General features: G+C 45.1%; 1 protein-coding gene across 1 annotated transcript; it reads right to left on the bottom strand.

The window, feature by feature from the left end:
- Window positions 1–29,550: 29,550 nt before the first annotated feature.
- Window positions 29,551–44,320, bottom strand: LOC123395196 (dystrophia myotonica WD repeat-containing protein-like). Its single transcript, XM_045090140.1, has 11 exons — window positions 44,009–44,320; window positions 42,931–43,245; window positions 42,747–42,855; window positions 42,571–42,673; window positions 41,690–41,777; window positions 41,525–41,608; window positions 38,607–38,703; window positions 38,417–38,504; window positions 37,741–37,846; window positions 37,553–37,645; window positions 29,551–30,173 (listed from the first exon to the last, which is right to left on the bottom strand). Exons 1-11 carry the CDS (start codon window positions 44,192–44,194, stop codon window positions 29,742–29,744), a joined length of 1,701 nt encoding a protein of 566 aa, XP_044946075.1. The 5' UTR covers window positions 44,195–44,320; the 3' UTR covers window positions 29,551–29,741.
- Between the last annotated feature and the right edge of the window lie 27,769 nt (window positions 44,321–72,089).

Genomic DNA, 72,089 nt, shown 5'->3' with positions numbered 1-72,089 from the left:
AAATTCCTCATGCCTGCATGACCTAGTCTTCGGTGCCACAGCCATCCTTCTGAGGTTTTTGCTAGTAAGCAAGTGGCTGGTTGAGGACCTGTAGAGAAATCAACAATGTACAAATCCCCTCTTCTTACACCTTCGAAGACTTTGGATCTGTCAGATTCCATGATGACTACACATCTATATCTACCAAAGATAACAATCATATCAAGATCACAAAGCATCGAGAATGACATGAGGTCAAAACCAAGGGATTCAACAAGCATCACTTTGTCCATATGCTTATCCTTGGAAATAGCCACTTTGCCAAGTCCCAATACCTTGCTTTTACCTTTGTCAGCATATGTGATTTGCTTCAGAGGTGATGGAGTTAGTGGCATATTCATCAGCAAGCTTTTATCACCAGTCATGTGATGTGTGCAGCCACTATCAAGAACCCACTCAGTATTCTTGGGTTTGTCATCCTGTAGATGAATTAGTACAGCTTACCATCTCATATGCTTCAGATTTGAAGAATATCATATCAATTTCATCAGATAAGAATTTCATCACAACAGAATTATAAGGACGTGTGAAATATTTCTATTTCATCAATATTGGCTTGCGTCCTATCAAGCATTTCCTCAGGTCTCCAGCAAATTCTTCAAATGATGATTTTCATCTGGAGACCTAACCTGCAGAAGTGATTAGTTCGATTTCTTCACCACCCACATCTGAAGGGGTGGTAAAGCATTGATCATCCTGCGAGCACCATATGAGAAAGGTGGCATTGAAGCTAATGCACATTTCTTAACAGTAGGGGTTTAAAGTACTCATATGAATATGCAGAGAACTGGTTTTAGAATTTATGAACATAATGATTTGAAGAGTAACGCTCATATTCATATTCCTTGTAGTTTCCCTGCATGTTAGAAGTATTAGCACGGGAACGAGCATAATTTTGACCAGTTGAGGATTTTGATCCTCTTGAAGACTTTGGTCCTCCTGAGGATTTTGATCTAGGGTTCAGATTCTTCATTGGTGGTGTCATGAGGACATTCACCTGAAGATTTTCAAGACAACTTTTGGGAACCCAGATTTTCCTCAAAGGAGGGCCATTCCTGCAATTAGTTCCAACATATCGAGCAAATACTTCACCAGATTGATTTTTGAACAGTTTATAGTTGGAGTCAAATGACTCATCTGAGGAATAGGATAATTCACATGAAAAGCCAGTTAGATTGGATGGATCAAAAGCAGGCCCAGTAGCAGCAACCCATGAGGTTTTGGGATACTCCTCAGGTTTCCAATAAGATCCATCAGCATTCAATTTCCTCTCAAAGGCAATTCCTTCCTTCCTCGGGTTCCTGTTCAAGATCTGCTTTTTGAGCACATCACAAAGGGTTTGATGTCCTTTGAGGCTTTTGTATATGCCTGTCACATACAATTCCTTCAACGCTGCATTTTTATCAGTAACATTTGTGTTTTCCTCAAGTGAGGAAATAGACACTACAGGTGCAGTTGAAGAATTTGTAGTAATAGAAGCATTTGATGATTCTGGTGAAGAATTAGCAGTTTCGCGTTCAATGCATTTAAGACATGGAGGAATGAATTCAGCTTGAGCAGCGCTGATCTGTTGAGCTAGTAATGAATCATTTTCCATACGAAGATCATCATGAGAAATCCTCCCCTTCTCTAGATCAAGCTTCCTTTGAATAAATTCATAGGAAAGGTTCTCATGATCAGCGAGGAGTGTATCATAACGATCTTAAAGATTATCAAATCTAGACTGAAGACTTTTCACATTTTCAGTGAGGATTTGGGTAAGATTCATTTCATCATTCAACATATCATCACTTATATCTAGGAGTTTCTGAAGCTTTTCCAGGGCAGTTTGTTGTTTAGTGGCAATCATAGCAAGTTTATTGTAACTGGGTATTTTATAATCATCAGGTTCACAGTCACTTGAATCAGAGGAGGAAGCATCATCCGGTACCTTTGAACCTTTTGCCATGAAGCAATAGGTTGGAGCGAAGTCATCAGCATAGTCATCAGTGTGGATGGTGTTATCATCTTCTTCAAGGTTGAAGATTGACTTGCTGACGAAAGTGGTTGCAAGTGCAAGAGTGGCCTGTCCGGATTCTGAGTCTTCATGCGAGCCCTCCTCTTCATCACATTCCTCTGATTCTGCCTCGGAATCCATTTCCTTGCCAATAAGTGTCTCAGCCTTTCTGAAACTAGTCTTCTTGTGCGATGAGGGCTTTGAAGATGAGGATTTTGAAGATTTCTTCTTCTTCTTCGAGTCATCAGAACTGTCATCCTTGTATTTCTTCTTCTTTGATTCCTTTCCCCAACGGGGACAATCAGCAATGTAATGACCTGATTTCTTGCATTTGTGACAAGTTCTTTTCTTGTAGTCCTCAGATGAAGATTCTGATTTCCTCATGTCTCTTCTTGAAGATTTACCCAACTGGCCACGTCGTGTAAACCTCTGGAATTTCCTCACAAGCATTGCAAGCTCCTGTCCAAATTCTTCAGGCTCACCAATGCTGTCATGCGAGTCTTCTTCTTCAGATGAGGAAATTGCTCTAGCCTTCAATGCACGTGGTCTAGAATAGCTTGGTCCATATAGATCTTTCTTTTCTTCTTGCTGGAATTCATGAGTATTGAGCCTTTCGAGTATATCAGCTGGATCAAGCATCTTGTAGTCTGGTCTTTCTTGAATCATCAGGACTAAAGTATCAAATGAAGAATCCAAAGATCTTAGCAGTTACTTCACAACTTCGTGATCAGTGATGTCTCGAGCTCCCAGTGCTTGCAGTTCATTTGATATGTCAGTGAGGCGATCAAAGGTATCTTCGCAGCTTTCATTGTCATGCCTCTTGAAGCGATTGAAGAGGTTGCGAAGAACATCAACACGAGAGTCACGCTGGGTTGATACTCCTTCATTTATTTTGCACAGTCTCTCCCAGATAAGTGTTGCAAAGCCCAAAGCACTCACTCTTCCAAACTATCCTGGGCTCAGATGGCCACAGATGATATTCTTTGCTTGAAAATCAAGTTGCTTGAATTTCTTCACATCAGCATCAGAGACACTAGCAGAGATGATGGGGACGCCATGCTCCACAATATACCAGAGATCATTGTCAATAGCTTGTAGATGCATCTGCATCTTGGTCTTCCAGAAGGGAAAGTTCTTTCCTTTGAAAGTAGGACATGCTGCAGTGACCTTAATCATGCCTGCAGTCGACATAACTAAAACTCCAGGTGGTTAAACCAAAATCACACAGAACAAGGGAGTACCTTGCTCTGATACCAATTGAAAGTGCGTTATATCGACTAGAGGGGGTGAATAGAAGATTTTTAGAATTTCATCACTGAGGACATTCCTTTTGAGGAAATTACTCACTGATGACTAACTTACAGCGGAAACAGTAAAGGATCGGGAGTGCAAAGTTTCACAACAGCAGTTTTTCAGTGTGAAGAATGTGAAAACAGATTGCACAGTGAGCAGGAACGCAGAAAACAGATGAGGATTAAACTAGTGTGAAGAATTTGAGGTTGAGGAGATTCAGAGAAAGTCTTCAGCAAATTCTTCAAACAGTGACAGTGAAAGTCATCAACACATAATCTGAGGAATGTAAAGAGTTGAGGAATTAGAACCCGTTTCACAGCGAAGACAGTAGTTGATGACCTAGTTCCAACTGCTGTGACAGTTGTACATCTGGTTTGGAGCGGCTTGTTATTGAAACCAAAAGACACACAGTCCCGGGACACACAGTCCCTACCGTATTCTCCTTGGGCTAAGAACACAAAGTCCTCGCCCAACACTCGTGGTAAGTCTTCAGGGCAGACTTCCAAACCCTCACAAACTTGGTCACCCGGTGATCCACAATTGACTGCTGGATTGCTCTAGACCATGACGCCTAACCGTCTGGAGGATGCACAGTCCTCAAAGGTAAAAGGCTTCAGTCCCACACAGGAACAACTTCTTCAGTGATGCTCAATCACTTGGTTCTAGGTTTGTGGTTTGGTGTTTGGGGTATTTCCTCACTGATGAATTACTCTCGAAGACTCTGAGGAATTGGGTTGCCCTTATGACAAGTGTCAGTTTCTAACGGAGGAGCCAACCCGCTAATGGTTGTGGGGCGGCTATTTATAGCCTGGGAGCATCCCGACATGATTTGACACTAATGCTCTTAAATAATATGACCGTTGGTGTGGATAAGACCAATGATTTGGCGTGGCTATCGAAACGGTCGGAACCCTCAACTGTGAGAGTCCTCATGTCACTCGTATTCCTCACTTGAGGCTTTTGGTAGGATTAGGCTTGGGTTGAGCATCATGAGGAAATTCATTCCTAAGTGTAACTTCGACCCCCTTTAACAGTACGGTGTTCCTATTACTCAAGTGTGAAGAAAACAACACAGAAAGAGTAAATCTTCATGCTTCAAAGTCTTCAGAATGATTTTCTTCAGGACACACCGAATTCCAAAAATTCAATATCTTCATGAGGAATATCAATTTCATCGCAGATTCTTCGCGATTCAATTCTTCAGCTTCAGACCAATTTCTTCAACCGAAGATATACATTTTAGGGGTTGATATTCATCAAATATCTCACACTCCTCAGTGACTTATAGATCCTTTGTACACTCATGAACACATTAGATACTTAACATATAAGTCTTCAAACCACCAAAATCACTAAGGGGCACTAGATGCACTTACAGATAGGTCTTCGTGTGCGTAGGAAATTTTTTGTTTCCCATGCAATGTTTCCCAACAGTGGAATCATGTGCTAGGTTCATGCGTAGATTTTATATCGAGTAGAACACAAAAGGTTTTGTGGGAATTGATGTTCAATTTGCTGCCCTCCTTAGTCTTTTCTCAATTCGGAGGTATTTTTGGATTGAAGCGGCCCGGACCGACATTACTCGTACGCTTACGAGAGACTGGTTTCATCGAGTGACATGCAACTCGTTGCATAAAGATGACTAGCGGGTGTCGGTTTCTTCAACTTTAGTTGAATTGGATTTGACCGAGGCGGTCCTTGGAGAGAGGTTAAATAGCAATTTGCACATCTCCGTTGTGGTTTTTGCATAAGTAAGAGGCGATCATACTAGATACCCATGCAACCACGTAAAACATGCAACAACAAATTAGAGGACGTCTAACTTGTTTTTGCACGGTATGCTTGTGATGTGATATGGCCAAAGACATGATGTGATATATTGGATGTATGAGATTATCATGTTGTAATAGTTAATATCGACTTGCACGTCGATGCTACGACAACCGGCAGGAGCCATAGGGTTGTTCATGTTGGTGCTTTGGTGATGGAGATCAAGAAGCACAAGATCATGGCCATATCATGTCACTTATGAATTGCATGTGATGTTAATCCTTTTATGCACCTTATTTTGCTTAGAACGACGGTAGCATTATAAGGTGACCCCTCACTAAAATTTCAAGATGAAATTGTGTTCTCCCCGACTGTGCACCGTTGCGACAGTTCGTCGTTTCGAGACAGCACGTGATGATCGGGTGTGATAGACTCAATGTTCACATACAACGGGTGCTAAACAGTTGCACACGCGGAACACTCGGGTTATACTTGATGAGCCTAGCATGTGAAGACATGGCCTCGGAACACAAGAGACCGAAAGGTTGAGCATGAATCGTATAGTTGATATGATTAGCATAAAGATGTTTACCACTGAAACTTTACTCAACTCATGTGATGATCGGACTTGAGTTAGTGAATTTGGATCATGCACCACTCAAATGACTCGAGGGATGTACTTTTTGAGTGGGAGTTTATTAAGTAATTTGATTAGTTAAACTCTAATTATCTTGAACATAGTATAAGTCCACTTTGCAATACTTCATGTTGTAGATCAATGGCTCACGCAGTAGCAACCCTGAATTTCAGTACGTTCCTAGAGAAAGCTAAGTTGAAAGATGATGGAAGTAAGATTGTAGACTGGGCACGTAATCTTAGGCTCATCCTAAAATCTAGGAAAAAGAATTATGTCCTTGATGCTGCAATACGAGATGAACCACCCGCTACGTCTGACCAAGATGTTTTGAACGCTTGGCAATCGCGTAAGGAGGACTACTCAGTAGTTCAATGTACAGTCTTGTATGGCTTGGAACCGGGACTTCAACGTCACTTTGAGCGTCATGGGTCATATGAGATGTTCCAGGAGTTGAAGTTTATCTTTTAGAAAAACGCTCGGATCGAGAGGTATGAGACCTCTGATAAATTCTATGCTTGCAAGATGGAGGAGAATTCGTCTGTCAGTGAACATGTGCTCAAAATGTCTAGGTACTCAAACCGTCTAGCTGAGCTGGGGATTGAACTCCCGCAAGAGGCTATCAGTGACAGAATTCTTCAATCACTGCAACCTAGCTATAAGAGCTTTGTGTTGAACAATAACATGCAAGGGACGAACAAGTCACCCGGTGAGTTATTCGTGATGCTGAAAGTCGCAGAGTCAGAACTCCAGAAAGAGCATCAAGTGTTGATGGTCAATAAGACCACTTGATTCAAGAAAAACGGCAAAGGCAAGAAGGGTAACTACAAGAAGAGCGGCAAGACTGTTGCCAATCCGACGAAGAAACCCAAGGCAGGACCTAAGCCAGAAAACAGTGTGTTATTATTGCAAGGGGACGGGTCAGTGGAAGCGCAACTTCCCCAAGTATTTGGCTGATAAGAAGGCGGCCAAAGAAATATCATGTATATGTGATATACATGTTATTTATGTGTACTTAACCAATTCTCGTAGTAGTGCCTGGGTATTTGATACCGGTTATGTTGCTCATATTTCCAACTCGAAGCAGGAACTGTGGAATAAACGAATGTTGGCGAAGGATGAAGTGACGATGCACGTGGGAAATGGTTCCAAGGTTGATGCAATCGCCGTCAGCACAGTCTCACTTCAGTTGCCATCAGGATTAGTTATGAACTAAATAATTGTTATTTAGTGCATGTGTTAAGCATGAACATTATATCTGGATCTTGTTTATTGCGAGACGGTTACTCGTTTAAGTCACAGAATAATGGTTGTTCTATTTCTATGAGTAATATCTTTTATGGTCATGCACCCAATGTGAGAGGATTGTTCATATTGAATCTTGATTGTGATGACACACATATACATAACATTGAGACCAAAAGATGTAGTGTTAACAATGATAGCGCCATGTTTTTGTGGCACTGTCGCTTAGGTCATATTGGTGTAAAGCGCATGAAGAAACTCCATTTCGATGGGCTTTTGGAGTCATTTGATTTTGAATCACTTGACACGTGCGAACCATGCCTCATGGGCAAGATAACTAAGACTCCGTTCTCCGGAACAATGGAGCGTGCAAGTGACTTGTTGGAAATCATACATATCGATGTGTGCGGTCCAATGAGTGTGGAGGCGCGCGGCGGATATCGTTATTTTCTCACCTTCACTGATGATTTGAGTAGGTATGGATATATCTACTTGATGAAGCACAAGTCTGAAACGTTTGAGAATTCCAAGCAATTTCAGAGTGAAGTTGAAAATCATCGTAACAAGAAGATCAAGTTCCTACGTTCTGATCGTGGGGGTGAATATCTGAGTTTCGAGTTTGGTGCTCACTTAAGACAGTGTGGAATCGTTTCACAGTTAACACCGTCTGGAACACCACAGTGTAATGGTGTGTCCGAACGTCGTAATCGTACTTTCCTAGAAATGGTGTGATCTATGTTGTCTCTTACCGATTTGCCATTATCGTTTTGGGGTTATGCATTAGAGACAGCTGCATTCACTTTAAATAGGGCACCATCAAAATCCGTTGAGACGACACCATACGAGCTGTGGTATGGCAAGAGGCCAAAGTTGTCATTTCTTAAAGTTTGGGGATGTGATGCTTATGTCAAAACGCTTCAGCCTGAAAAGCTGGAACCCAAAGCGGAAAAGTGCGTCTTCATAGGTTACCCAAAGGAGACAGTTGGGTACACCTTCTATCTCAAATCCGAGGGCAAAGTGTTTGTTGCTAAGAACGGAGCTTTTCTTGAGAAGGAGTTTCTCTCAAAAGAATTGAGTGGGAGGAAGATAGAACTTGATGAGGTTGTGAACCTCTACTCCCTCTAGATGGTGGCGCAAGGCAAGGGGAAACCTCTGTCGAAGAAACGTCGGTTGAGGAGGAAGCCAATGATGATGATCATGAAGCTTCGGATCAAGTTGCTATCGGACCTCACAGGTCGACAAGATCACGTACTGCTCCTGAGTGGTACGGTAATCCTGTCTTATCAATCATGTTGTTAGACAACAATGAACCTACGAATTATGAAGAAGCAATGGTGGGCCCAGATTTCGACAAATGGCTAGAGGCCATGAAGTCTGAGATAGGATCTATGTATGAAAACAAAGTATGGACTTTGGAAGTATTGCCTGAAGGCCGCAAGGCTATTCAGAACAAATGGAATTTAAGAAGAAGATGGACGCGGACGGTAATGTGACCGTTTATAAAGCTCGACTTGTGGCAAAGGGTTTTTCACAAGTTCAAGGATTTGACTACGATGAGACGTTCTCACCGGTAGCGATGCTTAAGTCCGTCTGAATCATGTTAGCAATAGCTGCATTTTTCGATTATGAAATCTGGCAGATGGATGTCAAAACGGCGTTCCTTAACAGGTTTTTTAAGGAAGAGTTGTATATGATGCAACCCGAAGGTTTTTTCGGTCCAAAGAATGCTAACAAAGTATGCAAGCTCCAGCGATTCATTTATGGACTTGTGCAAGCATCTCGGAGTTGGAATAAGCTCTTTGATGAGGTGATCAAAGCATTTGGGTTTATACAAGTTGTTGGAGAATCTTGTATTTACAAGAAAGTGAGTGGGAGCTCTGTGGTGTTTCTAATATTATATGTGGATGACATATTGCTGATTGGAAACAATGTGGAGTTTTTAGAGAGCATAAAAGATTACTTGAGCAAATGTTTTTCTATGAAGGACGTAGGAGAAGTTGCTTACATTCTAGGCATTAAAACCTATAGGGATAGATCAAGGCGCCTGATAGGACTTTCACTAAACACATACCTTGATAAAGTTTTGAAGAATTTCAAAATGGAATAGTCCAACAAGGGGTTCTTGCCAGTATTACAAGGTATAAAGTTGAGTAGGACTCAGTGTCCAGTAACTGCGGAAGATAGAGAAAAGATTAGTACCGTCCCCTATGCTTTAGCCATAGGGTCTATCATGTATGCAATGATGTGCACTAGACCGGACGTCAGCCTGACCATAAGTATGGCAGGCAGGTTTCAAAGTAATCCAGGAGTGGATCACTGGACGGCGGTCAAGAATATTCTGAAGTACCTGAAAAGGACTAAGGAAATGTTTCTCGTTTATGACGAAGAGCTTGTCGTAAAGGGTTACGTCGACACAAGCTTTGACACCAATCCGGATGACTCTAAGTCTCAAACTGGATATGTATTTATTCTTAATGGGGGTGCGGTAAGCTGGTGCAGTTCCAAGCAAAGCGTCGTAGCAGATTCTACATGTGAAGCGGAGTACATGGCTGCCACGGAGGCAGCTAAGGAGGGTGTCTGGATGAAGCAGTTCATGACGGATCTTGGAGTTGTGCCGAGCGCACTAAATCCAATAACTCTGTTCTGTGACAAAACTGGTGCCATTGCTTTAGCAAAGGAACCAAGGTTTCACAAGATGACCAGACACATCAAACAACGCTTCAACCTCATCCGCGACTACGTCGAAGGAGAGGACGTAAATATTTGCAAAGTGCACATGGATCTGAATGTAGCAAATCCGCTAACTAAACCTCATCCATGAGTGAAGCATGATCAACACCGGAACTGTATGGGTGTTAGATTCATTACAACGTAAATCGCATAGCGATGTGAGGACTAGATTGTTGACTCTAGTGCAAGTGGGAGAATGTTGGAAATATGCCCTACACGCAATGATAAAATAATTATTATTATATTTCCTGTTTCAAGATAATCGTTTATTATCCATGCTATAATTGTATTGAATGAAAGCATAGATACATGTGTGGATATATAGACAAAACAATGTCCCTAGCAAGCCTCTAGTTGGCTAGCCAGTTGATCAAGGATGGTTAAGGTTTTCTGACCATACGCAAGTGTTGTCACTTGATAACTGGATCACATAATTAGGAGAATCATGTGATGGACTAGACCCAAACTATGAACGTAGCATGTGATCGTGTCATTTTGTTGCTATTGTTTTCTACGTGTCAAGTATTCATTCCTATGACCATGAGATCATGTAACTCACTAACACCGGAGGAATACCTTGTGTGTATCAAACGTCACAACGTAACTGGGTGACTATAAAGGTACTCTACAGGTATCTCCGAAGGTGTCCGTTGAGTTAGGATGGATCAAGACTGGGATTTGTCACTCCGTGTTACGGAGAGGTATCTCAGGGCCCACTCGGTAATACAACATCACATACAAGCCTTGCAAGCAATGCGACTCAAGTCTAAGTCACAGGATCTTGTATTACGGAACGAGTAAAGAGACTTGCCGGTAACGAGATTGAAATAGGTATGCGGATACCGACGATCAAATCTCGGGCAAGTAACATACCGAAGTACAAAGAGAATGTTATACGGGATTATGTGAATCCTTGGCACAGAGGTTCAACCGATAAGATCTTCGTAGAATATGTAGGATCCAATATGGACATCCAGGTCCCGCTATTGTATATTGGTCGAGGAGTGTCTCGGGTCATGTCTACATAGTTCTTGAACCCGTAGGGTCTGCACACTTAAGGTTCGATGATGTTTTAGTATAGTTGAGTTATATGTGTTGGTGACCGAAGGTTGTTTGGAGTCCCGGATGAGATCACGGACGTCACGTGGGTTTCCGGAATGGTCCGGAAATGAAGATTGATATATAGGATGGTTTCATTTGGTCATCGTAAATTTTTGGGCATTACCGGGAGTGTGTCGGGAGTGACGAATGGGTTCCGGGTATTCACCAGGAGGGGCCCACCCACCCGGGAGTGAGCCCAATGACCCTAGGGTGGGGCACCAGCCCTTAGTGGGCTGGTGAGGCCATCCCAAGAGGGCTATGGCGCCACAAGTGGAAAAAACCAAAGGAAAAGAAAAAATACAAGGAAAGAGGGAGGTGGGAAGGAAGGAGTGGACTCCTGCCACCAAACCGAATTGGGGTGGGAGTCCACCTCCTCCCAATCGGCCGGCACCCTTGGGGCTCCCTTGAGCCCCAAGGCTAGCCCCTCCCCTCCTCCTATATATATTGGTTGTTTTAGGGCTTTTCAGACACAACTTTTCCACGTGCAACTCAAACCTATACCACGTAGTTCTTCCTCTAGATCGGATTTCTGCGAAGCTCGGGCGGAGCCCTGCAGGAGTAGATCATCACCACCACCGGCGCACCGGCACGCAGCCGAAGAACTCATCCACTTCTCTGTTTCTCTTGCTAGATCAAGAAGGCCGAGATCGTCATCGAGCTGTACGTGTGCTGAACGCGGAGGTGTCGTCCGTTCGGCGCTAGATCGGAACGGATCGTGGGACGACGGTGATTTGAATCACGAAGCTGTACCAGTACAGCAAACGTGTTTCTTAACGCTTCCCGCTTAGCGATCGACAAGGGTATGTGCATCTAATCTCCTCCCATAGCTGGACATCACCATGATAGGTCTTCGTGTGCGTAGGAAATTTTTTGTTTCCCATGCAACGTTCCTCAACAGTGGCATCATGAGCTAGGTTCATGCGTAGATGTTATCTCGAGTAGAACGCAAAAGGTTTTGTGGGCGTTGATGTTCAATTTGCTATCCTCCTTAGTCTTTTCTCGATTCGGCGGTATTGTTGGATTGAAGCGGCCCGGACCGACATTACTCGTACGCTTACGAGAGACTGTTTTCATCGAGTGACATGCAACTCGTTGCATAAAGATGACTAGCGGGTGTCGGTTTCTTCAACTTTAGTTGAATTGGATTTGACCGAGGCAGTCCTTGGAGAGAGGTGAAATAGCAATTTGCACATCTCCTTGTGGTTTTTGCGTAAGTAAGATGCGATCATACTAGATACCCATAGCAACTACGTAAAACATGCAACAACAAATTAGAGGACGTCTAACTTGTTTTTGCACGGTATGCTTGTGATGTGATATGGCCAAAGACATGATGTGATATATTGGATGTATGAGATGATCATGTTGTAATAGTTAATATCGACTTGCACGTCGATGCTACGACAACCGACAGGAGCCCTAGGGTTGTCTTTAAACTAACATTTGTGTTTGCAGATACGTTTACTATATTGCTAGGTTGTAGCTTTAGTACTAATAGCATAGATGGGTCTTCATGTGCGTAGGAAAACTTTTGTTTCCCAAGCAACGTTCCCCAACAAAAATGCCATAAATGCAGCCTTAGGTGGCGTACGGGGGTGCGTCCCCGGCAAGCTCCTTCTAACGCTTTAGCTAACTATTGCACCATAGCTTGACACGCCTATGGACGGGTGTCAAGGGGGCATAATCTGTCTTCCAACATGTCGACACGATCTCAGCGAGAACCACTTAGCCATCTGGGAGATCGACACCTCATTGATAAGTGACTAGTGTGGCGATGAGGTGGAGCGGTGGCAGATTGGCTCGTGCTTGCCGGAGGGGTGGCTTGCCGGGTCTTCTTGAGGATGCCTCTGACTTAGTCCCTGGCAGGTGTCAAGGGTTCTTGGCGCGTCTTGGCCCCGTCCTAGGCTGTTGTTGTAAGTGCATCTAGTGCCCCTTAGTGAATTTGGTGGTTTGAAGACTTATAGGTTAAGAGACTGATATGTTTGTGAGTGTATACAGGATCTATAAGTTGTTGAGGAGTTTGAGTTATCCGATGAATATCGACCCCTAAACATGTATGTCTTTGGGTGAAGACTTTGGTCCTTCCTAGAAGACTTTGATCGCGAAGAAATTGCGATGAAATTGATATTACTCATGAAGATATTGAAGATGAGGAATTCGGTTTGTCCTGAAGAAAACACTCTGAAGACTTTGAAGCGTGAAGATTTACTCTTTCTGTTTCATTTTCTTTTCACTTGAGTCATAGGAACACCGTACTGTTAAAGTGGGTCAAGGTAAAACTACGGAATGATTCCCCTCATGATGCTCAACCCAAGCCTAAATCTACCAAAGCCTCAAAGTGAGGAATATGAGAGACATGAGGACTTTCATAATTGAAAGTTCCGACCGTTGCCGCAACACGCGCCACCTCACTGATCTTATCCACCCAACGGTCATATTATTTAAGGGCATTTATGTCAAATCATGTCGAGATGCTCCGAGGCAATAAATAGCCGCCCCCCACAACCACTTACTGGTTGGCTGCTTCAAGAGAAACTGAGACTTGTCATTTAGAGCAACCCAAATTCCTCAGAGTCTTCAAGAGAAAATCATCAAGTGGGGAAATACCCCAAACACCAAACCCAAACCAAAACCCAAGTGACTAAGCATCACTAAAGAAATTGTTCATGGATGGAACCGACGCTTTTTACCTTCGAGGACTGTGTATCCTCCAGACGGTTAGGCGTCATGGTCTAGAGCATCCAGCAGTCAATTGTGGATCGATGGGTGACCGAGTTTGTGAGGGTTTGGAAGTGTGCCCTGAAGACTTACCACGGGTGTTAGGAGAGGACTGTGTGTCCTTAGCTCAAGGGGAATACGATAGGGACTGTGTGTCCCGGGGATGTGTGTCCTTTTGGCTTCAATACCAAGCCGCTCCAAACCAGACGTACAACTGTCACAGCAGTTGGAACTGGGTCATCAACAACTGTCTTCATCAAGCTACGGGTTCTATTTCCTCAACTCTTCCATTTCCTCAACTGTATGTTGAAGACTTTCATCTATACTGTTTGAAGAATTTGTCTGAAGACTTTCTCTGAATTTCCTCAACCTCAAATTCTTCACTTGAGTTAATCTTCACCTGCTTACTCTCTACTTACGAACTGTGCAAACCGAATCTCATAAATCTCATCGAGTACTTTGCTATAGTCGTTTTTGCACTACAGATCCTGTACTATTTTTCCTGCACTTAGTTCACGATTGAGGAGTTTCCTCACAAGGAATTTCCTCAATGATGAAATTCTAAAAATCGTCTATTCACCCCCCCCCCCCTCTAGTTGATATAACGCACTCTCAATTGATATGAGAGCAAGGTACTCCCTTGTTCCGTGTGATTTTGGTTTAACCACGTGGAGTTTTAGTTATGTCGACCGCATGTATGATCAAGGTTACTGCAGGATGTCCTACCTTCGAAGGAAAGGACTTTCCCTACTGGAAGACCAAGATGCAAATGCATCTTCAAGCTATTGACAATGATATCTGGTATATTGTGGAAAATGGTATTCCCTCCATCACTGCTACTATATCTGCCGCTGATGTGAAGAAGTTCAAGCAACTTGACTCGCAAGCGAAGAATATCATCTGTGGCCATCTAAGCAAAGGTCAGTATGGCAGAGTGAGTGCTTTGGGCACATCTAAGCTTATCTGGGATAGGCTATCCAAGGTCAATGAGGGAGTCTCAACTCAGCGTGACTCTTGTGTCGATGTTCTTCGCAATCTCTTCAATCGCTTCAAGAGGCTTGACAATGAAAGCTGCCAAGATACCTTTGATTGCCTCGCTGACATCTCAAATGAACTGCAAGCACTGGGAGCTAGAGACATCACTGACCATGAAGTTATGAAGAAACTGCTAAGATCTCTTGATCCATCATTTGACACACTCGTTCTAATGATTAAAGAACTAAGAGACTACAAGATGCTTGATCTTGCTGATATACTTGAGGGACTCAATACTCATGAATTCCAACAAGAAGAAAAGAGAGATCTGTAAGAACCAAGCTACTCAAGACCTCGTGCGGCTATTTCCTCATCTGAAGAAGAAGACTCAGATTGGAGCATTGGTGACCCCGAAGAACTGGGACAGAAACTTGCTATGCTCGTGAGGAAATTCCAGAAGTTCACAAAGCATGGCCAGTTCGGTAAATCTTCAAGAAGAGATATGAGGAAATCATAATCTTCTTCTGAGGATTACAAGAAAAGAACCTGCCACAAGTGCAAGAAATATGGTCACTACATTGATGACTGTCCTCGCTGGGTGAAAGAATCGAGGTAGAAGAAATACAAGGATGAAAGTTCTAATGACTCAAAGAAAAAGAAGAAATCTTCAAAATCCTCATCTTCAAAGTCCTCATCGCACAAGAAGACCAGTTTCAGAAAGGCTCGAGCACTCATTTGCAAGGAAATGGATTCTGAAGAAGAATCTAAGGAATGTGATGAAGAGGAAGGTTCTGAAGAGGATTCAGAGTCTGGTGTGGCAAGTCTTGCACTGGCTACCACATTCGTGAGCAAGTCAATCTTCAACCTTGAAGAAAATGACAACGCTATCTACACTCATGAAAATGCTGATGACTTTGCTCCAACCTATTGCTTCATGGCAAAAGGTTCAAAGGTACCAAACCATACTTCCTCCTCTGATTCTAGTGACTGTGAACCTGATGATTATCAAAAACCCATTTACTATAAACTTGAAAACATTGCCACTAAGCAACAAAGTGCCATTGAAAAGCTTCAGAAACTTCTAGACAGAAGTGATGATCTGTTAAACGATGAAATGAATCGTACTCAAGTCCTCACTAAAGATTTGAAAAGTCTTCAGTCTAGGTTTGATAGTATTCAAGATCGTTATGGCACACTCTTGGCTGATAATGAGAAACTTTCCTATGAATTTCTTCAAAGGCAACTTGATTTTGAGAAGTTGAAAATGTCTCGTCATGATCTTCGATTGGAAAATGATTCATTGCTTGCTCAATAGATCAGTACCGCTCAGGTTGAGTTCATGCCACCATGTTTGAAATGCATCGAGCGTGAAACTGCTAATTCTTCACCAGAATCATCAAATGCTTCTATCGCTACAAATTCTTCAATTGTTCCTGTGGTATCAAAATCTCCACTTGAGGAAACCACAAATGTTACTGACGAAAATGCAGGATTGAAGGAATTGTATGTGACAGGCATATACAAAAGTCTCAAAGGGAATCAAACCCTTTGCCACGTGCTCAAAAAGCATATTCCGAACAGGAACCCGAGGAAAGAAGGCATTGCCTTTGAGAGAAAATTGAATGTCGATGGATCATACTGGAAACCTGAGCAGTACCCCAAAACCTCATGGGTTGCTACTAAAGGCCCTCTCGTCGATCCATCTACTCTAACAGGCTTTGCATGTGAAATATCATATTCCTCTGATGAGTCATTTGACTCCAACTATAAACTGCTCAAAAATCAATCAGGTGAAGTATTTGCTCGTTATGTTGGAACTAACTGGAGGAATGGACCACCTCTGAGGAAAATCTAGGTCCCCAAAAGTTGCTTGGAAAATCTTCAGGTGAATGTCCTCATGACACCACCAGTGAAGAACCAGAACCCCAGATCAAATTCCTCAGGTGGACCAAAGTCTTCACAAGGATCAAATTCCTCAAATGGTCAATACTATGCTCGTACTCGTGCTAATGCTTCTGATATGCAGGGAAATTACAAGGGACATGAATATGAGCGTTATTCCTCAAATCATTATGTTCATAAGTCTTCAAAGAATTTCGTTGACTATTCATTTGAGTACTCTAACCCCCCTACTATGAAAATAAGTGCATTAGCTTCAATGCCTCCATTCTCATATGGTGCTCGTAGGATGATGAACTCTTTGTCACCCCTTCAGATGTGGGTGGTGAAGAAATTTAACTAATCACATCTGCAGGACAGGTCTCCAGATGAAAGTCATCATCTGAAGAATGTGTTGGAGACCTGAGGAAATTGCTTGATTGGACGTAAGCTAAAAATGATGAAATGACAACATTTCACACGTCATCATATTTATTGTTTATGATGAAATTCTTATCTGATGAAATATAGGGTTTAGGGTAATTCATCTGCAGGATGAGAAACCCAAGAATACAGAGTGGGTTATTGAGAGTGATTGCACAAATCACATGGCTGGTGATAAAAGCTTGTTGATAAATATGCCACTGACTCCATCACCACTGAAGCAAATCACTTATGATGATAAAGGTAAAAGCAAGGTATTGGGACTTGGCAAAGTGGCTATCTCCAAGGACAGGCACATGGACAAAGTCATGCTTGTCGAATCCCTTGGGTTTAACCTCATGTCAGTCGCGATGCTTTGTGATCTTCATATGATTGTCATCTTTGGAACATATAGATGCGTAGTCATCATGGAATCTGACAAATCCAAAGTCTTTGAAGGCTTTAGGAGAGGACATTTGTACAATGTTGATTTTTTCCACAGGTCCTCAACCAGCCACATGCTTACTAGCAAAAACATCAGAAGGCTGGCCATGGCATCGACAACTTGGTCATGCAGGCATCAGGAATTTGCACACGCTGGCGAAGAAGAAGCATGTCATTGGCATCGAATCCGTCAAATTCCTCAAGGACCATCTCTGCGGTGCTTGTGAGTCTGGAAAAATAACCAGATCCAAAGACACCTCGAAGACTATCATGACTACTACTCATCCATTTGAATTGCTTCACATGGATCTGTTTGGACCTACTCATTATGCTACTCTAACTAATGCAGCATCTTCATATGGCTTTTTCATGGTTGATGACTACTCTCGCTATACTTGGGTACACATCATTCTGTATAAAACTGAAGTGCGGAAGTCTTCAAACGGTTCTCCTCAAGGGCCTCGACGAACTTCGGCGTCAAGATCAAACACATCAGGAGTGATAATGGGACATAATTCAAAAATACTGGTCTTCATGATTATCTTGATGAACTTGTTATTACTCACGAATTGTCTGCTCCTTATACTCCTCAACAGAATGACGTCGTTGAACGCAAGAACAGGACTCTGGTTGAAATGGAATGGACTATGCTTGAAGAATATCAGACTCCTCGTCGCTTCTAGCCTGAAGCAATCAACACTGCTTGCCACATCATCAACCGGGTATATCTTCACAAATTCCTCAAGAAAACCTCATATGAACTCCTCACTGACAAAAAACTGAATGTAAGTTACTTCAAAGTCTTTGTTGCAAGATGCTGGATTAGAGATCCTCACCATAGCTCAAAGTTTGCACCTAAGGCACATGAGGGTTTTATGCTTGGTTACGGAAAGGACTCACACACCTACACAGTCTTCAACACCTATCACAACAAGGTTGTTGAAACTGTAGATGTGTGGTTCAGTGAAACTAATGGCTTGCAAAGAGAGCAACTTCCTCCTGTGCCAGATAAATTATCTCCTTAGAAAGCCATCAAGCTCAAGGCAACTGATGATATCATTCCTATTGGGGAACAACCCCTTGTTGAATAAGTCGTCCCCAACACTGAGTAAATTCAAGCAGGTGCACTTGAGAAAAATGCTACTTATCAAATTCCTTAACCCAACCAAAGTCTTCAACCAGCTCATCCAAGGATTGCAAATGAAGTAGAACTTGACAAAATCCTCGATGACATCAATGCGACAGGTCCTCTCACTCGTTCCAAAGCTTCACATTTAGTTAACTTTTGTGGGCATTCCTCTTTTGTGTCTATCACACAACCCTCAAAAGTTGATGAAGCCTTCATGGAACCTGAGTGGATTCAAGCCATGCAAGATGAACTTCTTCAGTTCAAGCTAAATCACATGTGGGAACTCGTCAAAAGACCAGATCCTCGCAAGCACAATATCATCGGCACCAAGTGGATCTACCAAAACAAGCAAGATGAGGATGGTTGGGTAGTGAGGAATAAGGCACGGCTTGTAGCCCAAGGCTACACACAGGTTTAAATATTGTTTGCTTATGCTAACCATCACAATATTACTCTATATCAAATGGATGTGAAAAGTGCATTCCTCAATGGTAAGCATGAGGAAGAAGTATATGTTGCTGAGCCCCCAGGTTTTGAAGACCCGAAGTATCCTGACAAAGTCTTCACACTCAAAAAGGCACTCTATGGCCTCAAGCAAGTTGCTCGGGTGTGGTATGATACATTGAAGGAATTTCTCGTGGAGAAAGGCTTCAAACCCGGTTCACTTGATCCTACTCTTTTCACAAAATCCTATGACAATGAATTATTTGTGTGCCAAATATATGTCGACGACATTATATTTGGTTGTACTGACAAACGTTACAGTGATGAATTTGCCTACATGATGGGTGAAGAATATCAAATGTCCATGATGGGGGAGCTAAAATTCTTCTTAGGCCTGCAAATTCGTCAACAACACAATGGCATCTTCATATCTCAGGAGAAATACCTCAAGGACGTTCTGAGGAAATTCGGCATGCGTGAATGCAAAGGCGTCAAGATTCCTATGCCTATCATCGGCCACCTCTGCACTGACAAAAATGGTAAAGATTTTGATCAGCAGGTATATCGTTCTGTGATTGGCTCTTTATTGTACCTATGTGCATCTAGGCCAGATATTATGCTTAGTGTTTGCATGTGTGCTTGTTTTCAAGCAAAACCGAAGAAATCACACCATAAGGCTGTGAAACATATTCTTGAATATCTAGATCACACACCAACACTAGGATTATGGTACCCCAAGGGCTCAAATCTTCACCTCGTTGGATATTCTGATTCTGATTATGATGGTGACCGTGTGGATCGCAAGTCAACATCTGGCACATGCCATTTCCTCGGAAGATCATTAGTCTGCTGGTCCTCAAAGAAGCAAAACTGTGTTTCTATCTCCACTGCCGAAGCTGAATACATTCTGCTCGATCTTGCTGTGCTCAACTACTATGGATGAAGCAAACCCTCAGAGACTACGGCATCAACATGAAGAATGAGCCCCTCTACTGCGACAATGAGAATGCAATCAAGATCGCCTACAACCCAGTACAACACTCAAAGACCAAGCACATCCAGATTCGTCATCATTTTCTTCGTGACCATGTCCTCAAGGGCAATATCATCATTGATCATGTCAAGACTGATGATCAACTAGCAGATATCTTCACGAAGCCCTTGGATGAGAGAAGGTTTCGCAAGTTGCGGTGTGAGCTAAATATTGTAGAATCTTCAAATGTCTTGTAAACATGCACACATACTAACAGTTATGCAAGATTTATGACTTAGATGTGCAACACACAAAGTAACGATTTTCTTCAATCAATGAAGAATATCACACTAAGTGTGAACAAATCAATGAAGAATTTGGTTCTCAGGGCCCTACGACAATTGTACACGGCGCCTGAAATCATCATTCGTATACGGTGGGTCACGCCACCACCCAAATTTGAAATTCTTCAAGTTGGAAATTCTTCAATCTGAGACTTTATCACAAAAACCACAAATTTTCGAAGTCTTCAAAATCTTCAAATTCTTCAAAACTTTTTGATGATCTTCATTTGAATATATATATATATATATATATATATATATAATATGCTTTCAATGTCCTCAACACCATTCACTTATCCTCAGTCTTCAATTTGATATTTCCTCTAAGTGAATGTGATCGTACCCGACTCCCCTCTATGCTAAGCTCAACCGAGTCTATTCACAATTCTTCATATGTGTTTTATTTGACACTTGTTCAAAATCCTCACTGAATCCTTGTCAGCTGAGGACTTTGCAACGAAATCCTCAAAATTCAAATTTTTTTAACGTTACAACAATAACCACACCCACTACTCACGTTCGGATAACCACGATCTCCACCGCTTCAATCATGGGCACCACGTGTCACGTGGAGACGAAGGGGCAAGGGCAGTTCGGTTTGAAAGTTTCGGTCCGAACAGTTTTTCACCTCAGCTATAAATAGCCTCTTACCCCCCCTCAGTCAAAACTCTTCTCTTCCTCTCGTCTTCTCCGCTCGAGCTCAAACCCTAGCGCCGTCGCTAGCATCTTCGTCGCCCGTGAGGAAAACCTTCACTGCCTCGCCCTCGCCGTCGCCGGACTCACGCCGACTGCGGAATATCCTCCTCCGCCGCCGCCGTAGCTATTTTCAGTCGCCAAGTTAGGGCACTGAAGATCTGAACCGAAGAACTTCCTCTTTTTACTGCTCCAGTTCATCGTGTTCTTCGCACAGGGTAAATAAAATCCTATTTTACTGCCCCTGTTGATCTCTTAATTCTCTTTATATTTGCAAAACCTGTTTTTCCTCAGAAATTCTCTCAGCTGTGCACACTCATGTCTAGAACACTTGATGAATTTCACTAAGTCACTAAAATTCTTCACAAGATTCCTCAGTTGTGTAAATTTTCAAATCTGCACAACTCTCGAACCCAAGATTAGAATGCTTAGTCAAATTCCTCAACTCACTGGTCAAATTCCTCAACTTTTGAAAATTTTCAATTTCCTCAAATCTGAGAACGCATATGACATTTCCAAATTCTTCGCACCTATACTCTGTTCACATGTACAAAATGTCAGCTGATGAATCACTAGGTTCTCGTCAACTTAACTCATTTGCAGCATTTCTAGAAGAAACCTTACGTGTGTCTTCAGAATCATCAAGAATTCAAATTCCTCGGCAAAAACCTCAGCTGAAGAAAATGGAAGAAGACCGGAAACAGAAAGGTGGCAAGAAGCTGGAACAGAATACTGCCTTTGACATCCTTGAAGAAATCTATGTTGACTACTGTACACCTTATGAGGAAATTCATGGTGAAGAGACCATGGTGAAGCGCAAGATAAGGATTCAAAAGATAGAACGTAGATGGGCAAAAGAGTGGAAAGAGTACAGATATGTGACTCCAAAATATGCCAAGAAGTTTGCCCTCAAGCCTCCCTGCAAAAGGTTGCCAGAGGGAGATCAACAAGCATCTCATCCCTCAAGTGTAGCCACTATTGAGGATTACCCTGATGAAAAAGACAAATGTTTGTCTAAATTGCAGAAAAAGGCTAAAGCTGTTGTGACGAAATTCAATGAGGACTCTGCTGCTGCAACCACTGCTGCCACTTCTTCAGCTATTGAGGCATCTGCCACTGAAATTCCTCAGAAGAAGACTCCGCTGAAGCAACCTAAAGCCTCAACAGCTGCGTAAAAAGAGTAGTTTCCTCAGAAAGTTGCAACGACTGCAAAATCCTCAGCTGCAGCAAAGTCTTCACCCCCTCCGCAAAAGCAGCTCAGTAAGATTCACTCTGAACACCCTAGTTCCTCTGTGCCATCAGCCACTGGCTCTACGTCAAAGTCTTCACCTAGTCTGTTGAAGACTAAGATGACTGCTAGTAGAGGTACCAGGCCAAGCCCTAGCAAAATCGTCAACGTTCCTTCTGCATCAGAAGGAAGTGAAGAATTTGATGATGAAACACTTCAAGCCATTACCAAAAACAAACAAGAAAGAGTTGTGCAAGCCACTGGCAGCTCCATTCCTCTTGCAATGTATCTGAAGGTATTGCTAGACTTCATAGACCTCTGGTATGAGGATCCAGACACTCCAATTGACGATTTGAAGCTTCCTCCTGGTGTAAGCCACATGGTTGCCACTTTCATCAATGAATCTAAATAGAAGGAACAGCAAGCCAAACAAGCCAGGGCTGCAAAAGTTAAAAAGGAAAAATTTCTGAAGCAAAACCTCCTCAACCTGTCGCGTGAAAACCTCGTTTCAACTCAAGCTGAACTGAAAACCCTCACGGACAAGTATACAAGTCTTCATGCTGATTGTAAGGGGGTCAAAGTGCAATTCGTCAAAGCTGCAACTGCTGCAATTGATGAATACAATAGCAGAATGGCCACTTCAAAGCAGCAGGCAAACCCTCAGCCAAGCTATACTGTTCAATTGACTGAGGTAAATGAAAATGAAGAACCAGCTGCTAAAGAAATTCCCCAAAATATTCCAGCTGAAGAATCTGTCAGGCCTGACACTGATGAAACAGTGCGTGATGAAATTGCTCCTTCACCAAAACCCTCAAAGGTGAAGAAAGTGACTCCGTCTGCAGCTGACGTGAAGAAAACCAAAGCAGATGAAAAAGAAGCTAAAAAGAGAAAAGCTTCAATGACTTCAGAATCCTTAGAAGCTAAACGTCTGAAGATTATGCCTTCAGAATCTTCATCAGCCCCAATGGATGTTACTCCTCTAAATGTAGCTCATTCGTATGTGATTGTTCCGTTCGGTGAGGAATACGTCATTCCCGAAGAGGATGAAGAAATGGAAGACACTCGCTCTCGTGCATCCACACTGATGGATGACGAAATTCAAATTGATGATATTCCTCAAACCACCACACCTCGAATGACTACTCAAGAAAAGGAGGGTGATGAAGAATTGGATGTAGCACACCTGTGATCCATGATGAGTTATGGGAAGAGACTCATCCAACCTCACCATGAACAGCTCAAATGCCTCAAACTCCAGCTGTCATTGAGATTCTGGCCGGCTCTAATGAAAAGAGTACTCGTGAGGAATCAGCACAAGAATCAGCTGCATCAGCTGAAGAAAATGCAGCATCAAACACTGCAATTGCTTCCTCAGATAAGCAAATTCCTCAAGATGAAGAAAATGCTCCTGCTCCTAATGCTGAAACTGCAATTGTCGTGGTGAATCCTGAAACTGCAATTGTGGTGGCCACTACTCCTCAAGAGCATAATCTTCAACCAAAGACTCATCAACAAGAGGCCTAAGTTTCAGAAGGAAACATTCTATGATGAACGTCAGTACTTCACTGGGGAAAATCCCTATGACAAGCTTCACATCATGCACAGAAAGTTCTCGACCAGAAATCAACTCAACTACTATGCCTATGTGCTCTGTGGAAGAAAGAAGATATTTCTTCATACTCACATTCCTCACTGTGACATGGAGGAAATACCTTGCTTCACCCCAGTCCTCAATGTTCTTCACGGAGCAGGGCTCTTGCCATTCTGTACAGATATCGGTGACTCGAATATTGATATAATTCTTCAATTATATGCCACAATGCATATCTCAGGAGACCCCAAAGACGTCAATACATGGGTCTTGGATTGGATAACTCACCACACACATTATAAAGCTCCAGCCACAGAATTGCTTCGAGCTCTTCCAATGTCAATTCCTTCAGAAGATGAAGTAAGCATGTATGACGAAAGAGAACTGCCAGACAAGCTCATGGAAGTCCTCATGAAGCCTTTGGCCAAGGGCCAACCTCCAATGACTCGATTTATGGTGCAGGATTTGAAGTATGAGCCCAGAACTATCTACAGGATCTTGTCATACTCCTTCGCACCTATCAAAGGGCATGACAATGAATAAGATGTCGTAGGCATCATGAAGAATATCATGTTCAACGTCATTCATGGCATCCCTATGAATCTTCATGATTTCTTCTTGAGGACTTTGGCTGATAATGCCTTGTCACCATATGAGTTGAAGATTTATGCGCCTTGGATCATGAGATTCATCAGGAACAGATCACGCATCAACTATCAAGCTGACTTTCAGAATCACCTCAGGTATCTGCCGCCTATCAAAGTCATCAAGCAATCTTTTGATCCAGTTGAAGGCAAATGCAAGTCTGTGATTGATGAAGGAAATCGGCCCCTCGATGGCCAATTTCGCAAGGCTCACTCATATTCTTCATATGATGATACTGCTACTCAAGACCCTCCAAGCCCAACTGCCCCTTGGGTGATGACTAACATAGCGCTTCTCCTCAATCTTCACCAGAAAGTCAATCGCAATCACAAGTGGGTGAAACGCCAGTTTGGCGCCATTGTGAAAACCCTCAATGAAACTCAAAATGTAGTGAAGAAAAATCACTATTATCTTCATGAGGTTTTTGATTGCACTTGGGCCACCTTGGCTCACCTGGAGACTCCCGGGGAACTTGAGGAAACGGAATTTAGTAAAGGCTTTGACTAGTCGTGGCCTTCAAAGAAGAAATTCAAGCCTATTCCAGTTCCTGACTCGGAGGACAGTTCGCTTTCTTCATCTCGCACTGCCGAATCAGATGAAGAACCATAGGACACTGCAACTGGTCCAAGAAAGAAGCATGTCTCCAAGGATGCTCACGCCACTACATCAACAAAGAAATGAATTTCTTCAAGGGCGTTAGTCCTCAGTTTTGTCCCTTTTCGTCACTTGATGACAAAGGGGGAGAAATCTGAGAATTAGTCTTCAACCGGGATTCACTATGGGCTTATAAACTTTATTAAGTTACAAACTCTTGGTTCTTCTGAAGTTTTTGATGTAATGAGTTGTAACTTAAGCCTGATGGTGTTCTGACTCTTTTGAACGTTTTTCCTTGCATGCTTATTCCTCAAAGTTCATTAATGCAGGCATGCTGAAATTCGTCAGACACCATTTTTCACCATGCATTTCTAATTCCTCATACTATATGTCAAATGCTTGCATGAATTGTAAGATATAGGGGGAGATCTCCATGATATAAATCATCAGTGTGCATCTGTTGTGCAAAGCAAAATCCTCAAAATATGCACATCTTCACGGGGAGTTCCTGTGTATCTTGATTTCAAATTCCTCAAACTTTGTACTTACATTCCATATTATTATCCCCATTGAAAACTTAACCTAATTGTCATCAACCACCAAAAAGGGGGAGATTGTAAGTGCATCTAGTGCCCCTTAGTAATTTTGGTGGTTTGAAGACTTATAGGTTAGGAGACTGATATGTTTGTGAGTGTATACAAGCTCTATAAGTCGCTGAGGAGTTTGAGTTATCCGATGAATATCCATGAAGACTTTGATCGTGAAGAAATTGCGATGAAATTGATATTCCTCATGAAGATATTGAAGATGAGGAATTCGGTGTGTCCTGAAGAAAACACTATGAAGACTTTGAAGCGTGAAGATTTACTCTTTTTGTTTCATTTTCTTTTCACTTGAGTCATAGGAACACCGTACTGTTAAAGGGGGTCGAGGTAAAACTACGGAATGATTTTCCACATGATGCTCAACCCAAGCCTAAATCTACCAAACCTCAAAGTGAGGAATATGATAGACATGGGGCTTTCACAGTTGAAAGTTCCGACCGTTGCCGCGAAACGCGCCACCTCACTGATCTTATCCACCCAATGATCATATTATTTAAGGGCATTTATGTCAAATCATGTCAGGATGCTACCAGGCTATAAATAGCCGCCCCCACAACCACTTACTGGTTGGCTGCTCCGAGAGAAACTGACACTTGTCATTTAGAGCAACCCAAATTCCTTAGAGTCTTCGAGAGAAAATCATCAAGTGAGGAAATACCCCAAACACCAAAGCCAAACCAAAACCCAAGTGATTGAGCATCACTGAAGAAATTGTTCATGTGTGGAACCGATGCTTTTTACCTTTGAGGACTGTGTATCCTCCAGACGGTTATGCGTCATGGTCTAGAGCATCCAGCAGTCAATTGTGGATCGTTAGGTGACCGAGTTTGTGATGGTTTGGAAGTCTGCCCCGAAGACTTACCACGAGTGTTGGGCGAGGACTGTGTGTCCTTAGCTCAAGGAGAATACGACAGGGACTGTGTGTCCCCAGATTATGTGTCCTTTTGGTTTCAATACCAAGCCGCAGCGAACGAGACGTACAACTGTCACAACAGTTGGAACTAGGTCATCAACAACTGTCTTCATCAAGCTACGGGTTCTATTTTCTCAACTCTTTCATTTCCTCAATTGTATGTTGAAGACTTTCATCTGTCTTATTTAAAGAATTTTTCTGAAGACTTTCTCTGAATTTTCTCAACCTCAAATTCTTCACTTGAGTTAATCTTCACGTGCTTACTCTGTACTTGCGAACTGTGCAAACCAAATCTCATAAATCTCATCGAGTACTTTGCTATAGTCATTTTTGCACTCCTAATCATGTACTATTTCTGTTGCACTTAGTTCATGATTGAGGACTTTCCTCACAAGGAATTTCCTCAGTGATGAAATTCTAAAAATCGCCTATTCACCCCCCCCCCCTCTAGTCGATATAACACACTTTCAGTTGTGTAGGTCTTATCAGCGTCTAGTTCCGGATACTTGCTTGGGTTGGCGGTTTCTTTCCCCCGACATGCTCTCTCGTAATGGATGTGGTTCTGTCGTCCGTGCACAAGTCAGGGGGAATAAACACCCATGTTTGTGTACCCTGACAGAAGCCCCCAAGCCTGAGCCATACGTGCCACTAGGCATGTTGGGTTAGGCTCCCTCTATGCACGGACACGCGTCAAGAAATTGTTGTCCTCCCGACCCACGTCCAACCTGTGCATTTACTGCAGGTCGTGGGGCTGTTGAACAGTAGTCGTTGGGGAGTAAAAAAAGGGAACTACCAGTTGAAAGGATCGATATGGTTGACTAGAGGGGTGGTGAATAGACAACTACCAATTTTTAGCTTATCTTAACAAATTAGCGTTAGCAACAAAAGGTTCTCTATATGAACGACTAGGTGAGCAACCTATATGATGCTAACTACAAGGATAATAAGTGCAAGCAAAGAATATACCACAACAACAAGTATAAAGTAAAGGTAAGAGATAACCGCAAGTGGAACTGTGATTCAAATGGATCGTAAGGATAATAACCTTGCTCGATGATTCTCCAAAGACTTGTTGAGTTGTGATTCAAATGAGACTTGATAGAAAAAAAACAATTAGCGAAATCACCTTTAACAAGTTTTGGAGGAGGTCCTAGGTTATTAATATGCGGGGTAGGAACCGGTCCTCCATAGACCGAGGGAGGGGGAAACGAGGCAAAAGTCCCCGTTCCATTCTTGTCATGAGGGGAGCAGGTTTGACTACCTTTAACCGCTTCCTTATCGGAATTGGCCTCCGACACTGATGAGGTGGGTTTAACCACATGCAACGGGTCGGGAGAATTTCTCATCCCCTCAAGTAATTCTTTAAGCATGGATTTGACTTCGGTAGTCTCGGACGTTTTGAGTGAATCCATAGCCTCATTCAAGTCGTCCCGTGTGACCGAAACCACCTCCACGGCCTCCGACCCTTCGGGCCGAACCTCACCATCGTCAATCATACTCTTCGGGTGATGAAACCCTTAATAAAGAGACGTCGCTCTGATACCAATTGAAAGGATCGATATGGTTGACTAGAGGTGGGTGAATAGGCAACTACCAATTTTAGCTTATCTTAACAAATTAGCATTAGCAACAAAAGGTTCTCTATATGAACGACTAGATGAGCTACCTATATGATGTTAACTACAAGGATAATAAGTGCAATCAAAGAATATACCACAACAACAACAAGTACAAAGTAAAGGTAAGAGATAACCGCAAGTGGAACGGTGAAGACGAGGATGTATTACCGAAGTTCCTTCCCTTTGAAAGGAAATACGTCTCCGTTGGAGCGATGTGGAGGCACAATGCTCCCCAAGAAGCCACTAGGGCCACCGTTACGACCAGCGGTTAGGTGCCTGGTGGGAGCGATGTTGGTGACGCGACAATGGTTGCAGTAGTCGGCTTTTTCTCTGATGTGGCTACAGGATTGCCTCTTTTTGTTTGTTGTTACGAAATCGAAGCTATTATGATAGGTCATGTGGCATACAACTGTAGGTGGTCGTTCCCTTATCTTCCATGGCGCTAGCCGTGCTTGGTTTTGTCTTCGTATTTCTTCGTCAAAGTCAGAGTTCTGGCGCCGATCTTAATTAACTCCACACGGTCTCTACAGGACGGGTTGAGTCGACCATCGCCTACGATAAAGTTGGAGTCGTTTGCTCATGGTTTAAGGATGACGATGACACCTTTTAGGAAAGGAATGATGGCGATGACACATGTGCGCTGTCTCCACATGGCCCTCTTTGTTATGGTGTGCCTAAGATATCTTGTGTGTGCCACTCAGCAATTGTGATGGTTTTCGCTCGACTTTGTATAATTAGTTGGGTAATCGGGTTTTCACTCGGTTTTCCTTAATTAACCAAGCAACTTTTTTTCTTGATGAATGCATGAATAGTGTCATTTTAGAAAAAATTACATGTAAAACCAGATAAACCAAGTGGGGGCAGCGACGAAGAGTGCACAATGTGGGACGAGTGTCAAACAAAAGACAAGCAAAAACGGGAACACTCGTGTTTTTTAATTAGAAGATATCCTCCGTCCCAAAATAAGTGTCTCAAACTTATTAGAATTTTATACTAAAACTAGTATAAAGTTAAGACATTTATTTTGGAATGGAGGAAGTAGGAGAGAAGATTCATTTTTGCAGAAGAGAACGACTGTAGTAGATTAGTATGGACTGTTCAGACTTCAGAAGCAATGTTACCAGCTAGAGTGTGCAGCTCACAATACGAAACAAACTTATATACAAGTACTTGAATATGGATGGAAAACACGCAAAGAAAAGACACGCGCGCCAGCTATTCTGAACAAACAATTTGTCCTACAGTAGTTAGTCTGCATATATTTTATCAGCTGACACATGAGCAAATTTTGGGACCTGTTACAGTACAGCCCGAGAAAGTATCTCCATTTGCTCACACAATCTACAGCACATGCAACGACTAAATAGAACTGGCGAATACAAACATGTGATATGAAGTTAATGCAAGATTGCAAGAATAAACAGGGAAGTGGAAAAGCAATTTACAAATGGAGGAAATCTAGAAATGCGCAAACAACACGAAGCAAGATTGTCATCCCATCACATGTTGGCACATTGGGCAATACAAAACAGAAAGCAAACTTGTATTAGCTATCATTGAGTATATGTATCTGTACAGGGGCATGTTCTATTATTGTTTTGTGCCACTGACTAGCCTTGCTGTAATCAAGGAACATCTACAAATATGTGCCTTTATCACCAGCAGACTCCTTTGAGAGTCCGTCTCATCAATCATGGTGTTAGTAAGAAACTCATGGCTATGTCAAGCCAGGGGATGAAGGCTGCTTGAAGCTAGAACCACTTGCTTTACTGGAGGATGTGATTGCCCTATCCTTGGAGACAGTATTGCATAAAACCAACTCGGAAGAATTCGACTGCTGATTATTTTCAGTATGGGCAGGTCTGGCCCATATTTTGATTAGTCCCTCACGGCAAATAGTGACGACTGATTCAGTGCTGAACACCACACCAGACAGGGGATCTGCATGTACTCGGTGGGCGACAAGAGGTGAAAGCTTCGGCACGTCTCGCATTCTAGGAGAAGGTTGAAGAATACCTGTTGGAGGGCATGCACTGTCCCAGTGTGCAGAAGGGCTCCCACTGCTAAATGTTGGTGAACCACCTGAAGGATGACGCAGTGGAACAACAATCTCATCCATTGCCAAATCCCACAAAAGCAATTGGGTATCCTAACAGTATGCCACAGTGGCAATTGATATCAGTAGTCAACCACGTTGGAAAAAACAAATTGCAAAAACACTGGCCAATTTATCTGATAGCACTATTCATATAATAAGCTGATAACGGATCACCAATTTCTGACAAAAATCGATGTGATCTTGGTAGAGGCTAGGGTTCTACCAGGTCTCGGACGTAGGTTGTAGGGGTGGAAGTGCGGGCTGCGAGGTTGGGGACGCCGGCGCCGGCGGTTGGGCGCCGGCGCGGCGTGAGAGAGAGAGAGAGAGGCGGCTAGGGTTTGGGGCTCTCGTCTCCTGAGGGAGACGACAACAGAATATACTGTTTATTGTCTGATTAATATCGAAGGGGTACATGTGTTTATAAAGGAGGACAGCCTCCACTAAACCCTAGATAACTTGGACTCTAATATAACTTGGACTTCTAAGATAGGTAAGATAACTTGGGCTAAGCCCGTAATTAACCCTGCCCATTGGGCCTCCTCCGTTGGTACGTTGTACCGGTCATAACATCTCTCCCCGCCTTCTCAAACAGCTCGTCCTCGAGCTGAACATCTGGAAACTGCTGGCGGAAATCGTCGAGCTTCTCCCAAGTCGCTTCCTCCTCTGGCAGGCCGGTCCATTGTACCAAGACATGCCAGACGCCGCGACGCTGCTGCACCTGTAGCACCTTCGCCACCTGTGCGGAAGCTGGAAGGAGGCGGCCATCCGAAGTAGGAGGAAGGGCCGGCGTCGCTGCAGGAGGGTCCCCGCGGTAGGCCTTCAGTAAGCCGACATGGAAGACGTCGTGGAGGCGAGAACCAGCTGGCAGCTCCAAGCGGTATGCGAGTGTGCCGACACGCTCCAGCACACGAAAGGGACCGGCGTAGCGAGGTCCCAATTTGCGCTTGGAGCGCGGGTCCAGAGACTGCGTGGTCCTGTGGAGGAGGCGTAGCCACACCCAATCGCCCACCGCGAACTCCGCCTCGCGATGATGAGCATCGTAGTACTTCCGAGCCAGATGTTGTGCTTGGAGAAGACGCTGGCGTGCCTCAGCCAGAATGTCGTCGCGGGTGCGGAGTAAGTCGCCCGCCGTCTCGGACCGAGCCGTCCCAGGCTCGTAAGGGAGCATCGCCGGAGGTGGGCGCCCGTAGACCACCTCAAAAGGCGTGGTGCGCAGGGCGGAGTGATAGGAGGTGTTGTAGCAGTACTCCGCCCACGCCAACCAGTCCACCCAAGCTCGTGGACGATCACCAGTAACACAGCGCAGGTACATGGCGATCACCTTGTTGACCACCTCGGATTGGCCGTCTGTCTGAGGGTGGAACGCCGTGCTCATGCGGAGCTTCACGCCCGCCAGTCGAAAGAGATCCCGCCAGACATGTCCCGTGAACACGGAATCACGATCGCTGACGATGGACGACGGAAAACCGTGGAGGCGGATGATGCCGTCGAAGAAGGCCCGCGCCACGGAGGCGGCTGTATATGGATGACCCAGGGCGATGAAGTGCGCGTACTTGGAGAAGCGGTCAACCACCGTGAGGATGACGGATTTGCCGCCCACCTTGGGAAGGCCCTCGATGAAGTCCATGGAAATATCCGCCCACACCTGGGAGGGTACATCCAGCGGCTGCAGTAGACCCGCGGGTCGTAGTGTCTCCGTCTTGTTCTGCTGGCACGTCACGCACGACCGCACCCAGTCGCGGACCATCGCGCCATCACCGGGGATGTAAAAATCAGCACGGAGACGATGGAGAGTCTTCTGCACGCCCTCGTGCCCTGCAGAGTGCGCCAAGGTCAGGACCTGGTGGCGCAAGTCGCCATGGTCGGGCACGAAGATGCGGCGGCCATGTAGGAGTAGCCCCTCGTCCAAGCGCCAGGGCGCGTCCAGCTCGCCGGCGTCAAGGCGCTGGCGCAGGCCCTGGGCGTCCACGGCCGTCGAAGTTGCCCGGCGAATGTCGTTGATGAAGGCGAAAGATGGCCCGGAGCGAATGCACATGATAGTGCCAGCCATGGCGACGTCGTCCGCGACATCCTCAGTGTCGCGGCGGGACAAGGCGTCGGCGACCGTGTTGAGACGGCCGGGGCGGTACTCAACAGTGAAGTCGAAGCCAAAGAGCTTGCTGATCCACTGGTGTTGCGGAACTGTGGAGAGGCGCTGGTCCAGCAAGAACTTGAGGCTGTAGTGGTCCGTGCGCACACGGAATGACCGGCCCCAAAGATAAGGCCGCCAGTGGCGCACCGCCTGAACCAGCCCAATAAGCTCGCGCTCGTAGGCCGCGAGCTTGTGATGGCGAGCGACGAAGGGGCGGCTGAAGAAGGCGATCGGTCCCTCGCCCTGGTGAAGGACGGCGCCGAAGCCGATGCCAGAGGCGTCGCAGTCCACGATGAACGGCATATCAAAGTCCGGCATCTGGAGGACGGGTCCCGTCGTGAGCGCCTGCTGGAGAGCGTCGAATGCCGTAGTCGCCTCCTCGTCCCAGGAGAAGGCGTCGCGTCGAAGGAGACGCGTCAGTGGCGCGGCGATGAGGCCGAAGTCCCGGATGTACTTCCGGTAGTAGCCGGCGAGGCCCAAGAAGCCGCGGAGCGCCCGCGGTGACCGCGGGATCGGCCACGCGGCGACGGCGGCGACCTTGTCCGCGTCCATCGCTACCCCGTCCGCCGAGATGACGTGCCCCAGGTACGCGACGGAGGTCGTGCCGAACGAGCACTTCGAGCGCTTGAGGTGAAGACGATGCGCTCGAAGCTCGTTGAAGATGATGGCCACATGTTGTAGATGCTCCGCCCTAGATGCACTGTAGATGAGAATGTCATCAAAGAAAACAAGCACAAAGCGGCGCAAGTATGGGCTGAGCACGTCGTTCATCAGGGCCTGGAAGGTCGCCGGCGCGTTGGAGAGGCCGAACGGCATCACCAGGAACTCGAAGTGGCCATGGTGAGTGCGGAACACCGTCTTCTCGATGTCGTCAGGGTGCATGCGCACCTGATGGTAGCCCGAGCGAAGGTCGAACTAGGTGAAGAAGCGCACTCCGTGTAGCTCGTCCAAGAGCTCATCCACGACGGGGATGGGGAACTTGTCCTTGGACGTTAGGGCGTTGAGGGCGCGGTAGTCGATGCAGAAGCGCCATGTGCCGTCGGACTTGCGCACAAGGAGCACCGGGGCGGAGAACGGCGATGTCGAAATCCGGATGATGCCCTGCGCGAGCATGACCACCACCTGACGCTCGAGCTCGTCTTTCTGCAGCTGAGGGTACCGGTACGGACGCACGGCTACAGGTGCCGTGTCCGGCAGCAGGTGGATGCGGTGGTCACAGGGCCGCACGGGAGGGAGGCCCTGTGGCTCGTCGAAGATGTCGCTGTGCTGCTGCAGGAGGTCGGCCAGGAGGGGATGCGCCTCGTCCAGTGCGGACGCCATCAACTGGAGCTGTGGAGTCACGGCGCCGGAGCCGCCGATGCCTGTCCACTGAACGCGACGGCCGCCCTCGCGCCAGAAGATGAGGGACAGCACATCGAGGTCCCAAAGGATGGGGCCGAGAGTGGACAGGAAGTCGATGCCGAGGATTAAGTCGTAGCAGCCCAGGTCGATGCCGACGCAGTCGATGGAGAACGGCTCGTCGCCGATGAGGACGGGAACCTGCCGCGCCACCCCCTGGCAAGCAAGGCGGTCCCCGTTGGCGACGGTGACGCTGAACTTCTCCGAGCCCGCCGGTTGGAGTGCGAGGCGGCGCATGGCGTCCCCGGACAGGAAGTTGTGCGTCGAACCCGTGTCCACGAGCGCGGTTAGACGCTCCCCGTTGATCGTCACCGGAAGCAGCATCGTCTTTGCCGTCTTGATGCCAGCCATGGCATGAAGGGAGACGACGAAGGCGGTCGCGTCGACCGGCCCGTAGGTCGTGACACCGGCCTCGGAGAGTGTGGTGGCGTCGAGCTCCGCGATGAGGGCCTCCACCTCCGCGTCGTCGACGGTCTCCAAGTAGAACAGGCGGGCGCATGTATGACCTGACGCATACGGCTCGTCGCAGTTGAAGCACAGGCCCTTGCGGCGCCGCTCGAGCTGCTCGGCCAACGGCAAGCGCCGGAAGGTGCGTGTCGGCGCGGGGGCAGCCGTCGTAGCGGCCGGCAGGGCGGGGCGTGTCGGGGTGGCGGCCGCCGGGGCGGGGCGGGTCGGGGAACGCGTGTCGCGGCCCGGGAACGCCTGCTGCAGGGCGTTGGCGCGCTGCTCGTACGCGCGTGCGTAATACATGGCCGTCTGCAGGTCCTGGGGGTCGCGCATCTCGACGTCGATGCGGATGTGGTCGGGAAGGCCGCCGACGAAGAGCTCGGCGCGTTGGCGAGCCGTGACGTCAGGCGCATGGCAGGCCAACGTCTGGAAGCGGTCCGCGAAGTCCTGCACCGAGATGGTGAAGGGAAGGCGACCGAGCTCGGCCAAGCGGCTCCCACGTATGGGGGGCCGAACCGGAGGAGACACAGGTCGCGAAAGCGCTCCCATGAAGGCATCCCGCCCTCGTCCTGCTCGAGGGCGTAGTACCAAGTCTGGGCGGCGTCACGGAGGTGGTAGGAGGCGATCCACGTGCGGTCGGACGCCATGGTCCGCTGCCCCCTGAAAAACTGGTCGCACTGATTGAGCCAGTTCAGGGGGTCGACGGTGCCGTCGTAGGTGGCGAACTCCAGCTTGGTGAAGCGGGGTGGCTGTTGCACGTGTGGCGAGGCCGCGTAGGTGCCCTCGTGACGGCCCAGCGCGGCGGAAGGAGAGTGTTGCGGCACCACGGAGCTCCCGGCGTACGGATCAGTGTACCCGCCGAACCCTCCGAAGATGGGGGCGGGTGGCTGCAACACCGTCGGCTGTAGTGGCGCCGTCGTGTAGGTCGGCGTGTCCATCCACGTCGGTAGCGGGGACGGCGACGGCGGCGGCGACCACCGGACCTGGGTGATCGGCAGGCCCTGGGGCACGACAGTCGCCGGGGGCGATGGCGCAAAGGGCGCCGCCGGCGGAGGCGGTGGTGGCGGGGTTGCGTACGGAGCCTGGAGGAGAGTCCGGAGGTTCGAGACCGCCAGGTTGAGGTCGCGGATCGCCGAGGACATCTCCGCCGGGGAGAGGACGGGAGCGGGTTCGGCCGCCAGGGCCGCGGGACCGGAGGCGGCCGGGCCTGAGGTGGCCGGCGGCGGTGAGTGGTGCGGCGTCGGCTGCTGCTGTGAGGTGGCGGGGAAGGCGGTGGTGGCGGCGGCGGTGGTGGTGGGAAGGTCCGACAAACTCATCGAACCCAAGCTACCTGATACCAAATTGGTAGAGGCTAGGGTTCTACCAGGTCTCGGACGTAGGTTGTAGGGGTGGAAGTGCGGGCTGCGAGGTTGGGGACGCCGGCGCCGGCGGTTGGGCGCCGTCGCGGCGTGAGAGAGAGAGAGAGGCGGCTAGGGTTTGGGGCTCTCGTCTCCTGAGGGAGACGACAACAGAATATACTGTTTATTGTCTGATTAATATCGAAGGGGTACATGTGTTTATAAAGGAGGACAGCCTCCACTAAACCCTAGATAACTTGGACTCTAATATAACTTGGACTTCTAAGATAGGTAAGATAACTTGGGCTAAGCCCGTAATTAACCCTGCCCATTGGGCCTCCTCCGTTGGTACGTTGTACCGGTCATAACAGATCTTCTAAATAAAAACATGATGAGGTAAAACGACTCAATAGTTAAGTTCATGCATCGAAAATATTGGTGAAATCACACAAAGGAAAAAGCAGCATGAGCAGTGTAATTTCTGGAGAAATTTGCATATTCAGTTCAATGCCCTGCGGTAAGCATGAGACTGAACAGCAAGGAACATTCAAACAGTTCATTAACTGAAGATCTCTCAGTAATTTAGTAGGCGGGGAAGAAATTGAGAAGTTAAGTATTTTAAGGTACCCCCAGATTACTCTTATTTGTATTAAGTTACAAAGATCAGACAGGCATGCATCGGTTTATCTCTACTACCTAAAAAGATGCAAGGCTCCGTCTCCCATCTTACGTCATCCAACTCCCCACGTCGACCGCACTGCCCCTCCAACATGTTTTTTCCTACGTCCGTACTCCCTCTCCCGTCCCTGGTTTTCTTGATCCCCTGACATCCCACAGCATAGGAGCACAAACCCATCTTTGATCGAAGCGGAACCCTAACCCTAGCATTATGGAGGCCCCTCCACCGCTGCTCAATAGCAGGAGATGAGTGCCTTTCTTAATTGCTTCATCATCTCTACGGTTTTGACGTTTCTACTGCTGTTATTCGCACTTTAAATAAATATGCTTTCATTTGGTTTGTGAGTTGTGACACTTGCGCTCTAGTGCTTGGTTTGAAAATTGTTTTTGGAACGATTCCTCTGAATAGACTGCTTATGCTTGCATTTATACATGTACGCGTAACTTCATTAAAAATGGGATCTACTATTCTCATATGTGGTTAAATACCACATGACAGGAATTTGCAGAGGCAACTTGGGGAAAAGATTGACATGCATGTGGCGTTGACAAATGCCATCGCACATAATGCAGAGCTGATACTTAAATCTACCGTAATAAAGCGAAGCTACAAATAAGGTGAGCAGCAGCATGCTTGACATGTACATACAATATTAATTTGTTGGTTCTTGCCGTGCCACAAGATTATGTGGATGTGTAGCGTATGTGTTTGTTGAATTGTGTGATCCAAACACACATACAAGGGAAGAAGTTATAGGGAATTTGCTAGTTGGGAAACAGTGATTTCCCTATAAAAAAAATAGGGAAATGGGATATGGAGAAGATTTGACACTTCTAGGATAGGGGTCTACTAGAGATGCCCTTACAATGTCATTGTACTTTCCCATACCTACGATTTGTGCATGTATCTAAAAGGAGTTTGAACATATGATTCATGCCCATCTCTACAGGGAGTCTGGACAGAGGTGTCGAGCTTCAATCAAGAAGGCACAGAGGTGATTTAACCAGTGGAGGAAGGAGTGATTTAACATTAAAAAGGTAAACAGTGGTGGTGGCAGAAGTGATTTAATGTAAAAAAAATCAACAATACTCACTGATGTTTCCTAAAGGTATACGTTAGACACGATTAGTGTTAAGCAACTAGAATATGCTAGCCCCCATTGCAAAGCACAGACAATTCCCCTGATGTTCTCTAAAGGTATATGATAAGAACGATTAGTGTTAAACAACTAGAATATGCTTGACCCTGTTGCAAAGCACAGACAATTACCTAGTCTTATTAAAGATGACTAATACTCTGTCCGTACCAAAATACCGTTTTTTGTACACTAAACTAGACTAGAAAAACGTCTTATATTTTGGTACGGTGGTAGTACATATTTTTCATGGATATGCCATAAAAGGTGAAGCTATAATTCAACAGAATCAACTTCAGATACCTGACCAACGGAACCAAAACGATACACCGCATTTTCTCCCGTTCCATCAGAATTTGGTGGGGACCAATATGGATCAAAAGCAACTCCACTAACCTGTTTACCAAAAAATTACTCATGTCTTCAAATTACAACTTCTGAAAGCAAACGTTAAGACATTGAAAAGGCCTCAAGGGAAATTGAATTAATACCCAAGAATTATGCCCTTCACCCCATGCAACAGTCTTCCTGTCGTCCATGCTCCATACCTGCACAAGATCATCTTCGCCACCTGTCAATAGATATTTGCCATCCGAGCTGTAAAAGCAGACCAGTCAAACTAGGTCAGAAACTAGGCCATACTCATTTCTTCATTATTCTCGACTGATACACCGAAATAAATATTCATAATTGACAAACCCATAGAAATGTGAGAACAAATAGAATATAGGAATCAGAGATCAGAGAACCCATAAGATGGTAGAGTGACGCTTCAATGCATAGCTCACTGCATACACAATAGAACCCATAAGATTTTTTTGGAATTTTTTAGTATTTCTTTTTATTTTTTTCGTCAGCGGGAGCATCTGAGCCCGTGCTCAGAAGCGAATTACTCCATATGCTACCTTTATTCGATATCATCAAGGAAACTACAACAATTTGGATGCTAGTAAACCCAGGCAGGTTTTAGAGTTTGAAGTACTTTAAACTAAGAGTAATAAATAGAAAAGCATTCCACACAAACATCAGCATACAAAATCCATAGAGTAAACTGCATAAGTATGGCTAAGAATTACTTGCAGGGCAGCCAACCATAAAACTAACCGGGAGAAAACATGGCAAACACATACAGAAGACATCGAATCACTCAAATTGTAATAAAGGTACCTCCAGGTGCAACACAAGAGAGCGCCATAATAACTTTTGCCACCAAATATTAGCTGTTCCTTTGAAAAGTCAAACACTCTCAAATAACCTACATATGGTTCATTGATATTAGTTCAGCCTGAAATGTAGAATGGTGGACTTTCTGAGGAGTAAAAACTTCTCTAGTGTGGGTCTAGGATAAAGGAAGTACCATCTCGCCCAACCGTCGCCAAGTATGCCCCATCTGGAGAAAAGGAAATTGCATTGATTGAACCATGACAAACATGCCACCTGGCAATTGGGTTACTCTGTAATGTTTTTCAAATAAGAGCAGCAATTTAGTATAGGGATCTGCCGTCCCAACAAGCATAAACCCATAAAATACATAATAAAATGGTCAAACAAACACATTAAAAATCATGGAAGCGCGTGATTGACTGCTAGTTCTTTTAGTTTCGACACTGGGGACTAATTAAGAAAATAAAATTCTACAGATTTACATATTTGTTTTGCCTACTACATCCATAAACTTTGTGAGTTTCTTGGAACATTACATTGTACACTTTCTCTATTCTGGATGTAGGCTCCCCTGGGCACCACCTAATTTTCCTTAAAATATATTCAACAATATTCATTGTCACAGATTCTGCAGGGAGAAACAAGCCCAATGGCCTGATGTAAACTCATGTACCCAATATTATGAGAGAATCATTTGCAAGATACCAAAAATCATAGGTTAACGGAACTACCGACCAGATCCCAATATTTACTGTACAATGTATATGGTGAGCTTACTGGTATGTGTTAGGAAGTATTAGTATTAGTCTAGGAGTCCTTATTAGTCTATTAGTATTAGTCTAGGAGTCCTTATTAGTCTATGTTTACTTTCCTTGCACCTCAAGTCATGTGTAATATATATATGCCCCTTGGGCCTTCAATATAGACAAGTTGCTTTCCTAACATGGTATTAGAGCCTAGGTTTAGGTCTCCGGACGCCGCAACTCGTCCTCGCGATACAATTTTTTTTTCCCGTTCCTGCTCCAGCCGCCGTTCCTGGTCGCTGGATCTCGTCGCTGCTCGTCCCGCGCCTCCCCTCCCTCGACCTCCGCAGCTTCCGCGCCGTCTACGCCGCGGCCGCCACCTTTGCCTCGGCCGGCGGCCGCCGCCTCCAGCCTCCTCCCTCCCCAGTCCGCCCAGATCGAGGCGGCCCCAGATCTGTCTGGGCCGGCAAACCCCCAGTCCAGGCGGCCAAGCCCGTGCGGCAAGAGCTGCAGGACTTCGCGAGCGGCGCGGAGCATGCGGCCTCCGTCAAGACAGACCGGCACAACGCGACCTCCCTCGCCAGGGCCCTGTACACCGCGAACGTCATGCCCGCATGGCGGCATCATCCAAATCGACCCGGGCATCCACTACTGTGGCTTCGTCAACCCAGGGCATCCAGATCGATCCAGGTCAACGACCGCCGCCCCGTTCAGGCTTCGTCAGCCCCACCCGCATGTGCTCCTCCTGGCTGGCTGCTGCTCTGTTCCCGCTGCACCCCATGTTGCCTGCTGGTGCTAGCTGCTACTCGCTACCACCTGGTGTTGACTGCTGCTACGTGGTGCTACCTGTTGCTAGCTGCTTACGTGCTGCTACTGCTAGCTACTTTCTGCTGCTACTTCGCAGCTTAGCTTAAAAAAAAAGTACAATGTCTTCTGCATACACGATGGATTTTACATCTTTGTGTCGTGTATGCTTCCTAGCTTTTAGCTTTCTTGTTTTCCGCTGCGTCCACCAAATCCGTTGATATTTTGTGTTTTCTCATGCCATGTGAGTCCACCATACCTTAGTCCGTCAGCCTTTCTCCGGTCCTGATCCTTTCTATACAACTTTTGTGGCTTATTTGCCCTTGTTGTTTTCTATAGGATTTTCTGGACTTCTTTTGCATTGTCGATCTACGTCCATCGTGCCTTAACCGCCGAGCTTCTTTCGCCGTCGGTTGTCATGGACTATGATTTTCTGCACAATGCTTTATTCTCTTGATGTGCCATCTTCTTTTAACAACCCATCTTCTCTTGATACTTATGTTGTATCTTCAAGTGATGCGGTGTCTTCCTCTGATGTGTCATCTCTTCGGTGTCTTCCTCTTGATGTGCCATCTTCTTTTGACAACCCATCTTCTCTTGATACTTATCTTGTATCTTCAAGTGATGCGGTGTCTACCTCTGATGTGCCATCTCTTCGTTATCTCCTTCGGCGACTCGACAAGTTTGAAGACTCTTCATGCTACGACGACACTCTCAAGACGCGGATTTGGATTATCATTTTTTTTTAGTATTACACTTCTTCAAATGCAATGCTATTGCATACGCTTTGCATTTGAGGGGGGGTGTTAGGAAGTATTAGTATTAGTCTAGGAGTCCTTATTAGTCTATTAGTATTAGTCTGGGAGTCCTTATTAGTCTATGTTTACTTTCCTTGCACCTCAAGTCATGTGTAATATATATATGCCCCTTGGGCCTTCAATATAGACAAGTTGCTTTCCTAACAGTATGATGGTACATGTTGCAATATGCCAGTAGAGTTCTAAAGTTGTACTAAAGCTGCAACAGTGAATATGATCGGAGGGAGTAACATTGTTTGCAAGTAGACACTAGCAAGGGAACACTGCATAGGTTGGAGCCAGTTTGGAGATTACCATTTTCTATTACTCACCCAAAGCATAAAGAAAAACTTCCACTTCTGAGGAACTAATTTATGTCTACTCTGGGTAAATAAGCATGCATGGGAAATCAGAATGTTAGAAGCCATTTTAAATGGTGAGCTCTCTTAAACAGTTCAGATTTGTCTGCCTTGCCTAGGATTTTCCGAATAATGGTGAATTTATACTGATAGTATCACTGTTTAACCATTTATATTATATTTCTATCCCATGCTGTACGTAAAAAAAGGAATAATAATGCTCATTGCATCAAGATATGTTTAACGTTAAGAATGGTAGACTAAAGTGACAAATTGTAGAGTACGTAACAGATGACCAAGCCACAGTTTCATGCTCACAGAGAGGGCAAAATGCACTTCTATAATAAATCAACTGATTGAACAAAAAATAATGTGGTTTAAGGAACTAATACTGAATGCCTAAAATACCTTACTCGACTTTGCATGTGAAACCACCAACTGAGCTGGATCCTTTATAGCTGGAAATGTACACTCAATGTTTCCATCTCTGCTCTGAATGTAAAGAATATACATCAGTTCAAACATCAACCCAAACATTTATAACTGCCAAATTCCATGATCATCATTGCTCACTTTATCATACACATACAAATTTCCATCAGAGTGGCTAACAACAAAGATGCCTTCACACTCTGGAACCCATGCAATAGAAGTGCAACGGCTGCAAACAATAGTACTGGGAAGTCAACAGGAGAGTTAACTAAAATTATAAGAGGGGATAAGCATCCGTATGAACCAATATGCGAATAGCACTCTTGCTTATATTGCAGCCATGCAGACTAAAGTCAGAAGCCCCCCATGGCATCCAACCCCATCAAAATAATATATTAAACCTCTGATTTCAAGAGAAATATCCATAGGAGTCAGTACAAATTTTACTCCCCCTTATCTACTTCTACAAAACCATACGGATTCATAGGTGTGCAAGTATATGCTATGGGACACCAGATGATGAACACACAAGGAAATCAGGTCGTTCTTTTGTCTCCGCAATATGATGATTTAATAGAAGACAATACCTGACAGCATAGCCAATAAATATAAAAACAATTGCCTTACCATAGATTGGTGGAGTCAAATATTGCTCAACCTGATTGTTTCAATGTCCCAAACAATGTCTATCGTGTTTTCAATTCTTTAAATGCTTCTGGAGTCCTTGTGAGGGAAGATAATTTTGTTAACTCCTATTTTTTTTTCTCGTCTATCTAATACTTAAAAACTAAACTGGGAAAAATGATGGGTTCTCGAGTAATACATCAGAGTGCTGTATTTGTATCTATGCATACATGATGAAATCTTGTAGAGTATGTTAAATCGCAAGATAGTGAAATAAACAGGCAAACAATAACATTATTAATAGGCAACACTGATTTTCAGAAAATGCAAACAACCTCCAAATATCATATATGACATGCACATGGATGCATGAATGAATAATGAAAATTAAAACATGCCTGCTGATGCTCGCTCCATCTTTATCACCCTTATTATAATGTTGGGCTGCAACAGGCTTCCTTCCAGGTTCTTGTAGCTGTTGCCTCAGTGACATTGAATAAACTGCATAATCGACACACCATAAAACACATTCCATTTTGAAGCGGAAAAACAAGCCAAGGAATACTGCACTAACCATCCCCTGATCCCATCCCAATGATCAAGTCATGCCCCTCCTTGGCCTCCGAGTCGAATGCGTGGCACAATGGGTTAGAGTTGCTAAAATGGATGGACTTTAGCGGATCCTAGTGAAATTAATCAGCTGATCAGAACCAACAGTAGAACTGCATTTAGCATGCATCAAATAAAGGATTGCAGACCTTGTCCTGGGAATTCAGGTCACTAATGAATAGTGTATCCGCAGAATTGTAGATGATGTATGCACCCTTGCCATCGTAGTTTGCTACAGCTTGAGATCCTCCAAGGCTTGTAGATGTACCAAGGGTTCCTCCCACACGGCTGCTTCCAGACACAGCACGACTGGCACCATTGCCCCCAACAAAGCTAAGTGCCCGACTACCATTCCCGGTGCCTAGCAGCCTTGCTGCCGCCGATCGCATCCCACTGCTGGAGCTTGGAGTTGATGGTGTGGAGCCTTGGCCAGTCGACCTCTCCTTCAGGTATGCCACCGTCAACTGCCACAATCAATAAACAAACTTACCATATAAAATAAGAATCCAGAAGACCGGGACAGGACAACAGGCTAACCAGTTCGGCCAATCAAAGACTAAGCTGTTGCTACAAAATGACAGAGATGAGAAGTAACAGCAACTATTAACTATAAAAAAGCATTCAAAAAATAATTGACTACAAAAGTGAGAAGACAACCAGAATTATTCAATATCAGTACTGAAATAAATAGTTAGCAGCAACCTACACTAAAACTAAAGCTGGTCATAGTGGGGAGTAACTTTATACTAGTGTCTATGTTACTACATTCATAGTGCAAAGTATCATAGGAGTAGTATCATAGATGGCTTCATTTATTAACTTGTAGACTAATTTTCTCTTGGGAAGCGGTATTTTACTATGCTACTACTCCATCACCATCTCCTTCCTCGTTTAATACTATGTCATGTCACTAATATGCCTATTTGGCATTGCATGATTATGCATGTTACTACCTATGTTACTCCATAGTAACAGAGATCCCAACGTACCAAGGAAACGCTCATGATAAGATCACTAGCTACAAGCCAACAGCACAAGAAACTGTGTAATGAAAATCTAAAACCAATCGAAATTTCATTTAAATACCACGCCGAAGCCACTCGAAATCTCAACAACTATGCAAACCCACCGAAGCCACTCCACGACGAGACAACTCAATTCCCCATGCAGAATTCCAACCTAGATCCCCATAGTTGGTGCCAGAACCGCAACGGAGTCCGCGGGTACCTGCGAGACGGTCTTCCCGCCGTGGTTGTAGTGAAGGATAGTGGCGGAGTGCGCCTTCTCGTACTGCAGCTTGTGCCTCCCCTCGGGCGTCTTGAAGTAGGTCTTCAGCCCGGCCGCCGTCGCCGCCGCGGCGCCGCCGCCAGCCCCGGCCGCCGATGACGACGAAGAATACGATGTCGCCGCCATGCTCTCGCACCGCCACCGTCCACTAACTGCCCCTCGCGATCGCCTCCCGCTGCCCCGCAGTGCTTGCAACTCTCACGGGAGACGACAAGCGGTGGATTTGGGAGAAGAGACGAAGATGAAAGAAAAGAGACGAACATATTAAAAAAAATAGAGAAAAGAAATAGCCTCCGTTCAGACCCGGCCCAGGCCTGGCACGGTTAGTTACGGGCCGGCCATGCCATGCCGGCCCGCGTGCCTCCCTGTCAGGCTCGGTACTACAGGTAAATGGACCGGCCCACGGGCATGTTTGGCCCGTGTGGCATGGTGGTTTAAAGCCAGATCCACATATATTATGAAAGTTCATGAAAGTACAAACCACCTCAAACATAATAAAAATCATATCGACCAGCGCCCTCAAGCCACGGTCGTCATCGTTGAAACCTTGAATAGATCTGAAGCAATTGACATCAAATCTTGTCGACGCGCATGCATGATGAGAAACATCCCCAAGGAGACTAGGAATCTACATTAGAGTTGTGTCAACTACGTTCACATGGACGAACTCGAGGAGGGTCAAAGTCTAAAATACAATCTTGGAAAAGAAGCGTTGCCATCCGCTTGAGCTTACATCACTTCTCCCTTATCCCGCAGGTCATATGCGCAACCAATGACACCATCCTCTCGAGCTCTCAACACTTCTCCATTATCATGTAGGTCATACACGCAACCAATGACGCCATCCGCCCGAGCTCCCGACACATCCCTTATCCCACGGGTCGTACACACAACTAACAACTTGGAGTTGTTGCTCCTCGTGAGTTTCACCTCAACCTCCCCTTGTCACGCACTAATGGCCTACAAGTGCACAGGGTATAATTGTAGCTTCTTCGAAATAAAAGTATCGATCCCACACGGAGCACATGAATCAGTCTTTGTCTCTTAAGTGGTTTAAATGACAACGCCTACAAGTTAAATGCGATCCAAAGCAAAATGGAAATGAATAAAATATAAGGTGATTGTACGAAAAGTGAATGTAAAGTGTGAAAAGTAAAATAGAGCAACGCGAGACATGAGTAGTGAATGTTGGAACCAAAATGGCTAAACCATTCCCAAGGAGTCTGGATTCCCCGCTGGTATGTGTCTACAAGACCAATGCCTAAGCATAATGCTACGCCGGATTCGTAAGCCACTTTATATGTTTCTTTTTATGAGTGAAACCAAGTGCACATATGTGCATACACGTTGTAGCCCTGTATCACATACGCCACTACCATTCGTCCCCACACCGCTTAGTGAATGATAATTAAGGGTTTCCCCGTGGGCGCGGCTAAAAGTGATCTCTCTATACTCCCCGTTGCAACGTTCATGGATGAAGGGAGATAGTCCTTATCACTAACCTACCTGTTAGAGCATATTTCTCCGTATGTGGTTTTGGTAATTGATGACAATCCCTATGGACTAATGATTGCCTTAAGTTATATTCGAAGGATTTGTCCATAGACACTTCTTGAAGTCCATTTGTTGGTTTCAAGGAGTTTATATGATGACCAAGGTGGTATTCAAGGTATTATCCAACGAATGATCATAAAGACAAAAGATTGATCAATACTAAGACAGAGTAAATCCAGTTGATCAGCACACAAAGCGTACGAGATGTACCGAGAGGGATCAAGTGATCCCATGGTGTGTTTCCATGGGCTTGCATCAACAGGAAGATCTCATACAACCCATGGAGGATGACGTCCAGTGGTGATCATCATCAAGATTGCGGTGTGCAAGTTCAAGTGGATCATCACAAAGATATGTTGAAGATGTGCTGAAGAGTGACTCACCAATAGTGAGTATGGGGAAGCAACCAACTAGTCTTCATCAAACCAACGCAATCAAGAAAGGTTGTCCATCTTGAGGAAGCCAAGATCATCATCACCTAGATCATGAGGACTAGGTTCAAGGTATAGGTTTGCCCTTGATAGGTTTTTCTATTTTAGGATAGATTGTCGTACTGTCAAGGGGGGCTCTCAAGTGAGTAGCTTGATTGTATCGTTTGTTGAGAGCTCAAACCGTTTGCATCCTTGCCTCATATTTCTTGGTTATTGTTTTATGTTTTTCTTTGTGAGTATTAGAGCTTATGGTAATCTTCATGACAAGCTCGAGTTCATCAAAAACGGAGTCCATATGCATCTTCTATGATGTTTTTGATGTTGGAAGTTTTTGTCGGTTCTTCTATCATAGAGGTTTTACATCTCTATATCTTTGGCATTTTCATAATTGCATGTTCTTAAGATTGTACTTGTCATGTGCTATCCAACGAGCTTGAGTTTGCTCAATTTGAAGCCCATTTGCAGAAGTTATGGCGGTTCTCGTATTTCCTGTTCTCTTCTTGACTGACCGGTTGTACCGCTGCCCTAGGCGGTTGTACCGCTCAACCCATGGGCGGTTGTACCGGCCGAGCATCGGTCCACAACCGGTCGCGGCTCTGTTTAGCTGCGGTAGTTTGGGCAGTGGTGGCCCGGTTGTACCGTTATATTAAATATAGTCAGTACTACCGGTGTTCCAAGCGGTTGTACCGCTTGGGACTTAGCCATGCCAAGCGGACAAGTCTCTGTTTTGGACCGGTTGTTGAGCGGTGTCTGCCCGGTTGTACCGCTATATTACTTTGACCGGTTGTACCACCCACATCACCGGTTATACCGCCCCTGTGTTATTCTGCACATAACGGGCAGATTTGTGGGGACCTATTTAAGGGGGTCTTCTTCCCCAATGGTTCCCCATCTCTTGAGCTCGTTTTTGACCTCCCATTGCTCACCTTCTTAGAGCTTGCTAACTCTCAATTCCTCCAATGATTCTTGCTACTCTTTGAGGGAAAAGTGAGAGGAGATCTAGATCCACATTTCCACCAATCACTTTCTCCTCTAAGTGAGGGGAACCCCTTGGATCTAGTTTTTGGAGTTCTTGGTCTTCTTCTTTGTTCTTCCTCTCATTTTCCACCATAGCATTAGTTGTCGTTGTAGGATTTGGGAGCAAAGGACTTGGGCACTGCGTGTGCCCTTGCCATTGCATTTGGTGCATAGGTTTGAGTTCTCCACGGTGATACGTGGAAGTGAAGTTTGAGAAGCTTATTACCCTTTGGTACTTGGTACCCTAGGGATTGTTCTTCGTGGATGTTTTGGTGTTCTAGAAGCTTGGTAGTGCCTTGGAGATCAATCATTGTGGTGTAAAGCTCCGGGCAAGCGTCGGGATCTCCAATTAATTTGTGGAGATTGCTCCGAGCATCTGTGGTCACCTCGAAGCCATATGACATTGTGGTGAAGCTTCGTGGTGTTGTTGGGAGCCTCTAATTAAGTTGTGGAGATTGCCCCAACCTTGTTTGTACGGGTTCGATGACCGCCCTCAAGGGTCCCTTAGTGGAATCACAACATCTTGCATTGTGCGAGGGCGTGAGGAGATTACGGTGGCCTTAGTGACATCTTGGGGAGCATTGTGCCTCCACACCGTTCCAAACAGAGATTAGCATCCGCAAGGGTGTGAACTTCGAGATACATCATGGTTATGTACTTGATGACCAATCATGTATACCATGCTCTGTTTTCCTTGGAAAAGGTATACTCTATTACTTGTGTAAGAACACATTTCCCTTTCCATTGCTCTACTTAAACCTTCTTGTAATCTAATTTATCCGAGCATTGGTAATCCTTGCTTAGGTAAAAAACCTCGGTGTCATAACTGTCAGTAAGATCCTGTAACTATTGTGGATAACGATCTGGTAGTCGTCGATGGACACACCATTCTAGCATTGGTCGTGCTACTCATTCAATATTTCTGAGTGCACCCTTTGACCAATGTTTGATTGTTGTTGTTCACTCGAGCATACGTCATTATGTCATTTGAGTTGTAAATGCTATCTCCTATATCTTATATTTTGGAAATTCATCCCTATCGAAATCATAAGGGATTGTTGCTGATCCCATTAGCCACACCCTGAACTTCTTCATGTTCCACGATGAAGCTCTAGAAAGCATTATCTTTGTGCCTAGCTCATGAAGAATATGTTTGATAGAAGAAGTGTTTTCCCAAAGTTCACGTGCATTCTTGCCGCCGTGGATATGAGAAATTTTTGTTTCGCTTCCTGTGGGATCATTCAAAATAATTCACACATGTGCGAAGTGTTATATGTTTTGAAGATTTACTATCTCCACTTCATATAACTTTCTTAGCACCTTAATCCACTGATTGATTTGATTAAGAAAAGGAAGTTCCTTCATAAGAGCTAATCGAGGCTTACACAAGGACTTTGTTATCCTTGATGATGGTTCCCAAATAAGAACTCAGATGCCTTTCGTTGTAAGAATTCCATGTGGGCACGAATGTCTTGAAATTGTGTTCATGTGTCTTACAATTCAACTCATGATTCAACGCTTACTTCCATAGTTCATATCCCGAGGATCTTGTATCATAATCTCATCAATTTTTGTTGACCCCTTGTCTTCTCAGGCACCCTGAGTCTGAGGTATCCTGACATCACTCAGATCTGAATCTCGGGCAGATATGATGGTTGGGACATTTTCCAAGAATTGTAACTTTGGTCTTTATGTAACCTGGTACGGTTATCTCTTGTCTAACACACCAGGACGAAGGACCTATTGTTATAGTATTTTCCATATGTAAGGTTGGACATTCTTCCGTGAGGAAATTGTACGACTTAATTTATAGGTTGTTCCTGGCGGATCCTTTGTGTACCCAAAGTCCGACCTTTATATGATGACCATGTCGATGCTACCTTGAAGCATGAATGTGGTACTTCAAATTTCAACAGGAACATTGGAAGCGTAATGCTAAATTGTTCTTGGTGAATTATCCAAACAATTTTGTATGGGTAAACATTATGATTCTACTTGCCCTTTTATCAAAATGGTTATGTACTTGATGACCTATCATGTATACCATGCTCTATTTTCCTTGGAAAAGGTATACTTTGTTACTTGTGTAAGAACACATTCCCTTTCCATTAGTCTATTTAAACCTTCTTGTAATCTAATGTTAGAGCATATATCTCCATATGTGGTTTTGGTAATTGATGACAATTCCTAGGGACTAATGGTTGCCTTAAGTTATATTTATAGATTTGTCCATAGGCACTTCTTGAAGTCCATATGTTTCTTTCTTTGGCCCAATATATAGGGGAAACTCCACCTTGTCATAAATTGGCTAAAGTGTGCATGAAATTCAAATTCATATCTATGTGCGCATATGTATGTGGAGTTTGTCCTATGTATTGTTGGTTTTCTAACTCTTTGCTCCCAATGAGCTTGGGCACCATTTTGTTTGTCTTTGTTGTTCCAGGAACAATTGGAGATGCATTGGATGCTTGACTCACCTGTAAGGAAGGTGTTGAGACCATGTGATTATTGGAGCCAAGTTAGGATGATCAATAAACAACTATCTACTACATCAATCCAATGTTGTCTCCGTAACAAGTATCTACTTCATGCATTCTTTTCTTGCAACGGCCCAAACCTATCTTTTCTTTTCCAGGTTGCATCATGGCATGAATCTCTTGATTCGTTCTTGTAGTACTTGTTTCCTTTCTCAAAGCATCCGAACGATGATGTCTTATTACTAGTTGGGATGTCTTTGATGTTCGTAAGTTGGAAGTTCATATTGTACAATAAGAAAATATTAGGCCATGTGTTATGCTTCCAAGCAAAGATCTTATTGATATATTTATGACTTCCTTTTGGATATCTAGTTTGTTCCTTCTTATAACCATTTCGTGTGTACATCCTTCTTTGTGGATATATATCATCATGATTGTCTTCTACTTAGAATCTTTTACACATGAGAGAAGTTACATCTCTAATTAATATCCTCTTTTCTTTTACGTCCACCGTTGCATCTCCTTTTTCAGTTTGTGGTGGCTTCGTGAAAGGATTTGTCTTGAGTGCGTATCTTATTTTCCTACATCTTGATGCACTCTTCGGTCGTGAAGATTATTTTTCCTCATGCTTGTCTTGATGAGGGTTTTGCCATTTCGATTGGTATCCCTCTTCTTGACAAGGTTCTTATTTCCTATCTTCACCATGGGTTGTCACAAGCGTTGGTTCTTATTTTGTTTATTGGTAAGCTTGTGAACCCATTTTCTAGTATGTGTGTGTGGGAATGATATGTCTAGCACTTTGTGTCTCATTTTATCAAGACTATGTTGATGATTAATGTTCATCCTTATCTTAGTCTTCTCAAGTGCTTTGCCATGACTCACACACATTATTTTGGTTGAGCCTATTCTTAAGTTGCTTCTTTTACATGTTGCTCAACCATTTGTTTTGTGCAAGTGATATGCTTATTGTCTCATCTATCTTCTTGCACTCGTTGTGTGTTTTTATTAATTCTGGGGGAGCAACGATCCTATTTTGTGCACTTGTATCAAATACAAAAATCTCGTATTAGTGCACAAATCATGGGGAGCTTCTCTAGTTTTGATAAAACACTCTGTTGCCTTTATCATAATATCTTTTATTCATGTGGTTCGAAGGACCATATGATTGTTTGTTCCATCTGGTATCTTTTGATTGCTTGCCTCTATTTTATTGTATGTCTTTGTGGCATACGATCCTTTTATTTGCAATCTTTGGGTCCTCAATATAGTTTGTTTTCCTCCAACTACTTATCATTGTATTTGTGCATTTCTTTGCACTCATTTGCTGAGAAGTACACAATTTTTGGAGGACCACCTACTATATTGGCTTTCTAAACTTTTCGTCCATTTTGGCAATCGATGCCAATGGGGGAGAAGTTTAGAGAGTTTACTTTGGGTATGTTTAGAGGGTTTTGCTTTTATTACGTAAGCATTTACATCTTGCACGCATGCATTATTGCTTTGTATGTGTGCGCTTGGTTATGCTTATTTCCTTATATAAACTCTCTTGAAGTGGTTTTCATCAATTACCAAAATGGGGGAGATTGTTAGAGCATATATCTCCATATGTGGTTTTGGTAATTGATGACAATTCCTAGGGACTAATGGTTGCCTTAAGTTATATTTATAGGATTTGTCCATATGCACTTCTTGAAGTCCATCTGTTGGGTTCAAGGAGTTTATATGATGACCAAGATCGTATTCAAGGTATTATCCAAAGAATGGTCATAGAGACACAAGGTTGATCAAGATCTCAGACAAAGAGTAAATCAAGATGATCAACACACAAAGCGTACAAGATGTACCGAGAGGGATCAAGTGATCCCATGGTATGGTAAGCATTGTCCATTACGTGTTTGTGTACTAACCCATGGTCTTTGTGAGAGTTCTATGTGGGGGTTAGGTGTGCTTCCATGGGCTTGCATCAAAAGGAAGATCTCATACAACCCATGAAGGATGACGTCAAGTGGTGATCGTCATCAAGATTGCGGTGTGCAAGTTCAAGTGGATCAGAACGAATATATCATGCTTGATGCTTGCCGTCCATTGTGGTGGCAATGGACTTGTGAATATATGCTAAAGAGCGGCTCACCCATAGTGTGTATGGGGAGCAATCAACTAGTCTTCATCAAGCCAACGCAATCAAGAAAGGTGGTCCATCTTGAGGAAGCCAAGATCATCGTCATCTAGCTCAAGAGGATGAGGTGCAAGGTATAGGTTTGCCCTTGATAGGTTTTCTGTTTTAGGATAGATTGGCGTACTGTCAAGGGGGGCTCTCAAGTGAGTAGCTTGATCGTATCGTTCGTTGAGAGCTCAAACCATTTGCATCCTTGCATCATAATTCTTGGTTCTTGTTTAGTGTTTCTCTTTATGAGTTTTAGAGCTTATGTTCATCTTCATGACAAGCTCGAGTTCATCGAAAACGGAGTCCATATGCATCTTCTATGATGTTTTCGATGTTGGGAGTTTTTACCGGTCTTACTCGAAGAAGGGTTCTCACCATTTTCTTATGGGAATTTTCTCACTTGCTTATTATTGGTATTTCTTTCAAGATTGTGTTAGCCCATGTCATTAGCTTTCCAACAAACTTGGTTTCGTTGAATTCGGAGTCCGTATGCGAAAGTTACAGCAGTTTCAGTATCCAACGGTAGTACCGCTCCACGTGCCAGCGGTAGTACTACCCCGGAGAGGTAGTACCGCCCCAGGAGCGGTAGTACCGCTCCGTCGGATTGTTTTTTGCATACTTTTTGGCCTCGGCATGGTTGGTGAACCTACCGAGCGGTAGTACCGCTCCATGAGCGGTAGTATCGCTCTGTGCGGGTTGTGAGGCTTAACGGTTGGATTTTTACCCACCTATAAAAGGGGGTCTTCTTCCCCATTGAACCTTATCTCTTTAGCTCGTGTTCTTCCCCCATTGTTGACCTTCTTCAAGCTTGCTTACTCTCAATCCCTCCAATGATTCTTGCTAGTTCTTGAGAGAAAAGAGAGAGGAGATCTAGATCCACGTTTCTACCAATCACTTTCTCCTCTAAGTGAGGGGAACCCCTTGGGTCTAGTTCTTGGAGTTCTTCGGGTTCTTCTTCGTTCTTCCTCTCATTTTCCTCCCTAGCATTAGTTGCTTTGGTGGGATTTGGGAGAGAAGGACTTGGGCACTCCGTGTGCCCTTGCCATTGCATTAGTTGCATCGTTTGAGTTCTCCACGGTGATACGTGGAAGTGAAGTTTGAGAAGCTTATTACCTTTGGTACTTAGTACCCTAGATATTGTTCTTCGTGGATGCTTTGGCGTCCTAGTAGCTTGGTGGTGTCTCGGAGCTCAATCATTGTGGTGTAAAGCTCCGGGCAAGCGTCGGGTTCTCCAATTAGGTTGTGGAGATTGCCCCGAGCAATTTGTACGGGTATCGGTGACCGCCGCCAAGGTTTGCCATTTGTACGGGTTCGGTGACCGCCCTCAAGGGTCCCTTAGTGGAATCACGGCATCTTGCATTGTGCGAGAGTGTGAGGAGATTACGGTGGCCTTAGTGGCATCTTGGGGAGCATTGTGCCTCCACACCGCTCCAACGGAGATTAGCATCCGCAAGGGTGTGAACTTCGGGATACATCATCGTCACGGCGTGCCTCGGTTATCTCTTACCCGAACCCTTTACTTATGCACTTTACTTTGTGATAGTCATATTGTTTATTGTCATTTATCTTGCTATCACTTAGTTGTTTATCTTGCTTGGCATAAGTTGTTGGTGCACATAGGTGAGCCTAGTTGTTGTAGGTTTTGTGCTTGACAAATTAAACGTTAGTTCTATTCCACATTTGTTCAAGCCTAAACCGTAATTATTTTAAAGCGCCTATCCCCCCCCCTCTAGGTGACATCCACGTCCTTTCAATTGGTATCAGAGCTAGGTCTCTCTTTATTAGGTTTAACCACCTAGAGAGTAAGGATGTCGACTAGGGGTTTAGGATTCACTGACACTCTTAGTTTCGATGGCACAAATTTTGATGTTTGGGTAATTCGCATGCTTAATCACTTTTCGGGTCTTGGACCCAAATTTAGAGCGAATTGTAGATATGGGTTTTTATCCTCCAAAGGATTCTCAAAATATATCTTTAGAGGATGAGAAAAACTCTTATCTCAATGCTCAAGCTTCTAATGTGCTTTTTGATGCTTTGAGCAATGTAGTTATATTTCAACTCATGCCATTGCGGGATGCTCATGAGTTGTGGACAAAGCTTCAAGATAAATATGGTATGTCCAAGATTTGTGGGAATGATTGTTCTCCCTCCACCTCCGGTCGTGTGGTCTTCTCAACTTCATCTACTTCACCTACATGTGGATTGCCACAAGGTAATGATATCGTGAGTAGTGGTGATCATTGCAACAATGATAGTGGGCTTGTTGTTGATGATCCTTCATCACTATATTATTGCAATGCTTCATCTTTGGGCCTCGGTTATCTCTTACCCGAACCCTTTACTTATGCACTTTACTTTGTGATAGCCATATTGTTTATTGTCATATATCTTGCTATCACTTAGTTGTTTATCTTGCTTAGCATAAGTTGTTGGTGCACATAGGTGAGCCTACTTGTTGTAGGTTTTGTGCTTGAAAAATTAAACATTAGTTTTATTCCGCATTTGTTCAAGCCTAAACCATAATTATTTTAAAGCGCCTATTCACCCCCCCTCTAGGCGACATCCACGTCCTTTCATCTAATTTATCAGAGCATTGGTAATTCCTTGCTTAGGTAAAAACCCTCGGTGTCATAACTGTCAGTAAGACCCCGTAACTATTATGGATAGCAATCCGGTAGCCGTCGGTGGACGAGAACATTTCCTATTGGTCCGCCTTGTTTCAACGAGCAGGAAAATGGTTATATTCGTCCCCCGCCCTTGGTATCAACGTTGTTGCCAACATAACTGACAGGTTATCCTCTGACATGTCTTGTTACCAACATCGCCTGAGATGTCACAACTCTACCTGCTCTTAACCCACATGATGGACCCATAATCGAAACCTGACTCTCTTGTACATCTTTGACTTCAGAGTATCCTTTACACTTGGCTTCGTGTAAAATTCCCAAGCCATCGTCCAATGGGACGATCTATTCTTGTATCAGATGCAATATTTATGTCGTTGCTCTAAACCCCCATTTCATATATGTTTAGGCATCAAATGATTGCCTAATCATTTGAAACCTTTGTACCATCTGGTATTATTCCCAATGAATTATGTGAGTTACATCTTGAGGAATAATTCATGTCCTCTTCACTGAGTTTGCCATGAGATTCCCAACTTTGTGTAGGGACGCTCTTCCAACGTTTTCCCTATTATCGGATTCATAGGACGATGAAGATCCCGAAGGAAGGATGACGAATTCATCAGGCTGACCTAAGTTAAAGAATTGAAGACTTCAACAAAAAATATAAATTTCTTCGAGAAGAGCAACCAAGACATGAAGGCTCGTTAGAATTTCGTAACCAAACATTTTCCTCCCTTACCTCTATCTCTTAATTCTTGAGACGACAATTTCCTTTAGTGGTGGAGAGTTGTGATGCCCAGGTAGTTAAGCTACAATGATCCCGTGTTAATGATGCCATGTCATCATGATTAACTAAGCCAAATTGCTAATTGTTAAAAACCAAAGCCAATTTGAAAATTTTAAAATAAAGTCAAATTATTAGTTTTTCAAACATAATATCAAAATGTTATTAATGTTAAAAATAATCCATAACTAATTACGATGGAGAATCAACATTTTTATAAAGTGATTTAATACTCTAATATAATTAAAATAGAGGTCAGACAATAAATAAAATTCCTTTTGAATTATAAAAATGCTAAACTACTTTTTGTAAATCTCAAACTTTTTTTTTGGCAATAGAGAATATTGTAGATTATTTAATGAGACAAGTTCCATATTTATACAAAGCCATTTTTCTGTAAAAGGTAATACAAAACAAATAAAAAACACTAGAGAAAATAAAATAAAGGGGACTAAATCTACTAGGCATGTTGGCCCATTGTGGCAGCCCGAGACCGACGTTCCAGAAGCTTCCCCTTTTCTTTCCGTTTTCGTCGTGTGGGTATTCTCAGTTGCCGCATCATCATTGCATCATGCGCATCATCTGCATTGCATCGGCATCTCCGTTGCCGCCCGTTTTCAAACTTGCATTCGTTAGGAGTTGCCGGTTCTCGTCGTCGTCCGTTCTGAGTCCGACCGCACACGCACGCGCCCGCAGCACCGTCGAAACCCTGTTTTTAAAGTGCGTTAAAACTCTCTTTGATCGAGGTGAAACTTGACACGCGGTCGCGATCAGTGATAGCTAGACCGCCTGTCGAATTTCGTCGCGATCGGAGACCGTCTGATACCCGAACGGTCGCCCGTAGCGGTACCGTCTTCGGTATATCGTCGGACGTCTGTCGGTGTTTTGAAAACCGTGCAGCGCCGCCCATTTTTCCCCTCGTCTCCGATAAACCCCTCGACACGGCCACGTAGCACGCCCCGCGTTCGAAATCGTCCGAATCCGACCCCGCGGTTGGATCCGGAACGCGATTCCGGTTAACCGAGCCCCCCATTTGTCTATAAATACCCCCCTCCTCCTTAATTTTCGGACAACCTCACTCTCTCTTCCTCGTTTTCCGCGCAAACCCTAAACCTAGCCGCCCCACAGCCTCCCTCTGTCCCGCAGCCGCCGCCGGCCCGCGAGGCCCGCAGCAGGCCCGCGCCAGGCCCGGATTCGGCCGCCGCCCGAGCCCGCGTCGCGCCGCCGCCTGTTCCCGACGCCGCCCGCCAGCGTCGCCCTAGCTTCCCCGTGCGCGCGCCGCCCCTCGCCGGAGCCCTCGCCGCCCGCCGCCTGCCCGCGCGCGCCTCCGCCCGCCGCCAGCCGCGCCGCCGCCGTCAAGGAGTCACCGCCCCGCGCCTTCCCCTCGTCCTCAGGGCCACCGCTGGCCGCCGCCAGCGCTCGCCGCCTCCCCGCTCCTCCACGCCGCCCGCCGCCGGCCCGATCCAGGCCGGGCTGGGGGCCCCTCGCCCCGCGACCCGAGCGCCGCCGCGCCGTCGCTGGTGACCGGCGCCACCGCCACCCTCGGCTCCCGCTCGGGAGGAGCCCGACGGGAGGAGCCGCCGCGCCATTGGCCCCGCGCATGGGCCCCGCGCCGGCCCATCTTCCCCAGCAGCCGAGGCCGGCCCAACTCGCCAGTCCGACGGCCCAAGTGGCCACGCAGGTGAGCCCAGCGAGCCTACCCCTCGCCCCGGGCGTGTATTAACTATATTGCGCCCCTTGATAGGCCCGTTAGTCAATAGTAATTTTCGGAATTATTAAATTCCAGTTTTTAGCCGAATATTAAAACGCCCGTAACTTTTGTTCCGTTAGTCGGATCGAGGTGATCTTTATATCGTTTTGGGGTAGCTTCGCGAGTAGAACACGTTTATCAAACATGCATATTTGTTTAACGCTGTTTAGAGTGCCTAATGCCTCGTTTTACGTGCTGTTTAGCTAGGACCCATTCCGTAGTTATTTTTCGCGCGTGTACGGATTGCCCGTATGCCATAGATTTAATGTCCATGTTTTAGGGACCATATTTCTACGTATTTTAGAGCGGTCACTCGTATTTTTCCGTGTAGGGTTTTGTCGGTAGTTATTTTCCCGTATAGAGGTATTTTTTTTCTCGCATTATTGTGTGGCGTTATCTTGTGTTGCAAACCCCGCTTATTTTATATGTTTTCGGGGTAGAAAAATCCCGTGGATTTTTCTGCGCAATTAGTTTTAGCTTTTGAGGTAGTTAGTTCGCGAGATATTTTGCCGTGATGCTCTTTTGTTTAATCCGTAGGTTTTATTCCGGGCCTCGTTGGAATTAGTTGTCAACTAGGGAGTTGATCTTGGGTGTTCTGTTTAGGCCCTGGTAATTTTTGGTTGCAATAGAAACGCATGTTTAGGTGTTGTTTGACTGCCCTCAAGTTGCTTGAATAGTGCTGTTTTAGAGGAGCTGAAATATTTCTAAGTCTGGAATCTGTTATTATTTTGTTGCTGTCTTGTCTTGCTTGTATCTTGAGATCTGTAGCTCTTATGAGGTTGGCCCAATGGAGTTAGTTGTTCCCCTTATGTTTCTCTAGCATGCTGTTAAGTTTCATGCCATTTGGACTCCTGTAGCTATAGGTTTTGCTGCTGTCAATATTGCTTCAGACCGAAAACTGCACTTTGACGAGGTGTTGTTTTCACTAAGTCTGAAATAGTGCGTGAGATGCCATATTGTGTCTTCTTTTCCTAGTGCTCCTTGCTACCATGCTAGTTGTTGTTAGTTGTTAGTAGTAGTGCGTCTTGCCCTCTTTCATGCCATGCCTTGCTTGAGTTTATCGGAGTTTGGTAGCCGAAGTTGTGGGGCGTAGAAAGTGCTATGTAGCTGTTTTAGGCAGATTGTGGTGTTTTCTTGTTTTGCTCGTAGTTTTCGAATCGTAGCCCCGATTTGATCGTGTCCTACGTGATACTTGCTTAGAATCTCGTGTAGTTTCATTTTCTCTTGCTGTTTGAATGTGTTGAAGTGCTCGTAGCCGCCGTTGCACACATTTTGCATTCATGTCATCATGTCTTGCGGTGCTTGTATCTTTTGTTCCGTAGCTCCGTTGGAGATGTTCCTTATGTGTAGATTGCTCGCCTTGACGCGTAGAATCACGTGAACCTATTTGTTTTGCTGTTTAACAACCAATTATTTGCATTAGTTCCGATCTGGACAGAATTGTAAATTAACTTGTGAGGTCGTCTCGGAGGTGCTATATGTCATTTCCGACCTCACTTAAAATGTCTAGGTAGGTAGTTTAATTCCCGCTTCACCTCTTGCATGTTTAACAACATTAACATTGCCGTGTAAATAACCGGGAGTGAACTAAATAATTAACGTGGAGTTTCGTCAATATGCAACTCGTGCATATTGAACTTCACTTAATGTGTAGTGTTTGATTGTGTGAATTGTCATGCCGTGACTTGCATGTATTCAGTAGCTCATGCATCATACGTGTTGTGCATCGTGTGGTGTATATCGTGTGTTGATTGTGTTTCCGGTTTGCTTCGTCTCGATAGAGTTCCGCAGCGTGCCGGATTGTGAGGACCCGTTCGACTACGTCGGTTCGTCTGCTTCACGGAGGCATTCTTCTTCCAAGCGGGATCTCAGGCAAGATGATCATTTCCCCAGATACCATTACTATCATTGCCATGCTAGTTTGTCGCTTCTATCGTTTATGTCTCGTTGCCTACCACCTGTTAAATTCAGCCTCTCAACAATGCCATGAAACCTTCAACCTGTTCAACCTAGCAAACCACTGATTGGCTATGTTACCGCTTGCTTTACCCTGTGTTAGCGTTGCTAGTTGCAGGTGCAGATGCTTACATGTGAAAACATGGGTCCCTGGTCATATCACCATATTAAATGCTATTTAATTTAACGGACCTATATACTTGGTAAAAGGTGGAAGGCTCGGCCTTTCTAGCCTGGTGTTTTGTTCCACCTTTGCCCCCTTTAGTTACCGGCTACCGGTGTTATGTTCCATATATGAGCGCTCCTAACACGATCGGGGTTGTTATGGGGACCCCCTTGATAATTCGTTTTAGATTAAATCTGGTCTGGCAAGGCCCAACTTTGGTACTACATTTGCCTAATAACCTAATAATAATGCATAGGGACCCGCCGGCACCCGCGGACTATTTTAATCAACCCCCGGGCCAGTGCTCCTCATGAGTGTTGGTCCAAAATAGAGCAGCTTATTAACGCTACCCGGGGCAACTCGGCGTTTGGCGTGGTAACCATAGCTCATCCGTCGTGTCCTGAGAACGAGGTACGCGACTCCTATCGGGATCGTCGACACGTCGGGCGGCCTTGCTGGATTAGTTTTACCTTTGACGAGATATCTTGTGCATCGGGATTCCGGTGATGCTTTGGGTAATCTCAGAGTTGAGGTCTTCCACTAGGGAATCCGACGAGATCGCGAGCTTCGTGATTGAGGATTTCTATGCGGCTTGTGGTAATTTGTGATGGACTAGTTGGAGCACCCCTGCAGGGTTAAATCTTTCGGAAAGCCGTTCCCGCGGTTATGTGGCAACGTGGAAACTTTGTTTAACACTGGTTCTAGATAACTTGAAGTTAACTTAATTAAAACATGCCAACTGTGTGCGTAGCCGTGACTGTCTCGTTCGAGAGTTCCTTCTCCGATCGAGGACACGGTGGGGTCATGTCTGACATAGGTAGGTGTTCAGGATCATTCTTTTGATCTCCAGTAGTACACGTCCGTTATGCGTAGATCTTCCCCCTCTTGTTTCTTGTACTCGTAAGTTAGCCACCAAATATATGCTTAGTCGCTGCTGCAACCTCACCACTTATCCATACCTCACCCGTTAAGCTTTGCTAGTCTTGATACCTTTGGAAATGAGATTGCTGAGTCCCCTGTGGCTCACAGATTACTACAACACCAGTTGCAGGTTCAGGTAAAGGTTACATGACGTGAGCGCGTTGATTGTTCATTTGGAGTTGCCTCTTCTTCTTCTTCTTCTTCATCGATCTAGGATGGGTTCCAGGCCGGCAGCCTGGGATAGCAAGGATGGACGTCGTTCTTCTTTTGTCGTTTATTTTCGTCCGTAGTCGGACCCTGCTCTTACTCTTGATGATTATGTAATGTACTGATGTGACTCTGATGTAGCTTGTGGCGAGTGTAAGCCAACTCTTTATATATCTCTTCTTTTCAGTACCTGTACTTGTAACGATATCCATTCTTGCGACACGACGAGATGCGCTTCTATCCCTGACGAGGCCCTCGTGCCAAATTGAGGATAGGGTCGCATCTTGGGCGTGACAAGTTGGTATCAGAGCAAGGACCGACCTAGGAGCCCCCTTGATTGATCGAACTTGGCCGAGTCGAGTCTAGTGAAAAACTATTTGAGTCTTAGTTATATATCGGAGAGTAGGATTTTTTTTCTCCTCTTCTATGCTCTGGTGAGGAATCTTGACGTAATAATTTATTCTACTCCTCTTCCCACTCAAAATATTTTTAGGATCACGCGGATATTCTTGGAATCTATATGATGCCGATGTGACGGAGTTCTGTCTTGGTGCCTCCTGTCTGACTTGATCTTCTTCCGGGGAGTTGAGCTCCAGGGGATTCTTGAGCACATCGTTATCATTCAGATTTCTTAGTATCTCAGAACGAAGGATGTTCGTAATTGCTTCAATACTAGTAGTGGCGAGATACCCCGATGTCCCCAGTACTGGTGCAGATTGTTCGGGAGTACTGCCATACTTTGTATCGTTGTGATCACGAGGGTCTGTTGTAGATGAAGGTCCGAGATTCTGGTTGTGTGTTGACGGATGTGATACAGGTGACGGGTTAGTATAGGAGTTGTGTGATATTACTCCTTGTATCCGTGTACCAGATTGCATGACCAGATATTTCGGGAATTCATAGGTGGGAATTCAAGTAGTTGCTTATAGGATAATCTTCCAACAAATGAATGATGTTAGGTTGGGGTTCGACATCTAGTGGATTCGTTTGTTCACGGTCGACTTACAGCGGTACACATTGTGTCTTAAAGAGTCCTTGTAGCTTGCTACGACTCGGGGACGCTTCGTATGTCAGGTGCACTGCCTTGCACTTGATGGCTTCTGTAAATCGTGCCCGTGCGATCCTATCCACGAAAATATCGAACGGAAATCTTTCTCATGAGTTTGTTCTGGCTTGTTTCGTAAGCCACACCCTTTGTTTTGTTGAAATGTGGTAATTCAGTTGCTTCGATGTCAAGTGGTGATTTCAGATCTTTCCTAATATGTGTTCCCATATTTTTTATGGAGGATGCAAACCCTTCTGCGTAATCAATTATCTTGTTAATTCTTGTCAACCGGAGTCGTCATATCAATTCTTTTTCAACCGGTGTGATTCTCTAGGAATTCTATCCTCTCCAATTGTTGCAGGTCATTCTCTCAATTCTTTCCGGAGTTCTCCCATCTGTCCCAAGTTGTCTTTGTTTTTCCCCACCCTCCCGCCCTTTTTCTTCGGTGATTGGTTTTCATCCAAGTGCATTCATTCATTGTGCTTTGGCTGTCTGTTCTTTTCTCTCCTACCCGGTGATTCGTTGTGAAGATTCTCAGGAGCTTCGTGTTCATCTTTGTTCAATCTTGTTATCTTTTCGGTGAAGTTAATTCAGTTGTCGGTGTTCATCATATCCTAATTATCCTTGTAATTCTTTTTCATGTTGGAGATTCTTTCAGGCTATCTTGGTTATTCATTCCTCTTTTTTCATCGGGGTGCTGAAGATATCTCTGAGTTTCGAGTTTCAATTCTTTTAATTATTTCGAGGTTCTCAACCTCATCTAGTCCTCTTCATACCGGTGCAATGTCAATCTTTCGAGTTATCTTTTCTCACGGTGGTTTCTTTGAGTGGGCCCATAACCCACAGGTTCTTTCCCAGGATCTCACCTGACTCTTTCAATCATTTCCGGAGATCTTTAAATTCTTTTCAACTATGACGTAAGTATGATTTTCATCAGTCATATTCCTTTGTCAAGACATATTTGAATTAATTCTCATTTCTCTCAACCTTGCATATTCTTATCCAGGAGTGTCTCAGTAATTCTTCGTGATGTTGTTCTCGTCATCATTCTCAACTTGGAAATTCGAATGAGTGTTTCTCTCAGTCTTGTTCCATTCTTGTGAAGACTGTCATCTCAGCTTCGTGTATCCTCTCATTTGTTGTCAATCATGTGTAATCCCTTTCGTGCTATCCGGTGCTTCTCTGAGTGGGTTTTATTTCTCTTTCCTCCGAAGGCCATCATTTTAGAAGATTCTTCGTTCTCAGCTTTCAGCTTTCATCCTCAATTCTTCTCAATTGTTGTCTCTTCGTTCGTCTCTCAATTATTCCGGTGCCTTATTCTAGTTTTCTGTTAGGTGGATCATGATCTCTTCATTCTCGCGTATCTCCATTAATTCGTGGTGTTTCCATTCATTTGTGAATTCTCACCGGTGCTTACTTCAATTTTGGCCTCAAGTGGTGCTTATCTCTATGCCTCTTCAAGATTCATTTCTAGAGGAATAAGTGGTATGCTATATCCGTTGCTTTTCATCAATTAAACTTGATGAAGGATGAGCATAACATAATTCTTATTTTTGTTCTTCCTCCTTCCAAGAGATTTCAATTCTTCTTCCGGAGTGGCTCTTGATATCAATTCCTTTTCTGTAGTGTTCTTATCTTTCTTTTCCAGAGTTCTAAGTTCTATCAAGTTTCTCTCCGTGAGGCTTCATCTAAATCTTGGCAAGGCCATAATCTTATTCATTTCTACCTTGATATCTTTGCATCATTCTTTTGTATATGGAGGTCCTTCATGGTGTTTCATCAAGGTTTCAATTCATTCTCATGTGTTCTTCAAGATTCTTGTTGGAGTACCTCAAGTATCCGTTCTCTTGCGTTTCTAAGTGCATTTGTTCTTCCTTTATCCTTTGAGGTGGTATTATAGCCTTCTTGTTAGTGTAGGAGACTTGAAGAGTTTTCCTCTCAAGAATGAGATAATTAAATCCACCAATTCTGTGATCATGAGATATTTCAACCTATGATTTCTTCTTTGAGCTATCTTGGTTGGATTTCACCAAAGCTCTTCCTATGGATTGTGCTATCATGGTGCTTGTCATTAATCCAAGTTCTCATTGTATCCTCTTGGTGTAAGAGATTGTTCATATCTTGTTTCTCCCAATCAATCCGTGTTTCTTTTAGTGGTTGTTGTCACCTCATATTTGTTGAGATGATTTTCATAAGCCCACTACTATCTTGTTCCTTTCGTTGTTGGTTTTCCAACCACTATGTCAATTCTATGACCGGAGGCTCTTCTATTCTATGGTTATGGTAGTTGTCATTTGTTTCTTCATTCTCTTCTTCCGCTTGAGCTAGTTCCTATTCTGTTGTTCCGGAGGCATTGTGATATTGCTCTTTTGGGTCTGTCTTGTTGTTCTATCAAGATCAAGGTGTTCCCTTGCTCTATTTAGTTGTTTGTTATGGATATTATCTATTTCTTCCACCTTTTCGAATTTTGTCCCACTTTCCTACTGAAGTGCTGCCGAAATTTTCCGTGAATTCTTGCTCGTCTCTCATTTCAGTCCTCATCTCTTTGCAACCTTCAAGGATCGTTGGTTTCACTCGTTTGTCAAAGAAGCGACTAAGTTTTTTTTACCTCTTATTCTTTCTCATCCTCTCCCCCTTTCATTCTTGGATCTCGGGGCGAGGTCCTCTTGTAGTGTAGGAGTGTTGTGGCAGCCCGAGACCGACGTTCCAGAAGCTTCCCCTTTTCTTTCCGTTTTCGTCGTGTGGGTATTCTCAGTTGCCGCATCATCATTGCATCATGCGCATCATCTGCATTGCATCGACATCTCCGTTGCCGCCCGTTTTCAAACTTGCATTCGTTAGGAGTTGCCGGTTCTCGTCGTCGTCCGTTCTGAGTCCGACCGCACACGCACGCGCCCGCAACACCGTCGAAACCCTGTTTTTAAAGTGCGTTAAAACTCTCTTTGATCGAGGTGAAACTTGACATGCGGTCGCGATCAGTGATAGGTAGACCGCCTATCGAATTTCGTCGCGATCGGAGACCGTCTGATACCCGAACGGTCGCCCGTAGCGGTACCGTCTTTGGTATATCGTCGAACGTCTGTCGGTGTTTTGAAAACCGTGCAGCGCCGCCCATTTTTCCCCTCGTCTCCGATAAACCCCTCGACACGGCCACGTAGCACGCCCCGCGTTCGAAATCGTCCGAATCCGACCCCGCGGTTGGATCCGGAACGCGATTCCGGTTAACCGAGCCCCCCATTTGTCTATAAATACCCCCCTCCTCCTTAATTTTCGGACAACCTCACTCTCTCTTCCTCGTTTTCCGTGCAAACACTAAACCTAGCCGCCCCACAGCCTCCTTCTGTCCCGCAGCCGCCGCCGGCCCGCGAGGCCCGCAGCAGGCCCGCGCCAGGCCCGGATTCGGCCGCCGCCCGAGCCCGCGTCGCGCCGCCGCCTGTTCCCGACGCCGCCCGCCAGCGCCGCCCTAGCTTCCCCGTGCGCGCGCCGCCCCTCGCCGGAGCCCTCGCCGCCCGCCGCCTGCCCGCGCGCGCCTCCGCCCGCCGCCAGCCGCGCCGCCGCCGTCAAGGAGTCACCGCCCCGCGCCTTCCCCTCGTCCTCAGGGCCACCGCCGGCCGCCGCCAGCGCTCGCCGCCTCCCCGCTCCTCCACGCCGCCCGCCGCCGGCCCGATCCAGGCCGGGCTGGGGGCCCCTCGCCCCGCGACCCGAGCGCCGCCGCGCCGTCGCTGGTGACCGGCGCCGCCGTCACCCTCGACTCCCGCTCGGGAGGAGCCCGACGGGAGGAGCCGCCGCGCCATTGGCCCCGCGCATGGGCCCCGCGCCGGCCCATCTTCCCCAGCAGCCGAGGCCGGCCCAACTCGCCAGTCCGACGGCCCAAGTGGCCACGCAGGTGAGCCCAGCGAGCCTACCCCTCGCCCCGGGCGTGTATTAACTATATTGCGCCCCTTGATAGGCCCGTTAGTCAATAGTAATTTTCGGAATTATTAAATTCCAGTTTTTAGCCGAATATTAAAACGCCCGTAACTTTTGTTCCGTTAGTCGGATCGAGGTGATCTTTATATCGTTTTGGGGTAGCTTCGCGAGTAGAACACGTTTATCAAACATGCATATTTGTTTAACGCTGTTTAGAGTGCCTAATGCCTCGTTTTACGTGCTGTTTAGCTAGGACCCATTCCGTAGTTATTTTTCGCGCGTGTACGGATTGCCCGTATGCCATAGATTTAATGTCCATGTTTTAGGGACCATATTTCTACGTATTTTAGAGCGGTCACTCGTATTTTTCCGTGTAGGGTTTTGTCGGTAGTTATTTTCCCGTATAGAGGTATTTTTTTTCTCGCATTATTGTGTGGCGTTATCTTGTGTTGCAAACCCCGCTTATTTTATATGTTTTCGGGGTAGAAAAATCCCGTGGATTTTTCTGCGCAATTAGTTTTAGCTTTTGAGGTAGTTAGTTCGCGAGATATTTTGCCGTGATGCTCTTTTGTTTAATCCGTAGGTTTTATTCCGGGCCTCGTTGGAATTAGTTGTCAACTAGGGAGTTGATCTTGGGTGTTCTGTTTAGGCCCTGGTAATTTTTGGTTGCAATAGAAACGCATGTTTAGGTGTTGTTTGACTGCCCTCAAGTTGCTTGAATAGTGCCGTTTTAGAGGAGCTGAAATATTTCTAAGTCTGGAATCTGTTATTATTTTGTTGCTGTCTTGTCTTGCTTGTATCTTGAGATCTGTAGCTCTTATGAGGTTGGCCCAATGGAGTTAGTTGTTCCCCTTATGTTTCTCTAGCATGCTGTTAAGTTTCATGCCATTTGGACTCCTGTAGCTATAGGTTTTGCTGCTGTCAATATTGCTTCAGACCGAAAACTGCACTTTGACGAGGTGTTGTTTTCACTAAGTCTGAAATAGTGCGTGAGATGCCATATTGTGTCTTCTTTTCCTAGTGCTCCTTGCTACCATGCTAGTTGTTGTTAGTTGTTAGTAGTAGTGCGTCTTGCCCTCTTTCATGCCATGCCTTGCTTGAGTTTATCGGAGTTTGGTAGCCGAAGTTGTGGGGCGTAGAAAGTGCTATGTAGCTGTTTTAGGCAGATTGTGGTGTTTTCTTGTTTTGCTCGTAGTTTTCGAATCGTAGCCCCGATTTGATCGTGTCCTACGTGATACTTGCTTAGAATCTCGTGTAGTTTCATTTTCTCTTGCTGTTTGAATGTGTTGAAGTGCTCGTAGCCGCCGTTGCACACATTTTGCATTCATGTCATCATGTCTTGCGGTGCTTGTATCTTTTGTTCCGTAGCTCCGTTGGAGATGTTCCTTATGTGTAGATTGCTCGCCTTGACGCGTAGAATCACGTGAACCTATTTGTTTTGCTGTTTAACAACCAATTATTTGCATTAGTTCCGATCTGGACAGAATTGTAAATTAACTTGTGAGGTCGTCTCGGAGGTGCTATATGTCATTTCCGACCTCACTTAAAATGTCTAGGTAGGTAGTTTAATTCCCGCTTCACCTCTTGCATGTTTAACAACATTAACATTGCCGTGTAAATAACCGGGAGTGAACTAAATAATTAACGTGGAGTTTCGTCAATATGCAACTCGTGCATATTGAACTTCACTTAATGTGTAGTGTTTGATTGTGTGAATTGTCATGCCGTGACTTGCATGTATTCAGTAGCTCATGCATCATACGTGTTGTGCATCGTGTGGTGTATATCGTGTGTTGATTGTGTTTCCGGTTTGCTTCGTCTCGATAGAGTTCCGCAGCGTGCCGGATTGTGAGGACCCGTTCGACTACGTCGGTTCGTCTGCTTCACGGAGGCATTCTTCTTCCAAGCGGGATCTCAGGCAAGATGATCATTTCCCCAGATACCATTACTATCATTGCCATGCTAGTTTGTCGCTTCTATCGTTTATGTCTCGTTGCCTACCACCTGTTAAATTCAGCCTCTCAACAATGCCATGAAACCTTCAACCTGTTCAACCTAGCAAACCACTGATTGGCTATGTTACCGCTTGCTTTACCCTGTGTTAGCGTTGCTAGTTGCAGGTGCAGATGCTTACATGTGAAAACATGGGTCCCTGGTCATATCACCATATTAAATGCTATTTAATTTAACGAACCTATATACTTGGTAAAAGGTGGAAGGCTCGGCCTTTCTAGCCTGGTGTTTTGTTCCACCTTTGCCCCCTTTAGTTACCGGCTACCGGTGTTATGTTCCATATATGAGCGCTCCTAACACGATCGGGGTTGTTATGGGGACCCCCTTGATAATTCGTTTTAGATTAAATCTGGTCTGGCAAGGCCCAACTTTGGTACTACATTTGCCTAATAACCTAATAATAATGCATAGGGACCCGCCGGCACCCGCGGACTATTTTAATCAACCCCCGGGCCAGTGCTCCTCATGAGTGTTGGTCCAAAATAGAGCAGCTTATTAACGCTACCCGGGGCAACTCGGCGTTTGGCGTGGTAACCATAGCTCATCCGTCGTGTCCTGAGAACGAGGTACGCGACTCCTATCGGGATCGTCGACACGTCGGGCGGCCTTGCTGGATTAGTTTTACCTTTGACGAGATATCTTGTGCATCGGGATTCCGGTGATGCTTTGGGTAATCTCAGAGTTGAGGTCTTCCACTAGGGAATCCGACGAGATCGCGAGCTTCGTGATTGAGGATTTCTATGCGGCTTGTGGTAATTTGTGATGGACTAGTTGGAGCACCCCTGCAGGGTTAAATCTTTCGGAAAGCCGTGCCCGCGGTTATGTGGCAACGTGGAAACTTTGTTTAACACTGGTTCTAGATAACTTGAAGTTAACTTAATTAAAACATGCCAACTGTGTGCGTAGCCGTGACTGTCCCGTTCGAGAGTTCCTTCTCCGATCGAGGACACGGTGGGGTCATGTCTGACGTAGGTAGGTGTTCAGGATCATTCTTTTGATCTCCAGTAGTACACGTCCGTTATGCGTAGATCTTCCCCCTCTTGTTTCTTGTACTCGTAAGTTAGCCACCAAATATATGCTTAGTCGCTGCTGCAACCTCACCACTTATCCATACCTCACCCGTTAAGCTTTGCTAGTCTTGATACCTTTGGAAATGAGATTGCTGAGTCCCCTGTGGCTCACAGATTACTACAACACCAGTTGCAGGTTCAGGTAAAGGTTACATGACGTGAGCGCGTTGATTGTTCATTTGGAGTTGCCTCTTCTTCTTCTTCTTCTTCATCGATCTAGGATGGGTTCCAGGCCGGCAGCCTGGGATAGCAAGGATGGACGTCGTTCTTCTTTTGTCGTTTATTTTCGTCCGTAGTCGGACCCTGCTCTTACTCTTGATGATTATGTAATGTACTGATGTGACTCTGATGTAGCTTGTGGCGAGTGTAAGCCAACTCTTTATATATCTCTTCTTTTCAGTACCTGTACTTGTAACGATATCCATTCTTGCGACACGACGAGATGCGCTTCTATCCCTGACGAGGCCCTCGTGCCAAATTGAGGATAGGGTCGCATCTTGGGCGTGACACCCATCTAACACCATGGTCGGCCCACCCCACTTATCCCCTTCCTGTCACTACAAAACAGGAGGCACAAGGTGTGGGAGCCATCCATGGCGCGTGGCCACGTGTTGGCCATCCCCCGGTTGTCGTGGGGCTTAAAGTGTTGGAAATATGCCCTAGAGGCAATAAGAAAATAGTTATTATTATATTTCCTGTTTCAAGATAATCGTTTATTGTCCATGCTATAATTGTATTAAATGGAAACATAAATGCATGTGTGGATATATAGACAAACAATGTCCCTAGTTAGCCTCTAGTTGACTAGCCTGTTGGTCAAGGATGGTTAAGGTTTCCTAGCCATAGACAAGTGTTGTCACTTGATGACGGAATCACATCATTAGGAGAATGATGTGATGGACAAGACCCAAACTATAAACGTAGCATACGATCGTGTCATTTTGTTGCTATTGTTTTCTACATGTCAAGTATAAATTCCTATGACCATGAGATCATGTAACTCACTCACACCGGAGGAATGCATTGTGTGTATCAAACATTGCAACGTTACTGGGTGACTATAAGGTACTCTACAGACATCTCCGAAGGTGTCCGTTGAGTTAGCATGGATCAAGAGTGGGATTTGTCACTCCGTGTGACAGAGAGGTATCTCGGGGCCCACTCGGTAATACAACATCACAAACAAGCCTTGCAAGAAATGTGACTAAAGAGTTAGCCACGGGATCTTGTATTACGGAACGAGTAAAGAGACTTGCCGGTAACAAGATTGAAATAGGTATGGCGATACCGATGATCGAATCTCGGGCAAGTAATATACCGAAGGACAAAGGGAAGGATATACGGGATTGTGTGAATCCTTGACATAGAGGTTCAACCGATAAGATCTTCGTAGAATATGTAGGATCCAATATGTACGTCGAAGTCCTGCTATTGGATATTGACCGGAGAGTGTCTCGGTCATGTCTACATAGTTCTCAAACCCGTAGGGTCTGCACACTTAAGGTTCGGTGACATTTTCGGTATAGTTGAATTATTGATGTTGGTAACAGAATGTTGTTCGGAGTCCCGGATGAGATCCCGAACATCACGAGTGTCTCTGGAATGGTTCAGAAACGAAGATTGATATATAGGATTGTTGCATTTGGCTTCCGGAAAGATTTCGGGCATTACTGGTAAAGTACCGGGAGTGACGAATGCGTTCCGGGGTTTTACCGGGAGGGGCCACCCACCCGGGAGAGGACCTAATAGGCCCATGGGTGGCGCACCAACCCTTAGTGGGCTGGTGAGGCTAGCCCAATAAGCCTATTTCGGCCAAGGCAAAAAAAAAGGAAAAAGAAAGAAAAAAAGGAAGGAGGTGGACAAGAAGGAAAGGACTCCTCCACCAAACCGAATTGGAGGAGGAGACCTTCCTCCTTGGCTCGGTCGACCCCTCCTACTTGGAGTAGGAGGTAAGGTCACCTCCCTCTTGTTCCTCCTATATATAATGGAGGTTTGAGAGGGTATTTGCACCTCAAGCCTTTGTGCAAACCTCTCGCCCTCCACTACTTTGTGACACCTCGTAGCTAGATCGGTACGGCATGGCGAAGCCCTTCCGGAGTAGCTCCACCATCATCACCGCCATGTTGTCGTGCTGTCGGAGAATTCAGCTACCTCTTCATCTCTCTTGCTGGATCAAGAAGGTGGATATCTTCATCAAGCTGTACGTGTGGTGAACATGGAGGTGTCGTCCATTCGGTGCTAGATTGGGACGGATCGTGGGACGGCGGCGATTTGGATTGCGAAGACGTTCCACTACATCAACCTCTAGATTTGTTTCTCTTCTAGTCTAGTTCGGCGGTGCTTAGGCGAAGCCCTGATGGATTAGTTCATCACCACCACCACCACGTCGTCGTGCTGGAGAACTCATTTACCTCTCCGCCCCTCTTGCTGGATCAAGAAGGCGGGGATCGTCATCGAGCTGTACATGTGCTGAACGCGGAGGTGCCGTCCGTTCGGCACTAGATCGGGATGGATCGTGATGGGATCACGGGATGGATCGTGATGAGATCGTGGGATGGGCTGCGATTTGGATTGCGAAGATGTTCCGCTACATCAACCGCGCTATATACGCTTCTGCTTAGCGATCTACAAGGGTATGTAGATTCACTCTCCCCTCTCGTAGATGATCATCACCATGGATAGGTATTGCGTGTGCGTAGGGAAATTTTTGTTTCCCATGCGATGTTCCCCAATAGTGGCATCATGAGCTAGGTTCATGCGTAGATGATATCTCGAGTAGAACACAAAAGAGTTTGTGGGCACTCATGTTCAATTTGCTGCCCTCCTTAGTCTTTTCTTGATTCAGCGGTATTGTTGGATTTAAGCGTCCCGCTCCAACTTTACTCGTACGCTTACGAGAGACCGATTTCATCAACTGACATGCAACTTGTTGCATAAAGATGACTGGCATGTGTCTGTTTCTTCAACTTTAGTTGAATCAGATTTGACCGAGGCGGTCCTTGGAGAAGGTTAAATAGCAATTTGCATATCACCGTTGTGGTTTTGTGTAAGTAAGATGCGATCATACTAGATACCCATAGCAGCCACGCAAAACACGCAACAACAAATTAGAGGACGTCTAACTTGTTTTTGCACGGTATGCATGTGATGTGATATGGTCAAAGACATGATATCATATATTTGATGTATGAGATGATCATGTTGTAATAGTTAAATATTGACTTGCACGTCGATGCTACGGCAACCGGCAGGAGCCATAGGGTTGTCTTTGAACTAATGTTTGTGCTTGCAGATGCTTTTACTATATCGCTAGGTTGTAGCTTTAGTAGTAATAGCATAGATAGCGCGACAACCTCCATGGCGACACGATGATGGAGACCATGCGAGTGCTTTCGTGATGGAGATCAAGAAGCACAAGTTCATGGCCATATCATGTCACTTATGATTTGCATGTGATGTTATTCCTTTTATGCACCTTATTTTGCTTAGAACGACGGTAGCATTATAAGGTGATCCCTCACTAAGATTTCTGTGAGAACCTGGAATTTACTTCCAGACCCTCCTGTGTATATTTGTCAACCCCAGGATCATTGTTGACAACACAGCGAAATGGTATCATTGCACGATACGTAAAATTATTTTATTACATATTGCCCCAAGGCATACATTGATAAATGTCTCATGACATTTAATACAACCAGAAAACAGTGGAAAATATAATGCGTAGCAACTCCATCTCTGCCACACGCAGTCGATGTAGTCCACGTGACCTCACTCCTACGGATCACCATAGTAGTCGTAGTCATCACCTTCATCTTCATGTAACTCTGTTGTCAAGAAAAGTATTGCCATGAGTACATTACGTACTCAACATACCTCCTTCGGAGAAGGTCCTAACAGCTACATGTGGCTTCAAAGGAAGGTTGTATG

This window comes from Hordeum vulgare, chromosome 5H, assembly GCF_904849725.1.
Source record: "Hordeum vulgare subsp. vulgare chromosome 5H, MorexV3_pseudomolecules_assembly, whole genome shotgun sequence".
NCBI lineage: Eukaryota > Viridiplantae > Streptophyta > Magnoliopsida > Poales > Poaceae > Hordeum > Hordeum vulgare.
This window is presented reverse-complemented; position numbering and strand designations above follow the sequence as displayed.

What these genes read in the sequence shown, in the direction of transcription:
- LOC123395196 (XM_045090140.1), bottom strand. Translation starts at nt 44,194, where the DNA reads ATGGCGGCGACATCGTATTCTTCGTCGTCATCGGCGGCCGGGGCTGGC. An exon ending in TGGGATGGGATCAGGGGATG is followed by an intron (nt 42,674 to 42,746) that starts GTTAGTGCAGTA and finishes TCGATTATGCAG; the next exon opens with TTTATTCAATGTCACTGAGG. An exon ending in CACATGCAAAGTCGAGTAAG is followed by an intron (nt 38,704 to 41,524) that starts GTATTTTAGGCA and finishes AAAACATTACAG; the next exon opens with AGTAACCCAATTGCCAGGTG.